This window comes from Gossypium hirsutum, chromosome D08, assembly GCF_007990345.1.
Source record: "Gossypium hirsutum isolate 1008001.06 chromosome D08, Gossypium_hirsutum_v2.1, whole genome shotgun sequence".
Taxonomy (NCBI): Eukaryota; Viridiplantae; Streptophyta; class Magnoliopsida; order Malvales; family Malvaceae; genus Gossypium; species Gossypium hirsutum.
The window spans coordinates 9,457,573-9,529,661 of NC_053444.1; the positions used below are offsets into that span (position 1 = coordinate 9,457,573).

Genomic DNA, 72,089 nt, shown 5'->3' on the forward strand with positions numbered 1-72,089 from the left:
GATTCGATCGAATGCTCACCCCTAGTTATAATATTAAGAAATCTTAATAATTAAGTAAATGTATATATATTATATAATAATTAATTAATTAAAGTATAATAAAACAAATAAAAAAAGAGAAAGCCATACACATTAGAAAGAAAAAGAAAGTCACGCACGGCCTTAGGGACTTCTAGGGTTTAAAGTTCAATTGGTTAGTCAATTTAATCCCTTTTCTTGTATTTTTTATGTTTTTGGAATCTCGGTACCTAGGGCAACCCGACCCATGTCGAAATTTTAGCAATTATTAATATTTTAAATGTTGTTATTGTTAAATAATTTAAATATTAGGGATTGAATTGATAGATTTTTAAGCTAGAAATGAAAAAGGATTAAATTGTAAATTTTGAGTAATAGGGACTAAATTGTGAAAAATTCAAAATTTAAAGGTTTAAGTGAAAATTGGGAGTTAAATTTAGTTTAAAGTGAAATTTGTATAAAAATATAAGATTAATTGTAAAGAATAAAAAAATTAGTCTAGGTTTAGGGACTAAATTGAAATTTAGGCAAATATTGAGTAAAAATTTAAATATTCAATATAAAATTGAATTGTGTTGTATTGATGAATTTTAATTGTTTTAGATTCCATAGCTAACGTCATACCGGAATCCTTGACTAAAAAGGGGAAGGATAAAATCAACGTTGAATAGCTCAGAATTCACGGTTTGTATTTCTATAATCTGAACCTAGTTACTAATTGTTGTATTTTGATTTAATGCATATGGTAAGTGGTTGAGGTGAGTATTTGACACTTTGATATTGAATTGAATTAAAGTTGATTGAAATGGATTGAATTGGTATATATATTATGAATGTATTGATTATTTGAATTGAAATGAATATATATATGCAAATATGATAATTGAAAATGATAGTTATTTCGGGGATGAATTGTAAATGAGGTTATAAGTGTAATGTTGGTTTGGTGTATATAATCATGTGTTTGTGTTTGAAGTCATAGTATGGTATGGTAAATTGAACCAAAGCTTGGTATGTGCATGCGAATTTAAGTTAATGTTTTAGGTAAATATGAGCTAGGCCAAATTCATGGATTTTGACATGTTTATAATTTTAATTTGGATGATGCATTGATGATATGTTTTGATGATATAAATGTGGTACCAATGAGGGTACATTGGTTAGGCACCTAGGATGATTGTTTTGGCATGTTTTGAATGTGTTTGATCGTGTTTTGAATAGGTTAAACGAATGGTTTTTGAGTTGTTTAATGTTCAAGCTTGTAGGGAATGGTAAATTTATTTTTCAAGGCACATTTTAGGTCTACACAACCAGACACACGGGCGTGTGACTTGACCGTGTGAGACACACAACGAGCATACAGGCATGAGAGTTCATCTCGAAGGGTACACGGCCTGGCACATGGGCGTGTGGCTTGGCCGTGTAACCCAAGTCAAAGAGTTACACGAGCTGGGACACAGCCATGTGTTCCTTTTCGAATTCCCACACGGGCATGTGACTTGGCCGTGTGAGTCACACAGCCTGACCACTCGGCTGTATGAACCCTGCAATTAAAATTTTTTCTAACTTTTTCCTAAAATTTTCAAATGTTCCCGATTCAGTCTCAAATCGTTTCTAATGTGTTTTCAAACTCTCAAAGGCTTAATAAGGGACTCTATGCATGTTAATGATGAATCATTTTATGATTTTTGAAATGCTTGAAATGAATGATTAGATTACGATTACTTGGTAATGCTCTGAATCCCTATTTTAGTGACAGATACGGGTTAGGGGTGTTACAATTTTAGTATATGTTATGAAGCCTTTTGGATAATGTTGTTTTCCATATACTATAAGTTATAAACAAAATCCATTTTTATGGTGATCACTCATCACACTCTCTTCGGTAACTATTATTAGATATCTTTTGGATTGGATTGTTTTGGAATTTAATAAATATCTTTTACATTTCCACACTCTTTTTTTTATTAACGTTTCTCTTCTCTCATTATCATATCCCTCAAAACAAAACCCCAACAAGGCCTCCTTCTATCCCACCTACAAAATTATGTATTATAATAAAATTTATCAAAATCTAAAATAGTTTTATATCATTTTGTATATATTTGTATGATTGATATTTTAAAGATCAGATCGTTGAATTTATTAATATAATTGTACTTTTCACGCATGTAAATTTTTGAATTGATTTGATATATCTACCACATCGATCTAAAATATTGTATATATTAATATTTATTGTACTGTTGAAAGTTATTTTTTCATAAAACAAATAGTTATAAAATTTTAATTTACGTCAAGTTTGATGTGTATGATCTATATGAATGAAATGTAAAAAATAATTATTTGATTGTTAAAATACTAATCGTACAAAATTATAAAAAATGGTGCAAAACTAAAGACTTTAATTTCACACTATTTTAAGTGGATCTGTCTCCATTAAGTAATGTAATAATATAATAGACAAAAGTTGAGTTTATTCAAATAATAATCTACACAATTACTTATAATAAATAAATATAGTTGAAATATTACTTGAGAGAATATATTTAAAAAAATTGAAAGTCCAATTCATTATGGTATTTATTATTTTTACTATTTTTCTTTAATGAAAATAAATTAAAATCACCAATAAGGTAACGTTTGGTATGATAGAAAGTGATAATTTTCTTGGAAATTTAATCAGTTGGAAAATGATTCCAACATTTGGTATCTCAATAAAAATTACTTTATTTGGAATCTAACTTTCCCGCAAACATAGTAATGTGATTGCGATGATAAAAAGTGAGATGTAGGTTGAGAAGTTAAAAAGATATTAAATAAAAAATTAACCCTATTTTATTTTAATTTTGGGTATTGATCTATTAAATGTAAAAAAAACAAACAAACTATTACCTCATTACTACTATCAACTCTCTTATTATTTCAATTAATTCTTTGAAAGTATGTATCTTTCCATTTTGGTATATGGATTGATAAATATGAAATAAATTTGATTTCAATTAAAATAATGATTTTAAAAAATATCCATTAAATTATTACTAAATATTTAATCCAAAAACTTATTACTAATAAAGTTTATTCTAAAATATTAAATACATCAATATTATTTTAATTTAATAAAGATAAATTTGTAAATTATCATTACATTTAGACCTGTCCATGAGTCGGGCCTTGACAAAAATTTAGGCTCGTTTGATAGGCCCGGGCCTGACCCCAAAAATGGGCCTAAATTTTTGTCCAAGCCCAACCTGAAATAAAAATATTAAAACTCGGGTCTGACCCGGTCCGACCGTATTAAATTTTTTATATTATTTTTTGTATAATTTTTATTTAAAATATAATACATCAAAAACACTAAAAACATTAAAATAAATGTTTCCCAACAAATTAAAAATAATTTTAAAAAATCTTTATACTTAAATAATACTAAGATAGGTGCAACTTAACAAATAAATGTCTTTAAAATAGTAGCAAATTTAACAATAAAATAAGAGTTATACAATATCGAAACAATAACAATAAAATAGTTGCAACATAATAGGAAATAGTAGCAAAACAGTGGGAAAACAACAAAATCTTTTTCTTTTTACAAATTCGGGTAAGGCCAGGCCCAGGCCAAAAAAGCATTATCTGAGGTCCAACCCGTTTTCTAAATGGGTCTTCTTCTTTTTTTGTCCTAGACCATTTTTCGAACCTATATTTTTATCCAAATCCTCTCATTTTTTGAGTAGACCTTCAAGTCAACCGAGTGACTTGACCTATGGACAGGTCTAATTGCATTCCCAAGAAAATATTTAGCGAACCAAGCATGATAATGTAACTTTTTAGGGATCTTAATCAATACTTTCTAACATATACCAAATGTTGCAAAATAGTTTTCCTAATAAACACAATCTATTGAAATCATAAAATGGTAAACTACCAAACACTACCTCACTATTGGGTGTAGTAATAAGATACGTCGCGCATTTAAGGAGAGAACACAGATTTGAACATCGATGAAGACATTATTAAAAGGGACAATCACAAACCTCAAATATGAACAATAAAACCGATATAAAAATTATCAAAAAATAAATTAAAATCATAAAAAGAGAGAGTAAAATTATCGCAAATCTCACATTATAAAAAATATATTATATTATCCATTCAAAATAATCTTCAATTAAATTAGAAAATATAGAATTACAACCAACAATCCTACATTACGGTAAAATGATTTTGCCATCAATAGGCAATAACCGATATAGAAGAGTAATTGCATGTGAAAACATAAGGGGCCCCGTTCCCTTTATTTAGAGGGCATACGTGTTGTGGTAGAAGGGAGCAAAGGGTTTGTATATAAGGCAGCAAAGTGAACAAAACATACAAGCTAAGCCAATCCCCATTCTCATATACTACAATTTGTCACATGATTCTTTAAAAATTTAAAAACAAGTTAGATAATTTTTTTAACAATTTCATTATAAGTTCTGATCATATTTGCTCTTTTTGACATGACGTCTATAACTATTTATAGCCCTTTTCTAACCCATAAATCGGAAGATAATACACTTCAGCACACTCGAACCCACGTCCTCCTACATTAGTAATAATGCCTATGCCAATCGAACTAAGACTCAACCGATAAGTTAAATAATTTTTTAATTGACGGGGAGTAAACTAATAATAATAGCTTAATTTAAAAAAAAGATGACAATGTACTAAAAATATATATATTTAAAATATCTATAATATAAAAATGAATAATTTAATATTTTTTTAAAAGAGGTAGTATTTTCTATAAAGAATTTATTTATAGTGGGATTTAATTAAAAAAAAGATAGTTATCACATACCAATTTTGAAATTGAAAATTATAAAATAAATTATAGTAGTATCCATAAATTTATAAAGTATCATAAATCAAAATTTAGGTGTTGTTTGATAAATTAAAAAATTAAGTTATTAAATCTATTTGATATATTATTTAAAATTACAATTAAGTACTAAATGTAATTAGAATGTTTGATAAATAATAATTTTAAAAAAATTAAAGGTAAAATGTTTAAAGGATAATGTTAAAAGAATAACAATAATTGAAAAAAATTCACATTAACTGATAAATCTACTTATCATTTTCAACCCATCAATTTTTTAATTTGAATGATCTTAAAAAATTAAATTACTGATTTAAAAAATTCTATGTTGCTTTGCTGGGAAAAAAAGTCAAAATTGAATTTTTTTTTTGTTTTACATTTATTTAATTAAGTTATGTCTAATTAGCTCATGACATTAATTTAATAAGCCTTGAAATAATATTATAGTTATATTAGAGGTCCCTCGGAAAAAAGACTCCATCCATCCCAAAAAAATTTGTCACATTTTGGAATTTTAGTAATAAAAAGATTTCCAACTTTAACCTCTTATACTTAAAAATTCATAATAGATAAAATTTTGAAAATATATATTGTAAAAAACTTTCAAAAGAATATTTATAAAAAATTCAATTTTAAATATATTTTTATTAATTAAGAATAGTTGAGGATATAATTTTAAAAAATTGACTTAAAAAAATGTCAAGTAATATAAACACAATTAGTGCATTGAAATATAAATTATATGATATTCAAACAAAATTTCTTGTGAGTGAGAGATTAATGTTCCCTTGTCTTGTTGGATAAGACAAATTTATATTCGATTAAATAAATTATTTAAAAAACCAATGAATCTCCGGTTTACATGTATATATGCTAGTAAAACAATGAAAATAGAAGAGGAAAATTAACTACAGGGCAAGAAATTACCCTAAGGTCTTGACTATATATACAAGTTTAGCAAAAGCACAAGTCCCATTTGGGTTCTTACAAAAATTCCAGGAAATTGGGATTGGCCAAAATATGAAGAAGAAAAGAAAATACCATTCCAAGCTATAAATGAGGGAGTGATGCAGAGTTATGATGGGCGTCTAAATATAGGGAATGAATCGGCCATGCAAATGCAATTATACGAAAGTGATACTATTATTTTGCCCCTGTGTTTGCATGCAAAAAGATGGGGATTGGGAAAGAACGGCAAAGCTACCACCGAATGGGGTCCATCTCCTTCTTCACGGGTTCTTCTATTACCAGATTCACGCATGCAGTTTTGGCTCTCTTGCCCCGCTTCACTACACCACATTTTTTATGTTTTTCTTTTCTACATATATATAAAAATAAGTTTAGTATCTATTTTTGTACCTACACTTGCATAAACTCTTAATTGCCCCAACACTTATATTTTTTTTATTTATATAAGGGTGGGTTTAGATGGGCGATGCTGTGCGTTTAGCTTACTTTTTGTCTTACGCTACAGTATCTAATATCACCGCCACCGTTTTTTTTACATTGACCGCAAGTAAACACACCACCCATCCAAACCCACCTTAAGTTTGATTTAAAAATTGCAGAAACAATTATATTTTTGCCGTTGGTACATAGCAATGTTAGCCATCTTGTCCGCCACCCTATTCACTTATTACATATGTATTACAATAATTAGATATAAAATAAAAAAATAGTTAGTACAAATTTAAATTTGAAATTAGAAAGATGTGTATTAACTCTTGTAAATAAAATAAGACATCTTCAAATTAAGCAAAAATCTTTCATTCTCTTTACTAAAAATAAGTCATGAAAGTAGCTAAATATTACCAATTGAATTAGTTTATTGCTAACTCGTATACTAAAACATGGGTAAAAAATTGTGCTCCTACCAAATATAGCATAAATTTAATTTATGAATGATTCGAGTTTATGTAAACAAAAATATTTTAACAATTTTTTAAATATCAAATCTTTGATCTTGGTTCAAGTCCATAAAAATATAAATTTTCTCAATTTGGTCCCTGGAATTTTTTATTGTCCACATTAATTTTGGAACTTGGCAACTTTTCCTAATTTAGTTCATGAACTTAGATTCCATTAAGGTTCATTAATATGACACTCTAAGATTGTGCCACGTCATCACTTGAAAATTTTTAAAAATGATATGAAATCCTAAAATTTTACAAAAATATTAAAAATTATAAATAATTAAAAAAATTAATGTGACAAAATTTTCAAAATGTCATATCATCATACCTTAAGAAAATTCAAGTAGAGACCAAATTGGAAAAAGCTATCAAATTTTGAAACTAATGTGGACTAAACAAAAGTTCAAAGTCCAAGGTGGGAAAAATGGTCAAGTCAAGAGACTAAATGTTATTTTATCATTATTCTATTTTATTTCTCATATTTTTCATATAAAAAAAATCTCAAAAACATGTTTTTTGTATTTTCATTAATCAAAACAAATTTTTACTTTTTATTTAAAAAAACATGTTTTATATTTTCTAAAACGAGAAAAGATTATATAAAGTTGAAATACCAAGTCAGTTTTATATTCATTATTAATCATTTAATATCATCTCATCTTTTTTTTTTCATGTCATCCGCGCACCAGTTTACTTAAACTTTAAACCCAAAATTTATATACATTTATATTCAAACTTAAATCCCTAAAATCTTCATTAATGGTGTCTTTACAAGTAAGTTTTTATGGGAAATCATACAAAGATATTTGTGAATGGCAACATGATATTGGTAAAATAAAAGAACGAATCCACATAATAGTATACAATAGGAACCAATAGAATTGAGATTTTAGGGGTTTAAGTTTGAATCTAAATGTATACAAACTTTGAGTTAAAAGTTTTAATAAAGTGAAGCATTGATGATATAAAAAAATGATATTAAATGATTGGTAACGAATCTCAGTATCATATAGTTCTTATTCTTAAAAATCTAAAATAAACTTATTATTTTCATAATTTTTCTCTCCGTCCTTTTATCTTAATAATAAGATTAAGGTCATTGGCTGATTGAGTCTTAGCTCGATTAGTATTATTATTGTTGTCCGTGTAGGAGGATGTGGGTTCAAGTGTTTTGAAGCAAATTATATTCTTATTTAAAGATTATAGAGAAACTATAGGTAGTTCTAGATATTGTATCAAAAAGACCATTGAACTCATATCCACTTATAAGAATTGTCGGAAGAAAAGAAAAGAAGAGAAGATATTTTCAATAACAGTGTTGGTGGTCAATTTAAGCTTATTCCTATTTTTAAGGATGATATCAACTATGGCGGCTAAGTAGATTTAAGACATGCTTATTATAGTTAAATCTCATGCGCCGTGTTTCATGGTACAATTGTTATTACTAACAACAAGAGGGGGTTTGTAGGAAAGGAGAAGATGGGCCAAAAATGAATGATAACCGAGGCCTTGTAGTTTAAAGTCCAATTAAAAAGTGGGGCCGGCGGGGGATGTTACAAGTGGGGCTTGTATTGATGAAACTCACGAGAAAGGTAAAGAGATAGAGATTGATACATCATAGTCATAGATAGGGGCATATATATTTTTAATTAACAAAATAATTTACAGTTGTAGATTTGCCGGTCACGAGCGCTGACTAGGACAGTTGGACCCCAACTTTAAGCTCTATCTTGACCCCACGTGTTCCACTCATGTGACTGAAGTTGTGTAAACTGGGCGAATAACAGATTTGTCACTACATATAAACTGAAAGTTGTCAGATTGGTTTTTATTAAAAATTTTTTAGATAAAATAATTATAAAGGAATAGAAGGTAAAAGAAACTAATGGGAAATGATGTATGTATGTTGTTTAGATAGTTAAAATTTGTTGGATGGAGTAATGAAAATTAGTAGAAGAAGTTGAGAAATTAAATATATAAATTTAACGTGAAAAAGGCCTCAAAAGAGGATAAAGATAATTTTATTATAATGATAAAAGAACGAAAAGTACAAAAGATGAAGATAAAAATTAAACCTTAAAACTCGAAAATAAATAGCCCTCAAAATATAAATACAAAATTCTCTAAAAATATTACGAGCTCTAATATTTTAATGGATATATAAATTTTCTAAAATTGTGAAAGAGGTCAAATAATAAAACACCCATATATACCATTCATTCGACTCATTCCCTGATGATATGAAGCTTAGTGGTGAAGGAAATTGTGACCCAATCAGGTTGACGCAACGACCATTGCAATTGCTCAATTTCAGCCAACATGTTAACCTATAGACAAAAAGTCCAAAATCAATGCCGAAGAACTATGAGGAGCCCAAGGAACAATGTTCACACTCTCTTGGTGTCTGCAACAAAAACCGACATTGTGTCATGGTCTATATAAATTAGTCATCTTTTAATTGTTAAAACCTTAGGATCTTAATTTTTAAATGAACTGATAAGAGAAGAGAAAAGGGTTTTACAAACAGAATGATGGAATTTTATATTTTATATCGATGAATTTGAAATTTATATATAAGTTTGCTACTATACCAATGACATGATATGATTGATATATAAATAAATATTTATAAAAATAATTAAGATTAGAGGATCCCATCATCTTTGAAATATCCCCAACCTTAACTCTCAATACAATCCAAATTTATTATAAATAAAAGAAAATCCATCGTAATATCCTTAGATAACACTTTATACTATAATCCTTGTGACCAACCCACTGAAATGATTTAAACTAACAAATAAATAATAATCCTGTGTGTTTAAACTAGATGATGAGTTGTTTGTCTTCACCATGAAATGATAGCTTTTTCAAGTTTTCTTTTTGGGCTCGAGTCAACTCATTGGCATCAAAAGGAGAACAAAGAAAAATCAATGTGAAAGATGAGAAGATAAAATAGGATTTTAATCTATTGGTTTAAATGATTACCAAAAATTTTTGTCTTTTTGAAGGAAAAACTTGTCTTGTTTTTGGTCCATCAATCCACTGTGCTTCTCCTGCATTGCCGACGGATTCATATCTATGAAAAACCATAACATATCAGACAAACTTGCTGCAACTCAAATATCTAAACTAACAGGTTTTGTTAAAAAAGGGCTACTATTATCACCCAAAAAATTTTAGAGCCAATGTCATGGAATGGTCCTCATCCTCACAGATGCTTGTAAGGGAAGGTTAAAATGAAAGAGATCAAACCCAAGACAAAATTATGTGTCGTACACTAGCGTAGCAGACTTAGGGCGGTGAGATTCAGACCCAGTCTAAGTGTCCTCAATGGCTGCACTTCTTCATTAGACTGGAAAAATGTGTCTTTTTGTAGCCCTTGAGTCCACAAAATGACTTGACCATGGGACAATGTTAAACCACATGTTTATTTTATATGCTTTGAAACCACACATACATGTTTACCTTGCCTTTAATGCAACTTGTGTATTTAGGCATAGGAAATGAAGAATATCAAGAGGAATCGGCCAAAAATTCACCGTTAATGTTGTTGTACAATTCTAAATCACACAGGTTACAATCATCTAAACTATAATTAATTTTACTAAATATTAGTGTCGAAATCATTTTTTATTTTGGAAAAAAAAACAAAAAATTAGTTGTCGACTTTAAAAAAATAAAAATTGGGAGTCGTCACAAATCTTTTATTAAGGTGTGATTGGATCACCTAAAAAAACGACTTTGGTCTACGAGTTTCAGAAAAATGGATTCGGGAGTCAGTTACGTACGAGGAAGAATTAGCACCCTCGTAACGCCCAAAAATTGGTACCAAATTGATTAATTAATGTCTTAAAGTCGAGAGTAAAAAAAATGCGATCCTTAATTAAATTATTTATTAAGACTTTCTTATTTTGAAAAAAAGAAAAATATCACACCCAATGCGTTAGGGCACAACATTTTATTCTCTTCAAGTTGAGTTAGTCCAAAAAACTCGTGTAATAAAATTTAAGAAAATATCTAATTGTTTAAAATTTATGAAGAAATCGCAGCCCAATACGTTAGGGCACAATTTCCTAAAATCCCAAACATTCAATATTTCATTTATTTTTTAAAAAAATCTTTGTCTCGAAAAATCAACGTGTCACATCCAATACGTTAGGACACAACATATTAAATTCCCGATGACAAGTTTTATTTTGTTTGATTAAAGAGCAATTCTCGATTGTTAGATTTAACGAAGAAAATCGGAACCCAATACGTTAGGGCTCAATTTTCTTGAAAATCCTAAATACGAGTATTATCTCTATTTTGAAAAGTTCTATTTTTAAATTCGAGTGAAAAGATGACGTAATGTTAGATTGTATGTACAAATGCTACAATAATAAATACAACAATAATAAATACATCAATGGCATAAAAATAATATAAACAAATAAATAAACGAAACTAATATGCATAAAAAATAAACAATGACGATGCAAGAATATCAAATAAATAAACAAGATAAACAATAATATAAATGAAAACACAAATTAATAAACAAATGAAAGAACTAAATAAAAAAAGAATAAAAGGTACATAATATACATATTGAACCCTTTTTTAAAAAAAACATGCACGTGGATTTACATATAAAATCTAGAATTATAAAATTTGTATATATAGCAAAATCTATAATGTATTTATGAAAATAAAAAAATACGTAATTATAAATATGTATATATATATAAAAATAAAAAAATAAAGAAAAATATTCATAAAAAAATATAAATATATATGTAGATAAAGTAATAATAATTACATATATATATATATAAAATAACCATATTATCAATTAATTAAAAAAACAAAGAATGAAAAAAAAACTAAATTGAACTGTAGACAAAAATCTAGGGCAAATTCGCAAATAATTGGAGGTAAAAGGATTAAATTGAATGCGCGAATTACATAGAGGGGCTGGAAGGAAAATTTTCCCTTCTCCTCTAAAACGGTGTCGTTCAAGTAGGGTTAAATTGAAATTCAAAATAAATTAAAGGGCGAATTTAAAAAATAAAAAAAACCTAATTGGAAATATATTAAAAGATGGAGGGGCTAAAAGCGCAATTTGCCCCTCCGCTCAAAAACACGCGGATCCTAGGCCGAGTCGGGTCGGCCTCCCCAAAACAACGTCGTTTTGGCACCTGGGGAGGCCTAGTGAAACGGCATCATTTCACTAGGCTATTTAAGCCACTAACTCTAAAAAAAAAAAATCATTTTAAGCCTTCTTCAAAAAAAAAAAACAAAAAAAAAACTTCAAAAAGCTCTCCCCTTCCCCATTGTCCGGCGTTCAGTCTGGCCATTGGCCGATCATCGGCCACCGCGCCGGTCGCCGATCTCCAGCGTCAGCACCGCCATCTGCGGTGGTCGGAAAAGGAGAAAATCTCCTATTCGGTCCCTTTGAAGCCCCTAAACCCAGATCTGGACCCGAAGCCCACAAAACACTGCTGCAAGAGCCTCAAATCTCCAAGAAACCTTTCGGTTTCCGACTGTTCACGGTGGTTTTGGGCACCACTCAGGTCGTTTCTTTCCCTTTTTTATTTCATTCGTATGTACATAAAAAAAATGTAAAACTAATAGTAGATAAATAAAAAAATTGTTTATATCAACATTTTTACTCTTCGATTGAATCTGTGATTTTATTCTCTTGCTCTTGCGTTTGTAAAGAATGGTTGTTTTTTATTGATTTCGAATCCGATCCCGTTTACAGTACATTGAGTGTGCTTTTATAACCGAAGTATCAACAATATAAAGAAACAAATCTTTGATTTGATTTGTAAATCTTTTCTTTCCATATACTGTCTTTTTCTTTCTTGATGTGCAGGTACAAAGATCATACGGGGCTGCGGCGCGAACGAGGAAGGCTGCGGTTTACCCTAGAAACCCTAGGGTTTTCGAAACTACTTGGGCCACTACTAATTTTGGGCCTATTTTGTTGTAATCGGGTTTGGGTTAATTGGGCCACTATTTTGTCTTATTAATTAGGCCATACAGGCCTGCTTGTAATTTGGGCCTTTTAGACCCGGACAAAATCGGGTATTTACAATTAGTTTTTCTTTCACTCTGATATTCAATCAATAGTGTTTCAATTTAATTATTAAATTATTAAAATATTTTTATTTAAAAAATAATAACAAATATTAATTTAAAAATTTTTTTATCTTCTTATATAATTTTTTTTTAAAAATTCATGCTTACATATTTAAACCCAAACACCAAACATTCCCTCTTTCAATTTTGTCATTTCAACTAAAATAATATTTAAATTTTATATAAATTCTTAATAAATATATTATATAATTATTTTCTCACATAGTTAGTATACTATAGTTTATTGATTATGTCATTGATTGAGTTAATGTCACAAATTAAATTAATATCAACTCGAAAAAAATGACAATATAATAATAAATAATTGAAGTGCATTTAATATTGTTAGTACGATGTTTTTGCGCATTTAGAATTTCTTTTCACTCACAATTTAAACTATTTTTTTAATTTTAATTTCGTACATATTGCATATATGTTATTAGTATTAATCTCAATCTTACATTTCATTATTTATTGTATGGTATTTATAAACACACTCTTAAACTCTAAACATGTGATTTCTATAGGTGTATGTGTGTGAGATAAAAGTTTTAGTATAATTAGACTCCCAAAATTTAATATTAAGATCCATCAGCACTCTTGTGCAGCGTGACCTATTCTCTTCTATAATTTCTTTTAACTAGGCTGCAGAGTTGGCCTAAAACATTGCCAACATAAAGCATTGCCTTGTTGGATATGGCAGCCCACCAGACCAAAACCCATCAAAAGGGTCCAAAACTTTGTCCATTTAATGAGAGACATCTTGTGAGAGATGTTGGTGTTGCCAATGAACCAAGGAAATTTTGCCACACATCAACTCACTGATTTAACTTCGGTGCACCAAAAATGAGAAGAGAAAAAAAAAACCCATTTTTCTCTGAAACCCATTTTACGCGTTGCAGGGATACAATTTGCAAACTATGGACCTTACTTCTGATATTGATTTAATTTTTTTCTCTGAAAATTCGGTTTCTTTCTGAAGTCAAAGGAAAAAACATGCATTGAATTTTATGAAAGACACCAGTGAAAACCGCGTGGAAGGGAAACTTCTGATATTTTCATATCCTATCCCTTTTGCAACCAATAATTAGCTGACATGCAACTAAACCCGTCATTCATTTGGCCACATTTTTCCCTAGTTAAGCCAAAAGCAAGAATACCGTGTCAAATGTTTTCTTGCAACTATTCAAAACTGATCTTTGCACTGTTTCTTGTCACTCAAGCACATATAAATTGAAAGTGAAATGTACCAGTATCATGTCGGCCGTATATATAAATCTGTAGGGAAAAATAAAACAGACCCATCGTAGAGACAAGATTGGAATCATTTAACCATTGTCCTACAACCTAATTGATCACATGCTCATGATGTTTAAAAAGGGGTGTTCGTTAAGTCTTTTTTTGATATGCATACAATGAAAATGATGAAATGTTTTGCCAAGTTGCACATTGCTATCTAATCACACTATTTGTTTCAAAGAAGACAACATTTTTACCTTTATATACTTGCATGGGGTCCTGCAACTGAGCCCCCATTTGGTCGGTAAAACATTAACTTCCAATTACAGTGTGATCTACAGAGGAAGCAATATAGTCAAACATGTATCAGAAATGATGGTTTTTTGATATTTTGTGTTTATAAGGTCCAAAATCAGGCCCATTAATCACATTGGTCCGAACTCGTTTAACTTTTATTGCAACGATTTTTTTCTCTTCTTTTTAAAAAGAGTTTACTCGATTTTGATGTTCCAAGAGCCAGCAAATGAGGGGATTTTCAATGCAAATTGGGCCACAAAAAACTGAGAAGAATATGATGACCATGAACGTCGCTTTTGAGAATATGGTTATGTCCATAACCTCCTATGAATTCAATTCTCACTGCAAATTTCAACTTTTGAAGAAACAACATCAACCAAAATTTTAAAGAAAAAATCTTTAGTGCTTATCAGGGAATTCATGAATTCATCTGGTGAAAGCAATATCATCAAAAGACAAGCAGCGAGAAACCGTTTGTTTACATTCCCTAGTTTAGACCACTGCGATTTGGTGCAAAGATTTGACAGCGACCAATCAGAATCCAATTGCCATTGGCCATAAAAATGTTGTCCTGGCACTAATGCAACAACTTCATGATTGTTCATTATTGTCCAAGTTTGATTTGATCTGTTGAAAAATGCTCAATCATGATATTAAAGCATTATTAGATGAAGTGATAACACAGTCTCATTGCGAATTTAATTGGAGTTGGATATGATATTAAAAGGTTTAGTATCACCGACCATGGTTCTTGCCACCGTCTCCCAAGGAAGAGACGAACAAAAATACAGCGAAATTGAACTTACAAAAAAAAAAAAGGGTTAAAGGCTACCAAGTGATGATTGTGAATTGGATTCCAATAGCAAAATCTTAGTCGGGTTTTTTCTTTGCAACTTGCAGCTACAACTTGTCGATTTTCAACAGCTTCAGAACAAATCTACACTGATTTAAGGCCAAAAAAAAGAATGAATTAAAAAGAGGGTACAGCTAGTTAGTGAATTAAAATGCTTATTGGCACATTACATTGTAAAGAAAGAACCTCGAAACAAGTCATGACGATGAACACAACAGCAGATTCTGATCTACATAGCTGCAAATACCTAACCAAAGATAGAGAAACATAAGCGGGCAAAATGGATATACAAAAGGGAATTGTAGATGAAGAGAAACCAGGAACAATGAGAGATTTTCCTCTGGATATGGTTCTTTTTTGGAATGTAATTCCCCCCCTATCCTGCCAAATAAAGCATCAGAGATTCAAAGCAATGTGAATGGATCATGGCCTAATTGTGTTGTTTCTTTTTAAGACCCTTTTTCTGCAGAAAATTAAGAGATTATGAACTAATGCTACAAAAACATGCAATTGCTACTTTGGACTCGAACCCAAATACCCCAACCGGTCAGCCAATACATTCACATCTTCATCTTCACCTTCACCTCCTTCAGGTATATCCAACTCTCCTTCAAATCTCTCATTCAATAATTCTTCCCAAAACCCTTCATCAAGCTCTCTGTCATGGCCATGGCCATGTTGGAGTTCATCTTGTGGTTCCTCTTGCTCCCTTCTGGCCCTACCATACCCTTGCATTTCCAGTGCCAATGCTTCCAACTCTGTCACTTGGCATCCGTACTCACCATACTCCGGAGGTTCAGTTTTAACCGGATTTATCCCCTCGCTACCTCGGCTCGATTGGCCTACATGTCGTTGATCGATCGGCCGTCGCCTTTTCTTCGACATGGCTTCTTCGAGCTCCTTCCTTTTCTCCTTCTGTTGCATCAACTGCCGGAGGAAAGCTGGATTCTGCATAGCTCTAGCCAAGAAAGACATCATTTGTTGCTGCTTCTTTTCAGTGCCTTGTAACCTTTCTTCCATGGCTTCAATATAAGCTCGAGTGCTTTGTTGCTGTTGTCTTAGCTTCACTAATTCCATCATTAACACCTGCTTGTCCCGCTTCAATCGACCAACTTCCCCATCTACCCCAAATCTGCCAACTTCAACACAAGGACCTAAAGGTTGCTGAGATGGTGGGGGCTGAGATGTGGTCTTTCTTCTCCTAATGTTCTTCAGCAGATGCTTATGGCCTCTAAGGAACCCTTCATTGGCAAACTCCCATTTATCTGGATCAGTCTTTCTAAAACCCTGCAGTAAGTGAAATCACACAATAAATCAAATAAAAAAAACTTGTTAATAATTTATGATTAGTTCCCATTGTTGATGCAGACAAGAACCAATAAATAATTGAGCGAGGTCCCACTTCCAGAAAGAACCATTAAGGTCTAAAAATTAAAAAACAATAAGAAAAAACCCAAGGGAGTTGCTCAAAGGAATAAAATAATGGTGATAGAACAATCTCTACAAAAACGTAATAAAAAACAATATATATAAACTTTGGATGATCTGTAAGTCATGTGAGATTCCAGAACTATCGAGCATCAATAATTTAAAGAGGAAAACTTTTTGCATCCAATGAACAAGGAGATAAAAGAATAAAAAAAAATCAATTATTGCTGCAAAAAAAAAAAAACTAAACGTAAATCAAACAAATTGAGTGAAACCCAGAAGAACATTAACAAGTAAACATTTTACTAAGAATCATTATGAAGCTATGAAATGGAGGAAGCAGTGGCCTTTGGCCCTTAAATGGTGAAATTATGGTTTAGTCACTCTAAAAACTGCAATATTACATTTTGACCTTCTAAAAGATTATAATTCAACATTAGCCTCCAGGGGAATAGAAATTCTAGCTTGATGTAATAATATTTGGAGAGAAATTTTTAAAATTGGAAAGTTTTTTTTTTTTTTTGGAAAATTGAAAACAGAGGTTGAGAGATAAGAAGACTTACGTAAGTATTGAGTTGCCGAACGAAACTAGAGAAATTATTGTGCTTGAAATATCGAGGAAGAAGATTAGTGGAGAAAGCGTGAGGATCCCACACAACAAAGCTGCTACCTCCTCTGCTCCACGAAACTATGTAATTAGTGCTAGGATCATCAACAATGTCAAAGGTCTTCGTGAGGAATGGCGGTGGCCCTGAATCGCGAAGACTCTCCATCGGCTGGGGTGGCGGCGGCCCCATCATCATCAGCGGCGGGTCATCGTCGGACTGTGAATAACTCGAGTTCGGGTACTCTTCCTTCACCGGAAAATACGGATTCATGGTCCCGAAACTCCGCTAAATTCTTTCTTCCTAAGATTACAAAATGATTCCTTTATCGAATTCAAACCCTTAATTTTGATGATTCTAAGTTCGTAAAACAAATGAGAATTTGAAAACAGGGGAAAGCTTCATATACGAAGAGCTGAAGCTGATTCCTCAAACATGTTAAAAAAAATTGAAAACTGAATCAAAAGAGAACCAGTACAATTATAAGTAGAAACAGAAAATAAAGAGAGAAAAAGTGAATCTTTTTTTTTTTTTTTTCTGTGTGAGGTTTCTTGTTTGGGAAGGTCGTTTTTGCCGTTATAGTAGAGTTGGTAGCTTAGTCACGCTCGTTTATATAATAAAAGCCACGAAAGCAGTGTAAAAAAAAAAAGTTAAAAATAAAGAGAAATATATTTAATTGTGGGGGATTTTACTTGTAAAAAATCATTTAGAAAGTTCTAGACATATCCAATGGAACTTATTATTTTATTCATTGTAATATTTAATTATTTTAGTTTTGGTTTTGGTTTAATAACATAAATTTATTTTAAAAAGCCTTATCTATTTTATAAAAGTATAAATAATAAATAGTTCCTTTCTTGTAGAAAGTTCTGGAACTTCATGGTAGTATATTCATTATTATTAGTTTTTTAATTTTTGGGAGAAAAAAATGGGATTCCATTGTAATCTGAATTTTGATTGGTTGGACAATGGGTCCCACGCATAGTTTTTGGTCTTAAAATTATGACTAATTTAGTAATAACATAACATCTCACAGTGTACGTAAATGTGGGCAGATTCTTTTCTTAATTAATTGTTGCTCATACAAATTTGTATTAAGCAAGTAGGCACCAACATATTACATGTAGAAATTAAATAGTTTTTAATAGAAAAAATAATGATAATAAGTTCAGCCTGACTAGATGAACAAGTTCAAAAAAAAATTAGTACTATGGAAGTCATGATTAGATTAAAGTAAAAAAAACAAAACTATTAAGTTGGAAAAAAATGAAAATGGAATCCGCCCCTAGTTTTGAAGCTTCATTGATGTGGATTTAGAATAAAATAATATATTATTGTTTGTTGGTTGGTAGGGTGTAACTAAATGAGAAATGAGCAAAGAAGATAGAAGTGATCCAAGTGATTATGACTTGAAAAGCCAAAGATAAATAGTTAAATGAAAGTCAATTTTGTTGTATCCAACTTTTTGGAATGAGAGGAAGCACAGTGCAATAGGGGATGCCTCCATCTAGTTTAGGGGAAAATATTGCATTTCCCTAATTCATCACTAGTATTTTTATTAGATTTTGTTTTTACATTATTTGTTGCCTCAATGTTTACAATTTTTTTAGTTATTTATCTAAAAAGAAGGTTCTAAGCGATTTTGTCATCACACGTGTCTTTTTTCTCTTTTTTCGCCCTATAAGATATTGAACCCTCTACTTTGCTAAAGTTTAGGATTTAGTTTACTTTATCGATGACAATTGGTGTAAATAATTAACATTCTTAACTGTTCCAGTTAAAATGTTGTCGTGAACCACCAAAAAGATTTTTTTTTCGTTATGATAAATACACCTTTCTAACATACAATAAAAATATATTTCAGTATGATAATTTTGGAATGTATATTTTTAGGAGAAGCTTCAGCCTGAGCATTTTAATCGAAATAACAAACTATTTGGACTAACAAAAAATAGATGAACCAAATTATGTCAAATTAAAGTATAGATATTAAATCTTAAATTTAAACATAGTAGAAGGACCATAATTATAATTTGACATAAAATAATCACGAATAAAAAGATAATTACAATCATAATTATTTTAATAAGCATTTAATAAATAATTTTAATTTTAATTTTAAAAACCCAACGATTGCGGGCAAAACATTCTAATTTTAATTATTTGAAAGTAGAACAAAACAAGTTTTATTATATTTTATGCGGTTTGGGAATTTCATCACTACAAATCATGTTATATTATCACAATTGTTCAACTATCAAAATAATTAGGGATAGTGATTTATTTCACCTTTTAATTTTATAAAATCATTTTAGATCTCTATTTAATTTTTCGTTTTTTTAACTTTTAAATTTATATTTTCTTTTTGTCAAATCATCTTAAAATAGATAGAAAAATTAACGTTCATACATGTAAATTGTTATGTGGATAACACGTCCACATTTAACTAATTTTTTAAATTATAAAAAATTATTTTTAAAAATTAAAAACATCATACTATTTAAAAAATATAAAAATATATTTTTTAAAAATTTAAATTTTAACTAAATGCTGACATGTCATCCACATGGCAATCCACGTGTATGCCACATCAGTAAAGTTAACAAATGTTAACTTTTCCATCAATTTTGGGGTGATTTCATAAAAAAATACAAGTTCAAAGGTTAAAAGAGACAAAAAATTAAATGGAAGGCTAAAATGATATATATATATTTTTTTTGTAAATTTGGAGGGCCAAAAAAAAATTTTATGCCAAACAAGTGTATAATTCAACTTTTAGCTACCAACAAGTTATACTAAAAAAACAAATAGTGAAAGTTGGGGAATTTTAAAAAATAAAATTCTACTCGATAAGTGTTGACACCATGTATCAATAAAGAGGAGGAATGGTAGAGGTGATGGACGATTTACTCTTGGAAGGCAAAGAGCTATCATGGATAGAGAGGCAGCAAAAAAAGAGGAAGGAAGAGAGAAAGAGAGGAGTTGTCTATATTCCCCTCTCACTGAAGTGTAGGGGCTTTTATACGTGAGATCATGTCAAGCCGAGGTTAAGTTTGGGTTTTGCATGTTTGAGCTTAAGCCAGCCTTATACTTAAGTGGGCCTAATTTTCTATACGATCTCATTTTTTGGTTTTACTATTTTTATCTAAACCTCTCGAAGTTCGGATAGATAACTTGGTCCATTCTAAATGGAAATTAGGTTTTAGTCACCTTTAAATGATTAAGTACAGTAATTCATAGATAACATAATTTTTCTGTTTCATTATGTGAAATAAACTATTTTTGTAAAATAATACTATTATAATTTATTTGAGTGTCCTTATAGTAGTACCCCTATCATCTAGGGTAGTTATGTGTTTAATGTGACATCTTAACGAGTTTTACTGATTTTTTTATGTATAATAACGACCCACCGAAATATCCCATTAAAAACATCATAATAAAAACATTTATCTCTTTTATAGCTACCCTAGATGGAGGGCACCATTCTAAAAGCATCAAGTAGATTTTACTTGTTTCTCTCCAACAAATTGTGACTCTTTGGTTAAGGACATATTTTGGGATTGAGGATTTTTCTTTCTCTCCTTCCATCATTCCAATCAGCTCTTGATCTATCAAGTGAATTGTCGATAACTATGGTCTCCCACTTTATCTATCAACAAATATAATTAAAGGTGGAGTTGTAGGCATATATATGTATATGGATAAAAATATAATTCAAATACAATAATAAAAAATTTATAAATTATTAATTTTCAATCATTATAAAGGGAAAACTATACCATTAGTCATTAAACTATAAGTAAGTTTTCGTTTTGGTCATTAAATTATGCAAAAAAAAATTATTCAAGTCACTAGATTGTTAAAATCGATGCTATATTTCTTTTTTATGTTTGCATTTTCTGTACCAATTGAAAGCTCTATTCCCCTTCTCTTCTATAGGTCAATTTTTTTTTCATGAAACAACTTTAGACGCCACGAATCTACAAACCAAAATTCAAACAGTTTTTTTATCCGATCTCCAACATTGACCATTAGATCGACTTGGATCTAAAGTATGTTCTTTTACTCATCGATGGGTACTAATCTATCGTATCAATCATTGCTTGGAGCTTGTTGGCAGAACTTTAAAAAAAAGCTTAACAGTCTAGTGACTTAAATACAAACTTTTGAATAATTCAATAACTTAAACGAAAACTTTCGAATAATTTAATAACCAAATTGTAACTTTTTTAGTTAAATAACCAAAACAAGAATTTATCTATAATTTAGTGACTAATAATATAATTTACCCATATGTAAATAATAATGTTAGCATATAGATTCTAAGTGAATAACATGAATGACCATCTTAAAAAAATTGGCAAGACATGATGATGTGCTGGACACCGTGGCGCGCACAAATACGACACATCTCCCATCCCTCCACCGTTGGCCAAGCCTAAATCTGGGCTTCCACAGAAACAAAGTCTCAGCCACCAGACAAGTGGCTAACTCTATTTGCAAATACAAAGTTGAAGTTAATTTTAAAATTAGAAAAGAAGGGGCACAATTTTATTATTCTACTACTTTCCAATATTAAAATATAAATAAGATACCATTAGTATCTATGAACAAATAATTTTAAAATATTTTTTGTCTATCCATATAGATATTCGGGAAGGGCCATACAAAGTTGAAAATGCCGATGAATGGGGACCACGTCACTCCAAATACTTTATTTTATTTTAGTATATCGAACATTCCAGAAACAAAAAGAACATATATTCTTTAAGATAAAATGGTTATAAATACCCTTTTTTGGAATATTTAAAATATTATTATTTGAAAAAAAAAATGTAACAGAATAGTGAATAGTCGCAGGTTTGGATTGGACAAAGAGGAAGGTGAAGCGACTCTATAATGGTAATTAATCCTAATTCTGAACATTTTTGGAATACGTGGCAGATGTTAGTAGGAAGTTGCATGGCAATACATACACGTGTCTATAATCTAATAGTTTTTGGGCTTTTGACCAAGATGGATATTCATCTTTTGTGACACGTCAACAAAATGTAAGCAAGGAATTGGATAGTTTCCAGTTTTACACTTTGGGGGCTAAATATGTAATAATCGAAGACAACGTAAGTACTAGTAATAAATATTATTATATTATTAGCATCAGGAGCATGAGACAGGATGACCATGTCAATAAACTAGGGTTCTTTTCTTTTTCTCTAAAATACAGATTAATAAAGAGATAATTGCAAAATAGATTCTGAAGTTTATTCTAATTTTAAATTTGGTCTTTGTATTACATAAAAATGTCTAATTGGGGGTATTTAAAGTTCCATTTCGTACATGATTCACTTAAAAAAAACCTCATTTATTGATAGATGGCTATACTGACGGATCGAATTGGTAGGTTTAGGGACTATAAACCGACGGATTTTTACTTAATTGATAACTTTGATAGCATTTGGCGACAGATCAAAATATCACTCGATATTGCTCTACTTACCCAACAAAAGGTAAAATTTCGCAATATAACTAGACCTTATACCGACGGATGGATGGGGTCCGTTAGTAAAGGTACGGATAAATATAACATGGCTTGTGGCGTGTTTCAAACCTACAGGCTGATCGTCTGTAGAGACGCTTAAAATTAGATGACCTAGCATTAGATCCCCGCATAGGTTGGGGTTTCAAAAAATTTTAATAAAAAATAATTAATTAATTTTAAAATTATTTTGTTTAATAATACTAATTATTTAATAAAAAGTTCTATTTTAAAATGTAGTTGTAACATCCCTTATCTGACCCAATCGTCGGGTCCAAGTAATAGAGTGTCACATTTATTGCCAGAGCAACTACCGACAAATTGTTAGCTCAAATAATTAAACCGAAATTGCCAAGAGGGGGAAAGTGATTTGGCTTTTAAAAATTTTGTGAAAGCTAGAGAGAAATGATAGAAAATTGAATACAAGAATGTAGAGTGGTTCGGCCCCAATTGCCTACTCCACTACCTTAGCTTTCAACAACTAAACATTTTCATAAATTCACTAATTTGATAACCTTTGAGTTTAATGTTTAACCTTACAAACTCCCTTAAGGTTTCTACTCAAACCTTAAGATACAAACTCTCTCAAAGAGATACAAAGAAGCAAACAAAGAAAGAATCATTACAAGATCAAAGTATTTGCAAATTAAGCTCAATTACAAGGAAAAACACCTTAGCTAATACAATATCAATGAAGCTCACAAGTGTATGAATGAAAAGTATGAAAATATTTGACACAAATGTTGTTTGATTGATCTTTTTGCTTGAATATGCTTTCTTATTGTTGTAGGACCTTTGGAAGATGGCATTTATATCATCTAACAAATTTCCAACCATTGAGATTATTGTGAAAGTTAATAGAGCCGTTGGGATGGAAATACCAGTGCATTTAATTCACCTGCAACAAAAGGTATCGATACTATTTGGAAAAGTATCGATAATTTTAGCATTTAATGCCTTGATTTAGTGACAGTTAAAATTGATAAAATCGATACCAAGATAAAATTACTGATACCAAATAAAAGGTATCCATACTAGATAGATACTTGATGAATACCTCAAAATGGCAGAATGCAAATTTCATATCAATACTAAAAAATGTATTGATAAAGTGTGTCAATATCGACACCATTTAAAAATGTATCAATAGCTAACAAAAAGATATTGATACCGTAGCGACACTTGGTAAAATGTTTTTGAGTCAGTAGCCTATGTTGGTATCAATTTCTAGAAATCTATCGATACCTGACAAAAAAATATTGACAGTGGATCGATACTTTTGGGCCTGAAGCATTTTTGACTTGTTTGAAAAAAAATGTTTTGAAGTGTTGTTTTTAATTTACTTGACCTTTAAAAGTTTTCTAAGTATAAATTTGGTATTTTTATATTTTAAAAATAATTTGAAGTATAATTTTGCCAAGTGTTGTTTAAAATGATTTTTATTCAAAACATGGTGTTTGTTATATCAAAATGTTTCTATCAAATAAAGTTTGGGTCAACAATCTCCCAATCGATTGTTATACATGATAAAGGCAACATTTGAACGCCTATTTGGCTTAAAGCAATCTATCCACCAATAGTCGGTGTTTTGAATGACAATATGCTTAGATATAGGTTTAAAGATCCAAGAGATAACGATATGTAAGAATCGGTCATGCATATCTAAGTTAACAGCAAGATTAGATGGAACAAAAATGGTAGGATTAACTGGACCCTTTTCATTAGACACCACCGGGAGGTAAGAACAAAATTTTTTCAAAATGTTCTATAGTGTGGTGAATATGTGTATTCATAAGATAGGAATTAATGACAATAACAATTTTGCCAAACTCATCATGTTCGAGCTTGTTGTTACTATAAAAGGCTCGGACAAGGTTTTCGAAATTGGGAGAAAGTATTCTAAAGAAATCAAGTAATTGTCACTCACAAAAAACGCGAGGATAATGAAAATTAAATGATTCTAAAGAATCAACATCTAAAGTTCTAGAGGTATTAACTAGACGAGTGACGAAGTTTCTATCAAACCGTTCTCGTTCTGTTGGAGAATGAAAACATTTTCTAAAGGACGAGTTAAACCCACTAGAGGCAGTAACATAAGAGGGACCAAATTTAGGACTTTTCTTAAGAGGCATACTTGTAATCTAAAGCTCTAAGACACTAAATTTACTAAGAAATTTCATTGGGGAATTTCTACAAACACTTTGTGAGCAAGATGTTAAAACCAGATATTCAAAAATGTGGGAAAAAATTAGGTAACCCCCTGAACAAAAACACAACAAATAAGTTCTAAATCATCCCAAAACTCAATTTCAAAATAATAATTTAGCAAAAATTTTAATGAAATTTTGAAATAAAATTTTTTACCTCAAAATGTGTCTTAAAATAGTGAAATCCTTAAGCAACCTTATGTAATCCTTGATGAAAATGATAATGAAAGTTGTTTTTGTTTAGGGTTTGGAGGTATGAAAAATAGATGAATTTTTTGGGGGAAACTGTTTATGTTTAAAAACACGGTGCAATATCATTAAACCTTGATAGGTATTGATAATTTTAAAAGGGGTATCAATAATTTTTCAACAGGTATCGATAATTTTTGATGGTATCGATACCAAATGCCCATTCTATTTTCTTAAGTGTAGAAAATTGTTCCCAACTTGATTTCTAAGTACTCAAAAGTTTTAAACTAACTTAGAGTGACTTTTTATCAAATTCTAATGATTTCATATGCTTAAAAATGTCAAATTTGAGTATGATACATATGAAACATAGAGTATTGTAAGGCATGCAAAAATTGAATATTAATCATTCAACAAAATCTAATTTAGCACAATCAAAGGCATTCAACAATCATGTAAATTAGACCAAATGAATAAAAAATAGACTAATCATGCAAAATCAACTCCCCCTAACTAATTGCATAGACAACCATTTAAATAATGTGTTCATGATTTTTTAAACAATTTCAAGTCATAAAATATTTTGAAAAACAATTAAGTGCATAAAATTATTTGAACACAAAAATTAAGACAATGTAGTAATGCCTAGGGGTGAGCACTCGATCGAATCAAATGAAAAAAATTCGAGTTAATCAAGTTGACGATTCCTATTTTATCATCCTAACTCGATTTGAAATTTTCTCGAATCGAGTCAAGTGAGATGGAATTCGAATCGAATCAAATCAAATATATTTGTTCGAGTTAAATTTAAAAAATGACTTTGGGCCCTTGTAACCACTTCACCCACCGTAATCAAATTTGTTATTAACTTTCATCCCCTCATAATTTATTTATTAATCTTTTATATATGTGTTAGCTTCTTTGCTTGCTTAGTTGCTTCAATTATCTTTTGATTCTTGTCACTGTGTATTTAGAAATTCAAAAATATATTAAATGTAAAAAAACGTGATTTTTTAATAGAAGTTATCTTAAAGATAAAATGTGAAATTGATACCAACATAAAATTTTAACACAAATATTTTATGGTATCATCAATAATTCAATTTTAAAATAAATTTATAAATATTTAATATGATTAAACAATTCAATAATATAAATAATGCAAAATGTGAAATTTAATTTAATAATATAAATAATAGATATAAATAAAATTATTACTATTTAGGTTTAAAGATATTTTAGATGATTTTTTATTTTGGGTAAAGGGTGAGAAGTAAAAATTTTAGGGGAAAATAAAAAGTTTTGAGGGAAATTCTGTTTCGAATAATTGAACACAATTATAAGTGCATTTAACATGCATTTCTCGATTCCAATCCGTTAAATCCTCAGACCACTTAGGAAATTGAAATAATAACATACGAGCAATGTTTTTAACTATTATCAGTGAAGGTAATATAATATATTTTTAAAAATTGATTGGGCTATTAACATCGAGCCCCTTATTACTTGAGCAAGTAAAAGACTATCCCAAGCTTCTGCTATTTATATCCTCATTTTCTCTTCTCTTTTGTATTTTTCTCTTTTGGCCTCGTCTTTTTTCTCGATCTTTTTTTCTATATAATTAGAAATTTTTTATTCTTTGTTTTTAAATATCCAATTTTGAGATATTCGCTTCAGCGGTCCAAAAATATCAAAAGAAAAAAAAGAGTGGTTTGTCTACTATATCCAAAAAAAGGGGGGAATGTACATTTGCTTAAAACAACTCCCAAGTAATTGTTTTACATCTTTGGGCACGGTTGGAACCTTTTATTATGTCTCACCGAAAATCCGATTGTTGTGAATAGCGTATCAAAGCCGCTTCGTCTGTTTGATCAGGATCATTAGCATCTTTGGTATTAGTATAAGTATCAACGTTTGCCTGGTTATTAGTAAAAATCACGACGCGCTTGGATTTTCTTGAACGAATTTCATGCTCTGCTGTTACATTTTCCCCATTTTCTTCCTCCTGTTGTTCTAAATCGTCGATTAATTTGTATGACCATCGAGGAACCTTTTTTACTTATTTCTTTTATTCCAATAGATTTTTTTTCTAAATGTTTGATTGTTGGGATTAGTTATAACTGTATTGAATAAAAATTTCAAAATTTTGACTCGATTCTCGGAATCGATATTTCCTTGTTCATCTTCTATCAATGTCAATAAAGAGAGTTCTTTTTCTGTTGCTAATGATTTTATATTGAGTGTATCTAATGTCTGTTCAAGTTCGTGATAATCAGTAGTAAGAAGTAGAGCATGAATCTTATTTATCCAAAACGGATCCGTGTTGTTTTTTATAAGTTTGATTTATGCTTAAAGGAGAACCCCATTTTTTTATTCTTCCACAGTAAGGTCCAGGCAAGAAAGGTCATTGAGGGAATAAAATTTTCGGGAGAAAGTAGATGGATAGAGTAAATTTTTTTGGGGAAAATGGGTTTGAGGTAGATAGGGGCTAGGATGAGAGGGGAGTAAAAGTTTTTGAGAAAAAATGGGAGGGAGTAAAATTTTTTATTGGTGGAAGTAAAAAGGTTTGGGGATTTAGAGTAAAAATATAAAATATTATAGTTTGGTATTCAGTTTACTTGAATTATTCGAGAAATTCGAATTCGAAAGCTAAACTCGATTTGAACTCAAAATTCAAAAATTTGAGTTGACGCAAATAACTCAAACAACTCAATTCGTTTAACTCAAAATTCAAAAAAAAATTTAATTTTTTTGAGTCGAATCAAGTTTCATTCACCCTTAGCAATGCCTAGCTCTCTCCTAAGTGTCTAAAGTCTTTCTTTATCTAATGGTTAAGTAAAAATGTCAACTAATTGATGCAAAGTGTCTACATACTCTAGAACAATACCACCTCTTTGTACATGATCTCTGATAAAATGATGTCTAATTTCAATGTACTTAGTCCTAGAATGTTGAATGGGATTCTTAGTGAGACAAATAACACTAGTATTGTCACACTTGATAGGAACAATATCTATATAAATTCCATAGTCCTTAAGTTGTTGTTTTATCCATAAAACTTGATCACAACAACTATCGGCGGAAATGTATTTTGCTTCGGTGGTGGACAACACAACACTATTTTGTTTCTTTGAAAACCATGAAATTAGCATTTTGCCTAGGAATTGATAAGTACCGGAATTGCTTTTCCTATCTAGTTTGCAACTTCCAAAATTCGCATCCAAGAAATCATGCTAAATGAAGAGTCTCTAGGATACCAAAGGCCTAAATTAGGAGTATCTCTAAGGTACCTAAAAATTCTCTTAATGGCTTGTAAATGTAATTCCTTAGGGCATGATTGATATTTAGCGCACAAGAAAACACTAAACATAATATCTAGTCTACCTGCAGTAAGATAAAGCAATGAGCCAATCATAGACCTATATAATTTTAAATCAGCACATTTACCTTTTTCATCTTTGTCAAGTTTTGTAGAAGAGCTCATGGGTGTAGCTTGTGGTTTGAGATTGTCCATCCCAAACTTCTTGAGCATTTCCCTTGTGTACTTAACTTGATTGATGAAGATGCCATCTTTCTTTTGCTTAATTTGGAGTCCATAAAAAAGTTTAGTTCTCCCATTATGCTTATCTCAAATTCACCTTGCATTAGCTTTGAAAATTCTTGACAAAGAAGATCATTAGTAGAACCAAAAATAATATCATCAACATATATTTGAACTACTAATAAATCTTTGTCTTTTTTTTAATAAAAAGTGTTGTGTCAACCTTTATTTTACTAAAACCTTTTTCAACAAGAAACTTTGAAAGTTTTTCATACCAAGCTCTAGGAGCTTGTTTCAAAACATATAAAGCTTTTGGTAATTTAAACATGGTTTAGAAATTTTGGATCTTCAAAACTTGGTAGTTGTTCAACATACATTTATTCATTTATAAAACAATTTAGAAAAACACTTTTTTACATCAATTTGATTTACTTTAAAATCATTAAAGCATTCAAAAGCTAAGAGCATTCTAATGGCTTCCATTCTAGCTACGGGAGCATACGTTTCATCATATTCTATTCCTTCCTCTTGAGTGTAACATTAAGGAACAAGCTTAGCCTTTTTATTCACTTTTTTACCACTCTCATCCAACTTATTTCTAAAAACTCACTTAGTACCTATCGTAGATTTATCACATAGTCTTTCTGCAAGGGTCTATACATTGCTTCTCTCAAATTGATTTTATTCATCTTGCATAGCCAATATCCAATATTTATAATTTAATGCTTCTTTGATATTTTTAGGCTCAATGCATAAAATAAATGTAACATAATTATATGTATTTCTAATAAAAGATCTAGTGGTTACCTCTTTGGATGGATCTCCCAAAATCTTACCATCTTTCACATAGTTGAACTCTCTTGGATGAGTGACTTCCCTCTCTTTTATTGTAAGCTCATTTAGAGAATCTTGTGTTTATTCTTGAATCTTTTCATTTGACGAGTGATCAACTTTATCATCATTATGAAAATTTTTTGCATCATCATCATCATCATCATCATCAATACAAGGATCATTTCTAGGAGGTAGGTTAGAGTCATAAAAAACATGTATAAACTCTTCTACTACTAAATTTATTTTGTTAAACACTCGAAAAGCTTTAGAATTTAAAAAATAACCAAGAAAAATTCCCGCATCACTTTTTGTGTAACATCCCGCCCTACGGAGTTGTAGTAATCGAGTGCTGTTCTAGTCATGAGTAGGATACGCAAAGAATAAAAGCTTATAAGTGTTAGAATTAGACAACCTATAAGAATTAGAGGAGTGCCCCCACAAGGCCTATAGATTTGGTGAACATTGGGTTAGCACGTAATGATCAAAGAAGTAAGCTCAACAAGGAACAATTCACCGCAAAAGCCCTTAACTTGAGTGAATGGAATGGGCAGAGTTTGTTATTAGTAATGAATAAATAAATCTTGTGTTGAGAAGTTTATGTCAAAAATGAGGGAAATTAGTAATGATGGCTTTTAGCTGGTCAGGATATAAGGAAAAGATAGTTAGGAAGTAACCAAATGAGAACTAAGATAGTTAAGAACTAAAAGAGAGTACTTGATTAGTTCTTGGAATTCGTAACATTTGGAAAAGACCACCAAGTGATTGATGTGACGATTGTTGAGTCCCAATAAAGTCAAGGGAGAAGTCAAAATGTTTAAAATATGAAATGTATCTCTCTCCTTGGGAGAGCAAAACCAAGAAAAGATAGGAAAGCTCATATAGGTTAAGTATAAGGCCTGGCGAATGGCGAACTATGAAGTCTATTAGTAAATAAAATGTTATTCGCCCTAATAAGACTTTTGACGTATATGCGGACGCATAGTCTATAACGAAATCTGATGCGAGAAGTCGTTAGGAAAGGACACCTAGAAAAGTATTACGTATACTCACATAATAAAATCACAGCAAAAAAGGTGTGATGTGCTAAAGCGTGATCAGTTAAGCTATTAGATACGCCTTAACGAAGGATGGGATAAGACCCAAAAGTATGTTAGGTCAAGTTAAGTGTGCCCGTAATTATTACTTTTATAGCTATCATGCATCTACATGGTAAATCAGTAGGATTAATACACGTATCGAACATTTAATGAGACAAAGGAAAAGATCTAGCTGGCCGGGTTAATGATGGGTACTATTCATTTTCTTCCTCGAGAAGTATCCTCCATCCATATAAGGATGAGTTAAGGGGGAAAAATCCTCTTATCCTTTAGGATGAGTCAGGAATGAGAAGATCAGCTTTAAGATGTCCAGTATGTAAGGTAAGTTTCCCAACCTTACATGCTAAGTTGCCATAAGAGTAGTTCTGTTTAAGCTTAGTAATGAAAATGGTAAAACCTTGTTGTACAATTCTAGTGTTCAAGTGAGAAAGGAAATATCTTAATGATTTTCTTGTGGTTTAACGTTTAAGAGCTGATGATCTTCACGATGGAAGCCCTGGTTTGAAGTTTAAACTGCCTTTGAGGCTAATAGGTGAGTCTCTAACTGACCCTTATTTGCACGAGTGCATGTTAATCTCTTCTACTCTGAATGATTGTGCTGTAAACAAGAGTATGTTATGTAGGTGTGATATGTCTCTATTATGAAATGAAGGACATGTATGATAAAAATGTAAAGAAAAATGAACTTGATGATATGTTTCCCTTTTGATGGAAGTATGTACATGAACGTGTTTGGAAGTATGATTCTGTCGTGAATGAATTTTTGTATAAGTTGCATGTCTGGAAGAGTAAGTTTGTTAAGTATGAGTCTTTATAAAAACTCAGTTTGCATGTGAGCCTGTTGGGACAGTAAACACGAATTCTGGCCATGGAAAAAAAAGATCATATTGTGTAATGCCTAGCCATTTGTTTTGACATCATATGGCAAGTGAAGACCACATAGTGTAAGACCTAGTCTAAGACTATGACGTCATGTGAGGAAAAAGAAAAAGGACGGTTGGGCGAGTACAATGGTGATGAGGGGCAAACTTCAAGACATTGAGTTTAGGCAAATCCCTATTATAAAAAATGCCATTTACCAGAATGTGGAAGCCTTTCTGCCTGTTCTCTGTTATATGTAAGCCCTAGTTGCGAAATCAATTATATGTGAGCCCTAATGGCGGAATCCGTTACATGTGAGCCTTTATGGCTGAATATGTTATATGCGGAAGCCTTTGTGGCTATTCTGTTATGAGAAAAGCCTTCGTGGTTGATTCTGATAAAGTAAAGCCATAGTGGCTAATTTTGTTGTCTAAGAGCCTTTGAAGCTGATTCTTTTATGTGAAGAGCCTTTGTGGTTGTATTGTTAAATGCGCCATTGTGTTTGTTATATATAGATGCATTTATGGCTATCTAATGTTATATGAGAGCCTTTGTGGCTTTCTATATGGACGCCTCTATGACTATCTTGTGAAAGTATCTAGATGCCCTCGCAACTATCTAATGTGAGTAGGTGCCTTTATGGCTATCGAAAGTTGTGTGGATGCCTTTGTGGATATCTAAGTCAAGTGGACGCCTTCATTGCTATTTTTTCATCAAGCAAGTGTCATAATCTTCCAAGAAACAAGGGAAGATATTTGAACTCAGGAATACACCTTAGTGGCATAGTCTATGAAAGTAATCTCGGAACAAAGATTTAATGGTAATGCCAAAGTGGCGAACTCTATCAACGAAATACAAATACGGTATAGTCTGAGTAGATGAGTCTCTAAAGGAAAGGTAAATGTATGGTATCTAATGAACAATGTCAACAATATTCTGAATGTGAAGGATGAGATGGGCTCTGTATAAACAAAAAGGGAAAATGGTCAATAAGGTAAAAGAGGACAAAATGAAAGATGTGGCAGATACGAGAAGATTAAGGACCCGATATGGGTAAGAGGATGAAAAAGTAATGAATAATGCATGTAGTATGTTCTTAAGGAAGTCTTAGATGATTACGTATGAACTGTACTATAAGGAGTGATAGAGCAATGTACCCGCCAAGGAAAGACATAAGCCAAAAAATACGTAAAATGTTCAGTATGCTACAAGGGTATGACCACGTAAGATAAGTGAATTCTGAATAAGGTATGGTTCTAAGTGGAAAGCGATAAAAGAGAATTGGGTAAATGCAACCTAGAAATGTAGGAAATGAATCTGGTAAGTATCCACGAAGACGAAAAGGGAAATGTCAAGCACTAGACTTATTATGATAAAATAAATCAGGTACTTATAGCTTATCTCACTAAGTTATTGTGAACTTATGGTGGTTGCTTCTGAATGCAGGAGTTGGTAATAAAGAGTGCACTGAGAGATGATGCCAAAGCTACATTAGTAGAACGGCGATTTGTGCTGATATGCATACAGAGAAGAGAAGTACGAGGGGGAAGTCTCCCCAAAAAATGGGATAAAAGGCCATAGTTTATGCCAAGAAAGGCTATAAAAGTATAAGTTGTATAGAAAGTTATATGGCAAAGTAAAGGCTGTGCAGAAGTTATAGTACCCTGATTCTGTATTTGGTAAAAGCGAAGCGTAGTTTCATTATGTAAACGTGAATACAAATATATTTCTAGTAAAATACATGAGGTAATTCAAGAACAAAGATAAAGAAATTTTATTAAGCCGTCACTAGAATAGTTACATAGGTGAGTCGAGAGTAAAGTAGGAGTCTAAGTATTTTCGTCTGTAGGTATAACACCCAATACTCAGATCCAGTCAATCGGGTCAGGTGGAGGGCGTTACATTTTGCATCAAATTTACCAAGATTGTCTTTGCCATTATTTAAAACAAAGCAATTGCATACAAAAGGATGAAAATAGCTAATGTTAGGCTTTTTATTTTTGAAAAGTTCATATGGAGTTTTCTTTAAAATAGGCCTAATCATTACTCTATTAAAAATATAGCAAGCGGTGTTAATAGCTTCCGCCCAAAAATGTTCTTGTAAATTGTTTTCACAAAGCATGGTTCTAACTATTTCTTCTAAAGTTCTATTGTCCCTCTCAACAACTCTATTTTATTGAGGATTTCTAGGTGCTGAAAAATTAATTCCATTTGAGTTGTAAAAATTTTCAAAATTAAGATTTTGAAATTTGGTTCCATGGTCACTTCTAACACTAGTGATAGAGTAACCTTTTTTATTTTGATTAATTTTTGAAAATGTGATGAATTTTTCTAAAGTTTCATCTTTATTACTTAGGAAAATAACCAAGTAAATCTAGAAAAATCATATACAAGAACAAAAACATATTGTTTTCCACCTAAGCTAATAGTACTAATTGATCCAAAAAGATCAATCTGGATTAATTGAAGAACTCTACTAGTAGATACATCATTGATAGGTTCAAAAGAATTTTTTTTTTGTTTGCCTTTAAAACATGCATCACAAACTTTATTTAAATCATAATAAATTTTAGGCAATCCTCTTATTAAGTCATTTTTGGCTAGTTTATGCAATATGCTTATACTAGCATGTCCTAGTTTTCTATGCCACAATAAAGAATTATTTTCATTTTTAGCAACAAGACATAAGTTATCTAAATGCACCATAAGAGTATTTCCTATCCTATGTCTTACAAGCATAATCTTATTAGAAACAATGTCAATTACTTTACATCCATTAGGCCCAAAAAAGACATGGAGACCTTTATCTCATAATTGAATAATACTTATTAGATTATTCTTAAGACCATTGACATACCCAATTGATGATTGGATCTGAGTATGGTATGCCACAACTTAAACTTATATGAATTTAACAAATGTATTTGAAATTTATTTAAAACTTAGGATATTGGCATAATCTTCAATATGAAAATGACAAAACAATCAACTACTGTATATACGAGGAAAATAACATTCTAAACAAAACATTTAGCGGAAGCCTTATGAAACTCGATAAAGTTATTCCCCTTACAAAAGTTTAAAAGTACGTCATTGGTAGTTGAAACAACGTTCAAAAAATTTGGCGTTCATGCCTAAAATTTTATCTCATAAACCAACTCATTGGATCAAAACACTTATATATATAACTATAGTTAGCAAAGCGTTTCATAAAACAGAGCTTAACAAAAATTGTGATTCAGTACAAGAATTGATACAAAATGTTTCTACATGCCACTTTGCCCACGGAATGCATGATACAAAATTTAATAGAAGGCTTACAATCAACAGTACTCTAGGTTTTTTCCTTCAATTAACACTCCTGAGAAGGAAAAGATAACCAAGTAAGTTCAAACGAACTTAGTGAGTTCCAAAGACAAAGAAAAGACATATAAATCATCCACAACAATATCCAAGGTAATACCAAACTTGCCAGAAGGGTTTAAATAGTAAGATCATAATACGTTAAATGGCGTAAACCGCAAACAGACGAACTCTATATACAAACTTAATATGACATAAGGCGGTTACTAAACACCAACTTATCTATAACGGATAAACAACCCATCATCATGCCAGTAATGTACCTAGAAATTCAGAATCAGAAGCATATAAAAACAGTTGTATTCTTATTCATACACCCCCTTAACTCCACATATCATTTCTGTTTAGATAAGCATGTTTTCTCATGATCTGTCAGTCCAGTTAGCAGTGTAACTACCTTATGGAGGCATCTCAAACATATCCCCCTTTTTCATCACCACATATCATACCAAATATATCATACTCAAATGGTACTGGCTTGAGCATGAATGATGGTATTTACTTCATAACAAAGACAAACTATAATCATAGTGATGGCATTGGGTTACAACCACCCACACAAACACCATGCATGCGATATTGAGAGAGATTAATTACCTAACACAATTTATACAACAATGGAATTTTCAACATATAGAAGTAAGAAGGAACTCACCAGAAACTCTAATACAGTGATCTACACAACAGGCCATTCGTCCTTGTCGTTTGGACCTTTGTTAGTTTCTTAAGCTAAAAGAAAGATAAATATTCCTATAAGACCATTAAACTATCGAAACTTAACATGCATGCAAGATTTGATATAAAATAACCTAGAATCAGTAGGTTTCCTTTCGTACTAACCGTTCCAAAGTCTAAGCATGAATATAATAAAAATGTGAATTTTTTTGATACTAACCTAAGGGTTTACCAGAAATTACCAATAAACTGGTAGAAATGTAAGTGTTAGCTAAACTCTGCGAACCCTCTTTGATGAAGCTCTTTACACTAAGGTTTTTCAGAAACTTATAGTGTAATTCAGGGAGGAAGAATATGTAAAGGTAATTCCTAATGGCCAACGCTACCCTTATATACTCATGCAACAAAGACAAGGTTTGGTGGAAAAAATTAAATGATTCCACTAACACCCTTGATTCCTGTGATTAAATGCACTTAACAAGTTTTAAGTCTAACCATCTACAATATTCTAATTCAATTCTAACTAGGATTCAACCAAACCCTAACTTGGCTAACTAAGTCGTCGTAATATGCACTAAATATAGAAATAAATGTATCAAATTGTGAACATAACGATTTCACGCAAAACATCTGGGGTGGGCTGATACTTTACAGAAGAGTCCACCAAAACTTAGAATTCGTCGATACATAGAGTTCGCCAGATTTAGAGTTCGCCAGATGACTAATCCTATAGTATACTACTCCGCCAAAAAAAAATACTTTACTTACACAATTATACCCTTGACTTAACTTATATGCCAAACAATAACTTGATATTGAGTCTTCTTCGAGCGGGTTGTTATAAATTAAATAAGAATTGAAGAGATATACCAATAGTCAATTCCTTCTATTTGTACTTTAGAGTTGTCACCAAATATAACTTTTCTTCCACTTTTTGGCTTCAATTTGACAAAGTGTCTCTTTTCACCGGTCATGTGTCTTGAGCATCCACCATCAAGGTACCATGATTTTTTGCTTGAATTTCCCACCTTGAAGCAACACTCATCTTCCTACAAACATAGAATTTTTCTTTTGGTACCCAAATTCTTTTTGGGTCCATTAAGTATTAGCTCCTAAATTTTTTTATCTCTTTGGGAATTCATTTTGAAAGCATCTCTTTCTCTTGGGTAAGAATAAGTCCTTTAAGGACCCATATACTCTTAATAATTTTTCCTTTATAAAACCTTGAAGGACCTCTATGTTTATGGAAATTAAAACTTGATTTAATAAAGTTTTCTTTTGAACTTTCTCCGTTTTTAGAACTTTTTGGAGAAAATTTGTTATATAAAGCTTTTCCTTTTTTCAGGCAACTCAAGTTGCTTTTGATGATCATCATAAACTTTTGAAATTAAATTATGCAAGTCTTGGTTCTTTTCTTCAAAATAATTTATAATTGATTGCATATCATTAATTTTACTTTCGAGTTCATGATTGGCCTTGGAGAGTAAATTATTTTCATCTTTTAATTTTGAAATATTTTTTTATATTTTGAAACCATAGTTTCAAACTCCAAATATCACATCCCAAAAATCAGGGGTTAGTAGAATCAAGTTTATGAATTGAGCGAGAATGGTCATGCCCTAATTTTGTGATTATTTGTGCAATTTTAGGAAATAAATGAGGTATTGGTGTGTTCATTAAGTGTTAGAGAAACGTTCCCTGAAATCCAATTTCAAATCCCTTCTCTCATACCATTTTTATTATTTTGCAAAATTTGCATCAAACCCTAGAATGTGACACACCTTTTTTTTTTGAATAAATATTGGAAAATTATTTCAAGAATGATGGAATAACCTAGTGATTAAAGGAAAAATGAGAAAGCATAAAAATTAGATCAAAGTCCCAAGTTCGATTCCTTTCCCTTGCAAAAATAGCTTAACTTTTGCTAAAATTTCTCCTTCTCCTTATTTTGTGCCGCCCAAGCCTTGAACCCTCGGTATAAATACAAATTTTTCTTTTATTTTTCAACCTTTAAGTCAAAATATCCTTACCCAGCCGTTCACCATCATCCTATCCTTTTTTTACTTCAATTTTTTTTCTTCCCTTGTTTGTTTCCGCCCAAGCCACCAAGATTCATATTCAATTTATCTTCTTTTTGCAACGGGTTCTTGTGTCATTATTTTCCTATTCTTGCTGTTATTTTATCATAAAATTTCCAGCCTTAAATCTAAAATTTTAGCACTCAAGGTCGACCTCCATTGATGCCCCAAAAGAACTCCATTGCCGCCCAATCTTCTTACTTGAGTAAGTGTCATTTTATTTCATTTTTTTATGGATCTTTCAATAAAATACCAAATTTTCTAGATCTAGAATTTAGGTGATTTTTAAATATTTAATGGGTATTTTCTAGCTCTAAATCTAAAATTTTGGACCTTTAAGAACGATTCTCATTGTTGCCAAGAAGAGCCATTGTCGCCCTTTTCACCTAGCGTATCTAAGTTATTATTTTCCTTCAATTTCTTGATGGATCTTGTACGTTGAGTACCCAAATTTCTAGATCTATAATGAGGGTTATTTTTAAGGATTTAAATATTAATTTTCCAGCCTTCCAAGTGATTTTAAATGTGATTTCAAATCAGCCCCAAATTACCACCGTCGGTGTTGGTGTGTGCGCTTAAAGGCTAAAAAAGGGGGCTGTTGTTTCTTTAATTTTTCCCATCTTTTTCTAGAAATATATTGGGTTCTTGAACCCTTCCTAATTAGCCTTTAATCATAGGAAAAATCAATCTTGATCAATCGGCGACTCAGTTCTAACAATTCGGGTAGCATAAGTGTGGTTGATTATAGGCTAGTATGTAGTTTTGATTTTGATGTTGGGGAAATTGTTAATTGATCAAATTAAAGATTTTAGTCTTGGAATAACTACTGTTTTTTTAGTATTTAAATGTGGCAGGTGCTGACTTAAATGCTCCAAATCAATAGTGCAGCTGATAAAGGTTAATGTGTGTGATTCGCATCAAACCAGTGTAAGAAACCTAGCTAGTTTGGATCTGAAAAAGCGATATAATTGTAATGATTGGATTGAACCCATAAGAGGGGGATTGGGGGTACTTAAGTGGTATATTAATTTAGTTAAAATGTGATTTTTGATTTAGGTTTATTTTAAAGTTTTAAGGAGAAACCGCAAGATTCACAAGTGTGCTGTAGTAGAACGTAATTAAGGTGTGGGTCCTAACTCGTTAACTTGAATGTTTTGATGTTATTTTTAAATGATATAATTGATGACTAAGCTTGCTGGTCAAGCTTGTCTTGTAACAGCCCATTTCTCTGAAGTGTTGGAACAGTAGTTTTGGGTCCACAAATCCGACGTGTGAGTCCATAAATATTATAATAATATTTACAAATATTATAAGGTGTATTGATAAAATTTGAATTAATGGTTTGTGTTAAAAGGAAGAACAATTAGGTTCAAGTGGTTTTAGAAAATGAGGTATTGGGACCTCATTTCTATGAAGGTTGTATTAAAGTTTCGTTAAGAAATTTTGACATTTAAATGGTTAATTAAATGAAAAGGACTAAATTGTAAAAGTGTAAAAGTTGAGTTCTATTAGTTAAATGGCTCAAATGGCTATGGAAATGAAATTAGATGAACTTGAATGGTAAACTAACCACTTAAAGGGTTAGCGGAGATTAATGAAATTATGATGATTTTTAAAAGGTAATATGGTAAATATGTAAATTAAACCTAAAATAAACCAATTAAATGTTATCACCTTTTGTAATTTCTTCTTGAATGGTAGAATGATCCATTGTTGAAGGGAGAGAGCTTTGTTTTGTAATTTCTTCTTGCATGGTATGATTCTAATACCCGTTTCTCGTAATTTTTATGTTTTTGATATCGTTGCAACTAGGTCTAGCTAGCATGTACCTTCATTTTTGAAACTGTTAAAGATTTTGAATGTTCCCGTTGATGAAAATTTGTGATTTAAAATTTTAAATGATGAATTTTAAGTATTAGTTGTTATTTATAAGTATTTTGTTAAGTCATTTTTTATGAATTTAATGATTAGGGATTAAATTGTTGAAATAGTAAAAATTCAAGGACTTGATGTAAAATTTTCACAAATATGGGCTATATTTGAAGATATGAACATTCGGCTAACATGAATTTTCAATAAATTTGGTTTATTTTCATGATTAAGACATAGGGACTAAATTTCAATAAAAGTTAGGGGTAATTTTGTAAAAATTTAAAAAAGACTAAATTGCATAAAATAAATTATTTTACTATCTAAATTAATAAATTGAATGAAATTAATACTTTAGATCAACATTAAGTGGAAAATTGAGGAGAATGAAAAATTATTAAAAAACTCCTATACTTTGACATTTCTGCAATTTAGCCAAGTAAGCTCGTAATTTGATTAAATCAATTTATTATGGTTTTGATTGTTTAATATCTAATTAGTTATATATAAATTGAGTTGATTGGCTTGAAGGAAAATGATTAAAACCATAGTTGAATGACACTATGGCACTATACCGGAGAATAAATAAGTCCATAGTTGAAAGACACAATGGCACTATACCGGAGAATAAATAAGACCATAGTTGAAAGACACTATGACAACATACCATAAACGAGTAAGACCATGACTGAAAGACATTATGGAATCACGATTTTAATGAGTAAAACCATAACTGAAAGACGTTATGGCATCACGATTCTATTGAGTAAGACCATAACTGAAAGATGTTATGGCATCACGATTCTATTGAGTAAGACCATAACTGAAAGATGTTATGGCATCACGATTCTATTGAGTAAGACCATAACTGAAAGATGTTATGGCATCACGATTCTATTGAGTAAGACCATGACTGAAAGATGTTATGGCATCACGATTCTATTAAGTAAGACCATAGTTGAAAGACGCTATGGCATCACAAATCAAATGAATAAGACCATAGTTGAAAGACACTATGGAAACACGACGGAAAACGAATAAGACCATGGTTGAAAGACACCATGGCACACTCCGATCATTTGATATTCAGGTAACACGTTTCAGGTGAGGTATGTATCGTAAGTTTGAATACGAGTTGAATGTTTGACTAGTTGATACATGCACGAATAGGGTGAAATTTATTAGATTCCAATCATCAAAACTACCAATTTTTAGGCTTAGGAAATCAGTAGACTTGCGATGACTTTTTGGATGGGATCCTAACATTTCTGGGTTGAGATGTCTCATGGTGCTTGAAGATCTATCTCTTAGCTTTGAAACGCATTTTGAATCAGTCGATTTTGAGTTCGAGAGCTGAAATTATGACTGTTTTAGTGAAGACTGCACGAGCAAAATTTCTAAATGGGATTATGACGGGCATTACGAATTTTGGGCTTTAATTCGAGTTTAAATCATATTGGGTTCAGGTTTTAGGCTTAATTTTTATTATATATGAGCCCAATATTATATTTTTCAGATCTTATTATTTTATTATTATTTTATTTTGAATTTTTGATAATTAATAAGTATTTTAAGTTATTTAGGAGTTTTATGTTAACAAGAAAATTTAGTTTAAAACTACTTCTTGTTTGGATTAAATTAGAGTTCTAGTATACTTAAGAGTTTTATTTAGATTTATTTAGCTAGCCTATATATAGACCTTTGCATTGTACACAATTCATTCAATTCATTATTATTCTATTTCTCTTTTGAGTTAATAAACTCTCTCTGGGTTTTTCTTTTTAAGAATTTCTCTTGAGTTTTTTTTAAAAGAGTTTTAACAATTTTTTTTAAATTGTAGGGATCATTTTCAAACATTTTCTTGCCAAGGTTTCTATCTTGGGGGGAGGGGAAATGAGAGCTGCATGAAGGGAGTTGTGGATTCTTCGTGTTTCCAAGGCTTCTTAGGACTTCTACACGCCACGTTCTATCTTTCCATTTATCTTCTTTATTCGCTTCCTTAATCTTTGATTTATTATTTTATTTTAGTGATTTATTTTAATTGTTTTATCTAACTTGGATTCAATTTTGTTTAATGTTGTATCAAAATCCAAGTTTCTTTTCGAATGTTTAGAGCCCTAAGTTAAATTAGCGACTTTGACAAACTTTACGATCCGTTTTCGTGTTCATCCTTCTCATCCTTTATCACTAGTATAGTCTGATAATGTATGTTAATGCGTTGGTGTAATTATATATTCTTATTATGTCTATAAATACATTAAATCATGATGTTGTAGTGTGTTTAAAGAATCACATGGTTACTTGAGTGTTTTCCTAATATTCGATGTTATTTCATTTGATTCAACGGGCATGAAAGGGGAAGCAACTGTAAGTATTCAAATGACTTATATTATGAAAACTATGAAAAAGAAATTTTAAATGAAAGTATGACTTTTTTCATGAAATTCATGATTTCAAGTGAGGTTATTCATGTTTAATGACTTAGCTTATGTTAGTCAAGTGAATTATGAATTGATGCATTAACATGTGTGTTGATGATGCTTAGGCTTGTGCCAAACTATTGGTTAGATTGTATTATGTTGGTTTTAAAGAAATACATTGAAATGGTAAGTGACCAAATGAAAGAGTGGTGAGAATCAAAGTATGCAATTTCTTATGAAATGGTTTATTGTGTAGTTGATTCTAAAAGAGTTATGCTTAAATGCACTAGCTTGTGGCTATGGTTAATGTTATGTTTATGCCTTGTATGTTATGCAAATGAAATGGGTGAGAATAGGTAACGAAATGATAAGGTTACAGTTGAGATGCAATGTGATGAAAAGAAAGGATTGTTGAGTTGAAGGACTTACTTATAAAGAAGAAATTTACTTATGCTATATGCGAGTTTACTTATGTCATGAATCAATACACTAGGTCGTGAGTTAATAATGTAATTAAGTTTATGTTAAGTAAATGAAATGGTAAATAAGTAGATGAAATGGTTCATTGTTTTAAGGAAAGGTTGATAATTATGTATGTCAACCTATGAGACCTTATTATGTTATGAATGAAAGGTGTATGTAATGTTTATAAATATACTCAATTGTGAGTTGAATGGTGTTCAGTAGGTTTATACTAAGTTTAAAGTATTGGTGTTGAATCATGTTGAATCTACGTATGATATTATTGAAGTGATAAGTTTTGTTTCAAGTTTATACAAACTTACTATGCATTCATTGCTTACGTAGTCATCTTCCTCTTACTTTGCAGATTATCAAAAGCTCGATCGATTTGGAAACTTTTCAGAGATTTATCACACAATCCAGCGATTATATTGGTAGATTCTGATGTCTTGATCAAGGTTATAATGGCATTTATAGGTGGATTTGTGTATAAATGATCTAGTTATTGTTTTGGTATGTATAAGTGTCATTACGGTTAATGTGCCTATGGTATCTTGATGGTTTGTATGTATAAGTGTCATTAAGGTATACTTGAATATAGAATTTAGTTAAGTGTGTTTGTATAAAAAATGACCAATTGGGTATCTGTTGGTGTTGTTCAATGTGGTCAATTATGGTATAACTTGGTATGAAATTAAGCTAAATATATATGGATGAGTTATGGTCAAATATGTATAAGTTTAGGTATATATGTGTTTGAGATGCATGAGAAAAATAGTTCAAATGGTATGTTTTAAAATGTGTTAAGGTGACCAATTATGTATATGTGTAGTTAAGTTGAATGCTTTCTTTTAAGGTGCCATATATAGCATATTGGTTGAATGAAATTTAGTCATTTGAATTGGTCATATTATGTGTGTTTTGGTATGTTTTGATAACTTGGTCATATTTGCAAATGTCTTGTAAAGGTGTGCTTAATTTGGGTAAAAGAAATGACTCGAATTTAGCCTATTTCTAGTCAACGTGGCCTAAGATACGGGCGTGTGTCTCAGCCGTGTGTGACACACGGCCATGTGACATGGCCATGTGTCCCCTGTAGGTATTAATGGTTGCATTTCGAAGGTTACACGGCCTAGCACACGGGCGTGTGCCTTGGCCGTATGGTCCAAGTCAGAGAGTTGCACAGGCATGGACATGAGCTGGGGCGGTCGTCTGTCCCTATTTCAAATATTACACAGCCTGAGAAACAACCGTGTGTCCCTATTTTGAATGTTACACGGGCTGGCCACACAGTCGTGTGACCCCTACAGTGTAAATTTTTCCAACTTTTTCCTTAAGGTTTCATATGTTCTCGATTTAGTCCCGAGTTGTTTTTAAAGTGATTTTGAGGCCACGAGGGCTCAGATAAGGGACAATATGCATGTGTTTGAATGGATTATACTATGATCTATGAAATGTTTAGAAATGAATTATTTAAGTTACGTTTTTACGATAATACTCCGTTAACCCTATTCCGACAACGGATATGGGTTAGGGGTGTTACATGGCTAAATGACTAAGTAATTAAATTGTAAGTTGCTGAACTAGGTACGTTTCGAGCACTAACTATTTGACATGTCAGTAGAAATGTGAGAATGTTTGAATAATTTTGTGATTGATATTCTTGTGGATGATTAGTTAATATGATGTATGTTGATTGTATGTATAGCATGATTTCGAATGAGAATGAGGCTTACGCATGATATATTAGTATGAATTATTTACGATGAAATATTTGAAAGGCTACTATACATGCACTCGGGAAATAATTGTAAGTTATATGAGATTGTGATATGTTGAACGACACCATCGTAATGGTGAATTGAAAGTTGGATAAATGATCCTATTTACTAAAAGTATTTGATAATATGAGGGTGTGTTGATCATGCCAAAGAAATGTGAAAGTAATGAATTCATGATTATGTATGAGATTGTATGACATCTTACATGTGAATTGGGTTGGGATTAATATTGTGGTTGACGAAAGAGTTCCGTAAAGATTCGGCGGCAAATTAAGTTTGCATTTATTCGTATTTAGTGCACTGTACCAAAAATTTGAGGAGATTTGGCGATTTTATCGCATTTATTCATTAAATGACAGATATTCTGCAATTATGTTCATTTGGTGGTGTTACCACATCGAGCTTTTGCTCGCATTCTTTGGAGTTTCACAAACAGGTTTTGAGGAACTCGCGGTATGTAGCGGATGGTTGGGTAGGAATTGTTGCATTGCATCATTTGCATCACCCCATGTTCATACACCGTTTGACAATAATTTGATAATGGCTATGTAATGATATGAAATTACTATGATGGTTTTGTGTTCTTCTGTTAATGCTAATAAGCTTCAATGTATTTGATATTTATGTTTGTTTAAATAATTGTTCAACTCACACTGAGCTTTCATAAGCTCACTCCCTCATAATGTTTAACTTTTCAGATAAACCTCGAAACTAGGACCGAACCCTGCATACGGAGAACCACCTTGGACCTCAAACTATTTTTAATAAGTATTATTAAGTCTCTATTGGTTTTGGTTTGTAATTTTTAATTATTTATGGTCTGTGGCTTGGTAGCTTTTCATCTGGGGATTTTTTCATGCATGGATTACTCAAGCATAATAACCAGAAAATGCATTATATTTGGCTTAAGTAAAATTTGACATTGTTCCCTAATTTTCATTACATTGCAAAGTATCTATTTTTGAAAAATAAATCGATAAGGCAACTAGATTTCCAAAATGACATGAATAATGGTTTTTCCGCTGCATTAGTTAACATTAAGTTTTTACAAAGTAAAGCGACAAACAAACGATTTTTCTCAAATAACGTTGTCAACAATAAAATGAATTTTAAGTACAGATGACCTAATAAATGAATGTTTTAAACTAATTCTGTAACAACCCGATTTTAGGCCTAGTCAGAACAGTGGTTTCGGGACCACAAATTTGACGAGGGAAAATATAATTATTATTATATTTTTATGGTCTAAAATTTCAGGGAAAAATTTCATGAAAATTTCGTTCGAAAATTTCGACGTTTGGGCACTCAATTTAGCCAAAAGGACTAAATTGTAAAAAGTGCAAAAGTTGAGCTCTACATTTTAGAAGTGTCCAATTTTTATGAAATTTTAAATTGGAGGTCCTTAAATGGTAAGTAGACCATTGGTTAAATTGTGGAAAAAATGGACATGAGATAAGTGAAATAGGAAATTTTTAAGTTAGGGGCATTTTGGTAATTTGGTAATTAAAAAGTATTAAAAAGACAAAATAGGCCAAAAATCATCTTCAACCTCATGGCCGAAATTAGCAAGAGGGAAGCCATGGTTAGGGTTTTCAAGCTTCCAAGCTCGATTGTAAGTCCGTTCTAACCCCGTTTTTAATGTTCTTTACGTTTTTAGAGTCCTGATAACTTGATTTAGCTTATTCTAGCAATAATTTAACCTAGGGTTTATATTTGGAAAAATATACATAGGTGAAATGTGTTCATTTTGATGTTTTATGGTATAATATGAAGCTATAAATTATGTTAAACAACTTTTACTAAGCGATTTTAAGTGAAAACGAGTAAAACGACATAATTAGTAAAAATACCTAATGTTCATAAGTAAGTGTTAGAGTGGGAATTTGATGTTTCCATAGAAGGGAAAAATGTTCAGCATGTCATAAAACATAAGAATAAGAGATGAAGTTTAATTTCCGAGCTTTGGGAAAAAGTGTAAATATGCAAAAGTTTAGGGGTAAAATTATAATTTTGCTAAAGTTTGAGTCAATGACTGTTTTGATAAATGTGAGTGTTAAATAAGTTAAATGTGTCATTATAGATCGAGAAAGACGAGAAGTCAACCTTAATCGGGGAAAAGAGAAGATTGGGGATTAAATTCCAAAATCTTTACATTTTGTATCGAGGTAAGTTGTATGTAATTAATACATTGTTATAATTATTTTTGTTATATTTCGTGACAATATATGCGAAAGGGTTGGATATGAAATAGTCATATTAAAGTTAGAAATTTGAAATTGATAGTTGATTTGTTTAAAATCAGCTTGGTTTATGGATATACCAACTGCAAGTAATGGTTGAAGTGATTTAAATCAAATTATTAAATTGGTTATGGAGTTGAGTGGAAAGATTGATATTATAATGTGCTATGGAGAAATTATAAATTATTGGAAAGTAAGAATCTTTGTGGAACTGTCAGAATGGTAAAGATTTGAATAAGGTATCGATGAACACGTGTGTAGTACTGTGTGAAGGCTATTACGTGAATCGATAAATGATGGTCACATGTGTAGTACTAAGTGAAGGCTACAATGTGTACTGAGAAGCTTTGGTCACGTGTGTAGTACTGTGTGAATTCTACTACGTGAATCGATAAATGATGGTCACATGTGTAGTACTAAGTGAAGGCTACTATGTGTACCGAAAAGCTTTGGTCACGTGTGTAGTACTATGTGAAGGTTACTACGTGAACCGTAAAACTTGATCACGTGTGTAGTACTATGTGAAGGCAACTATGTGTATCGAATGATAAAAGTAACATGGGTAGTACTGTGTGAAAAACCCTAAATATTTGTTGTTATACCGACATGTTCAATGAGATATGAGTATGTGATTGGAACGTGATAAGTTGCGAAAGAGTGACTGAAGTGATGAAGTCTTGTATTGTGTTATAAAATAAATGGATATAGTGCTATGTGAATGAGGGATGTGTGGAATTGAATTGAATATTGACTTGAAAATGGCAAAGTGAATTTTGAATTAAATAGTGATTGATAGTGAAAAACTGAAATTATGAAAAAGTAGAATTAGCAACAAAATAGTTTTGGACAACAACAATCATGTGACTTTGAAAAATCACCAAAAATGGTGCAAATAGAATTAGAGAGTGAATAAGATATTAAATGAAATAATAGTGAGTCTATTTTTACATAAAAGAAACAGAGAAGTAAAAGAGTAATACATCTTGAGATATTTGAATTTTAGTGAGATAGGGACGGATTGATTTTAGAATCCCCTGTTCTGATTTTGGAAAATCATTAAAAATTGTAAAAAAATAATTATGAGTTATAATTTATATTCATAGAATCCTTAATGAGTCTATTTTCAAGAGAAACAAACAATAACACCATTTGAATTCTGTAAAATTAGATAATTAATTTTTAGTGAAGAGTGGTCATAACTGTCAGACTGCGTAACAGGGTAAAATTTAAACAATAAACTGTACTATTTGACTAAACCAAAAATTCTTAAAATTTTATGGTAAGAATATATGTGAGTCTAGTTTTATGGAAAATTAATGGTTCTTAATTTGAAGTTCTGTAGCTCCAAATAAAAATAATTTAGTGATACTGACTCAAATAGACAGCTTTGAATATACATAAGGGTGAATAAAGAAACTATAGAAAATGTTATTTCTAAGAATGTTAAGTACATTAAGGATGTGGAATAAAGAAACTATATGAATGATTTATGTATAATTGGTTATGATCGATTATAATCGATAAACGTGGAAATAGAAATGATGCTTACATTTGTATGTTATTGATCATAGTTTAAGCTCATATTGGAAAATAAAGTTTCATAGTATGTATGTATGTATGGTATATTTGGTATATGATTTGGTATGAAGTAAGGCCATGAATGGTATATGGATTAAATGCACTAGCTTGTGACTATGGTTGAAAAACATGTTATTGTTTTGTGTAATATTCGTAGGGAATGGGCGTGGAAAGAAAATGAAATACTAAGTTCATACTTGAAGAATAAAATGACGAAAAAGAGGATGGTGAGTTGATTCGATGTTGTTATTTAAGCTTAAGTGATGTTTGCATTGCAATACTAAGAATTTTATAAATGTTTTAATGAAGGGTAAAATCGATAAATGTTGAGTTAAATGGTGAATACGTATTAGTATTGAACTTAATAATATTGAATTGTACGTGAATTAAATGGAAGTTTCTAGTGATATGTTTTGAATTAAAAGAATTATGGTGGTATTGAAATGTATATTGGATTGAGGAATTGATTTGAATTGTGAACATGAGAAATTGTGAATTGAATGAATTAAAAATGAAGCATTAAATTACATGAGTAAGTATCGGGTCTCGTAGGCCCTATTTGTTATAATTATAGTATTTTGAAGTTATAATGTAAAGATTTATAAAAGCATGTTAATAATTTGGAAAACCTTAATTTGAATGAAATTTTGTAACTCGGTTTAATACATATGCAAATGTATGTGTTCTAGTAATGCCTCGTACCCTATTCCAGCATCGAATACGGGTAAGGGGTGTTACAATAGCTACTAAAACCACATTGAGGATCAGTCGACGACTATTTTTTTCCTGCGGTTATCGCCTGGTTGAACCGTTTCTTGATCTAAATATAATGATTGAACTCCATTAACCAATTAAAATACTTTAAAATATTTAAATTCATGTATTTGACCCTTTATCAAGATTTTACATTTTTACCATGAACTTTTACCTTTTATTCGATTTAGTCTTTAAAATCGAAATTACACATTTCTCACAATTAAACTAAAAACCCTTGTGCCGCATTTACCCTTGTACATATACAACCCATAAATACTAAAATTTATAAGAATTTCATGCTAAATTTATTATTTTATTATTTCTCCCTAAAATTAAAATTAACTAAAATCACTTTACAAAATAGTCCTATCTAACAACCAAGCTTCAAACTTAACCATTTAACCTCAAGAACATTCAAAAATCATTAATGGTAAGTTTCAAAACATTTAAAAATTTTACAAAATAGCCCATGGATTAGCTAGATTAAGCTACAACAATCTCGAAAATATAAAAATTATGAAAAACGAGTGATAAAATGACTTACATGCAAGATGTCCACGAAACCAACTAAAAATTAGACAAAGGCAAGTGCACCTATCAATTAATAGTATAGCTATAGTGAGCATAGATATCATTCCCACGAAAGACTAAAAGTACTAGTAATTATCATCTTTCTATTATTTAACTGACAAATTGGAGTGACTGATTAAAACTAAAATTAACTAAATTAATTAACTGAAGAACACGACAAAGAATGAATCAGGAAAACAAACGATTAACAACCAAGAAGCGAAACAATACCCAAGAAAGAAACCACCTAGACTTTATTTGTCACTATCAATCTAAGTTACGCAATTTCTTCACTTAGTACATTGATCCGTATAATTTCCTAAATTATGCTAATATCTCTCTTCAAAACTAAAAGCAACTAACTCTAGGTTGATTAATTGAAATTTCTTTCTAATTAAAACCCTTATTATGGCATTAACTCGATCCATGGATCCCCCTATTAGATTTGACTCTAATTCGGTAGATTTATGTCGTCCTATTTCTAGGATTGCATGCAACTCCACTCAATAGACCTACTCTTAAATAAGCTATACTCCTCCTCTGATTTAAACACATCAACCATGGATTAATAACCTAGAAATATTAAACCAAGAATTAAGCACACATAATTGAGAACAAGATCCAAGTATGTATTGCGTAAAAATAGAAATCAAATAACATAATTCATCATAGGGTTCATCTTCCCTAGGTATTTAGAAAATTAGTTTATAATCACAAATAAAAACATCTCAAAGACAATATAACTACAAGAAATAAGAAAACCCATAATAAACTTCAAAGAAATCAAAAGGAGATCTTCAATCTTGATGGAAATTTGCTTCAGAGTCGGCTTCAATGGTGTTTTCTGAGTTGTTTTCTTCAGTATTCTATGACAGCTTACTCTCATCTTCTTATCTTTGCCATATATAGGTCTTAAAATGCCCGAAAAACCTAAAATTTGCGTTTTTTCGCGTGTTTAAAGTGTAATTTGTGATTTTGACATGGCCTAGCACATGGCCGTATGACAGCTCGTGTGGCTCACACGGCCATGTGTCCAGCCTGTGTGGAATGGCCCAGCCCATGTGGCTCCTAAAACTTTCTCCAATTTTCTATTTTTTGCTCACTTTTCGCTCCTTTTGCTCCCAAATGCTCTCCTAAGTATAGAAACATGAATTTAAAGGATTAGGAGTATAAAATTAACCATTTTAAATCCAATAAACATCCAAAAACGTATTAATTATGAGGCTAACTCAAGTTACTTTTTACATTTATCAATGGGCTACACATTAAGGACAATATGTCAACTAAAATGTGGGGGGTAACATAGAAAACTTGTTTATTTATTTCTACATTTTTCTTTGATTTTCCTTGTCTTTTATGTGCTTGAGCTTGTAGAAATACAAGTGATTGGTTAGGAGCATGTACATAGGTTGCTTGTGTTTACAAATAAATTTTGCATGATGGTAGGTGATTTTAAATTTTGTTTTATTAGACTACTAAGTTTTACATGGTACACTGTAAATAGGTATTAAGCAATCAATTGTACCAAATGATGTAGAAAATACAAGGAAACGAGCATACTAGTATGAATGATAAATGGTTGGATTTGAGTTTGTTTAGTTGATTAAATTTGTGCATATTGAAATATTCAGGGATGACCTACGACATTGTTTAAAACACATCAAGAGCCAAAAATCTTACTTATTTATATTTCACCGTAAGTTTCAATTTTAGAGTCTGTTGACACTTTTTAATAAACCTCATTACAAGCCCCGAATTTGAAAATGTTAATTTGTATTTGCCCTTTTTCTTTGGTCTTACACTACACAATTATAGACTTCTGGCCATATGTATTGAGGGTTAAGTAGATACATTACGATGAAGTTTGTAAAAATATAGTGAAATAGGAAAGATCGGTGTGATATATGAACTATAAGTTAGCCTAATGTGTGAAACAAAAAGAAGAAATCCAAACAAAAAATTAGTACGAGTAGGAAAGGCCCTAAACCAGCGAAAAAGCATTTATGAGTGAGATGTATTGGAAAAGAGAAAAGTCACAAAGTCACAAAAGAAAGAAAAACTCGTAAGGCTGGTCATAGTTACTATGTCATGCTATAACTTCCTATATATGGAGAGACAAGGAAGGTAAGAGAATGAGAAATAAGGCGGTGAGCGGGTAAGGGTCACTAAAGGGGAATAATAGGGATCAATGTGATGTGCCAAACTCTTTTTGTGTTTGTAACCCTCTTAATGCTTTCTATCTTTGAACTTCATACCTATCCTAAGTCTCAAAACGTTATAAGCCGAAAAGTCCTATGTGACCTAAATATCCTTATACACGAATGGACATCATACTAAACATATGCATAAACGACTATTTGTATTCTGCTCAGATAATCAAAGTACTTGTATAATTTGTTAATGGATCCCTGCAAGTGAGACCCTTAATACTTGTATATTTTGTAACATATTGAACTTAGATGTTTGTGATCAAAAGTGGTAAGTCAATTATTCATCATGTTAAAGTTGTTAGTAAGCATAAAATGCCTAAGTTATATGCTCCGAAGTCAATACTTGTATGATATTTGCTCAAGGGTCGTCACTTTTATTTCTTATTTTTGTCTATGTTGCTTGAGGACAAGCAATGACTTTTAAGTGTGGGGGAGTTTGATCTGTCATAATTCAATGTAGCAGATTAAACTAATTTTCGCATTGAGGGAGCTTGAATACAAGCATTTTCGTTATGTTTTAGTTAAATTTTCTTAGTTTCATTATATTCAATAAAATGTACAAATTGAATCTTTTATTGACCTTAGGGACCGAATGATGCCTAAAAGTGAACTAACGCACTTTGTGAGAGTACATGAGACCTTTAGAAGGCATATTAAACTAAATTGGTCGCTACGTCGCAACACGGGATGACCGATGTCGCAACATAGGGAGCAGAATGGAGAAACTTCAAGATTGCCTTCAATGTCGCGACACAGCTTAAAGGTGTCGCAACATACCCTTGAAGATATTCCAAAAAAAGTACACTGACTGCTATGTCACGACACATATCCTGTTGTGTCGCGACATCGACTCTGGGACGGAAATCAAATACAAAACAAGGGCGTTTTGGTCTGCACAATCAAACTTAAAGCTCAAGAACATCAGCTAACCTAGAGTTGAGGACGACGGCCACCTAAAAGCTATAAATAGGCTCATTTGGCACATGTAATAGAGATCATTCCTTTAGACTAAATTCTCTTTATAAAATTTAGTTTAGTTTTCTTTCATTCTTAAGTTTTAGATTTCTTTCATTTGTTCTTGTTGATTTCAAGATATCTGAATTATGGAAGCATTCAAACTTTGTGGATTTGCAATTAATTTCAATACAATCAGACTCTTTCATTTACTTTATTTTGTTGATTTAATTAGCATGCTTTCTCTTTATATTGATTTCATATTGTCTATGAAAGCTATGAGGAACTAATCCCTCTATGGGGGTTTAGGAGTGGAGGTATGATCTGTTAACTATTTTGTAGGGTTACTCAACGGATCAGTTGTTTGGGAAAGGAAGAACGTGAAATAAACCCCAAGCCTAACAACCCCGGAAAGTCATCAAGGTGGAAATTAACCCAAAATTGGTATTGCCCATCTGTGAACACCTTCACCCCAAGCCAATCTGGACTGTAAGGTCAAAAGATAAGTAGTTCTTGCTAACACATTATGTTAGTGGAAGGTCAGAAGATCCTGCTAGAGTAGCAACTAGTTGATCGATGAGGAATCCGAAACAACAATTGATGGGGATTAGCAAAGCGAGCTAATCACCCATAATCAAGATTTGATTCATTCTACTTTTCTATCTCTTGAGCTTTTATTTCTTTTATGTTATTATCTTTTATTTTATTATTTTAAAAACCCTGAAACCATCCTTTTTATGTTTTCGCAGTATAACTGATTTAAAGTACTAATTAGATCTTTTTAGTGTTTAGATTAGAATTGACCTAGCACTCACCTCACTTGGGTACGATCCTTAGAGTACTCACCTACTCCGTTGTAAAAACTATATTACAATTCGACTCGTATATTTGCGGATACCGCCTCATATTTCTATATCTTATTGCAGTATTCACACTCTAAACTAGAGGTGCTCTTAGGCCGGGCAGCCCGGCCCGGCCCGGCTCGACGGCCCGCCCGAAATATGAGAGGGTTCGGATAAAAATATAGGCCCAAAATATGGGTTTGGGAAAAAAAAGAGGCCCGTTTAGAAAACAGGCCGGGCCTCGAGTAGCACTTTTTCCACCTGGGCCCGGCCCGACCCAGCCCGGCCCAGCTCGAATATATAATAAATATTTTTATTTTTTATTTTTTTATTTTTAAAATATTTTTAAGATAACTTTTTTTATTTTTTATTTTTTAAAATAAATTTTTGGTGTTTATTAAAAAAATGGGCCGAGCCGGGCCAGGCTCGGCTTAGGAATTTTTTCCTGGGCTGGGCCTGGACAAAATTTCAGGCCGGGCCGAGATCGAGCCTAGGACGCAGGCTGAAATTTTTTTCTGGGCCCGACCCATGAGCACCTCTACTCTGAACGTATAATATGGTATATAATGATGATTTTGACTGTTGTTCATGGCATGTGGAATGTTGGTCATGGCATGTAATTGAAGTTAAAAGACATGTATTGATAGATTTGGCATAGGTGAAGTTTATAATGGAATGTATGAAATTTCATGGCTTGGTTTTGAGTACACTGCGGTCATGATAGATTTAGGTCTAGTTGAAATTGGTTTGGTGACTTGTTGGTGGCATAAATTTCCATTAATGATGATGCTATGCTATGGCTTGAATCAATTAGGTAGATGTGCATATCTTGAATTGAGATCAAATGGTTCATTTTTTTCCTAAAAATAAGGGTCACATCTCAACAACCAACCTCCCTTGTCAAAACGCCGGCCGACAGTAACTGACATTGTAACATCGAACGGCATGAGGTTGTGACATGACTTACTGTTTTAGCGACATCACAACGTGGAAGTGATGATGTCACAACGTCGATCCTGAACTTTTAAAACTTTTCATTCTCACTTGGGTTAATAAAAGAGCTCTGTAAGCTCGTATAAGACTCGAAAATGTTTGTTTAACATAAATTGGACGTGATTGATGCTTAATCGCATGTATAAATGATTAATTATTGTGCATTTGACTACAGTTGCTCCAACAACGAATGTAGCATTCCATATCTCGGATCTAGCGATCAGATCGGGAGAGGGGTGTTACACAACATACATCTTTTAGTATCACAACAAGACCCCTATTTTAGTAGTTTTTACACTTTGGTCGCTCATTAGTTACTAGTGATTCATAAGAGCTTTTGTAAGCTTACTTAGAACCCATATTTGAATTAACAATGTTTTTTAGAAGATTTAAAAATCGTTTATTTCATTGAGTGCATGATTAAACTTAATTTGTTCATATGATTCTTCTTTTGGATGTTGTAATGAGATTGTAGTTGCTTCGGCAACGAATGTAACATCTCGCCTCTCAAATTCGATGATCGAGTTGGGAATGGGATATTATACCATTTGATTGAGAACTTAAGTGACAAAGATGAGCCTAAGACTTAGACCAATGATTCGAATATGAATTCCCATAAAACGTATAAATTTTCAAGAGTCCAACCCATCTGCGACTACAACCAACATGTGAATTTGTTTACAGGATTACAACTAAACTGAAATATTCAACAATTGATTCCATAGCAAAAAACAATCCCCCATCTTTACCCGCAGTACTTACATAAAAATAGTTATCGAATTAGAGACTTCTTCTAATTGCCTTCACATCCAAACTCTATAGTTAGGGTGGGTTTGGATAGGCGGTGGGGTGCAATGCGGTGCATTTAGCTTTCTTTTTGTCTCACGCTACAGTATCGCTACAATATCTAATCTCACCGCCACAGCTTTTTTTACACTAACCGCAGCTAAACACACCGTCCATCCAAACCCACCGTTAGTTTCGGATAGAAAGACTATTTTGGAATATCTTTCTGACGAAAACAAAAAGATTACAAATTATTTGTGGGTTCCCAAGCCCACAACAATTTCAAACCATAAGTAACGATAATCATGGTAGGGTTTAGAATTTCTCTCAACCTCCGATATATCATCATTAGAAAATTATGATTCCAAGACAATTCTCCTTTCCTTTGTCGTGGACTCGTTAACATCGAATAAAATAACATATTTAGCACCACTCGAACCCAAGGGCTTTAATTCAACTTAAACTCTTTACACCTCATTTTTCGAGCTAGTCTCTTCTATTTTCAGCCATTAGACAACCGTAATGGAATCCCTTCCATCTTACTTTTCACACTACATTCAACCACCTCCCAACGAAATACTTTTATGTTACATATCAAGAGAAATTATTATGGGATTAACCTTCCACGTTAATTGTTAAATCACTCGCCAGTACATCCGTTCCCCACCCCCTATGAACTTAGCCCAATTTGGCCCAATGAATTAGAAATACTAACATCATAATGGGTGCATGCACATGAATTATGCAAAACACTCCCCACCACCTTATCCTTGAAACAAGGATTGAGGTTGCACGGAACTCTCTTGAAGCCTAAATACATGGGAACTACCACCATAAAACTCATTTCATCGGCAGCAAAAACCTTGTACCAGCAGATTGCCAGACTGCCTCCCAATTTAACTTTTTTGTACCCTCGCCTTCCTAACTTTTTGACGAAAAAAGAACATCTTGTTACCTAGAAGATCTTATTCAACTTTCAAAGCTGCTAAGAATGGTTGAACATCATCCAATCTAACACGCTACTCTTTTGTGATTGTCATTTAATCTTTTAGCCCATGGCCAATCTTACCACAGCCAGAATAATAATTAAAAAATTGGAAAGAATTCGTACCAAAATAGTTAGTACAATATCAATGGATGTATTATTTTTCTACTAGAAACGATGCATGCTAATACTGGTCTATTTTTATGTACCGTTTTATATTTATTGATATTTAAAAAATACGTATATAAAAATATTTATAAATTTCAAATGAATTATATTAAATAAATTTCTAAATGTAAAGTGTTCATGCAAGCATAATGTTCCGATAAAAGTTATTATTATTTATTATAATGATAAAATGTTTGAAGCTTTATATTTTAACTGGTGAAAAAGAAATAATTAAAATCAATGTGAAATCCACGATGTACTCCAAAATTTACCGACCGACTTGGTAGTGACAAAAAATACCTCTGACATCCACCTCAACTTTTATTTTGAAATACATCTAACCCAAATCATTTCTATCCCTAACCAAAACGAAGAGTTACTCAACTTTATCTCCTCTCTGCTCATTAATTGTAACTAATGGTGACAGAACCCCACCATACCCAGATTACAGAGAACTTGAGAAGCACCATTTCCTCCTCTAGGAGGGAAACCTCCTCCGCCATCCCAATGCCTTAAGCCAGTTCATGAAAAACAAAAAAGAGAAGAAAGAAGACCCATTCCTCACCGCTTTCCAAACACCACCTCTTGAGAGAAATGTTCTAATATGAAAATCATTTATTCATTTTGTGACACGGTGAATATAATGTATTTTACATAAATATATATATATTTTTTAAATTGTGTGTTGATGGATGATGGTAATAGGTACTTTTAGAGAAGTAGATTAGATTTACTTTTTTTTCTTTTTAATTTAATGAATCTTGTATTATGGTACTTTTATCGAGATGAATTTATTATACTAAAGATTATTAAAGTGCATAAACTATATTGAACAAAAAGTGCATGAACTATACTGAAATATTTGATAACCTGTAGGGACCGATTTTGAATTACCCCTACAATAAATAATTAATAAATGCAATTACCTTTTATTTTTAAAAGAAAAAGAAAAACTACTCAGCTTCTACGATGATAAGCTAAATTTCTGCTGTCATAGACACAAAAAGTAATACTTTTTAATCATATTAATGAACAAATTACCTTTAAAGGTTTCAAGGTATTATTTTATGGATTTCTTTTCCATGTTTCCTACTTGTATTTATATTTGAATTTGAGTTATTCCTTAAGTTTAGAATTATTCGAATTTACTTAATAATTGTTCACAATTATTTTTACATTAGAGCATAAATTTTTTCTTGTCCAAATTAATCCTTGATATTTTTTTTAAAGTTGGAGCAAAAAAGTTTATATCCCATTGTGGGAACAATTAACAAGTTTAGAGACTAACTTGGACTAAAAAAAGTTCAAAACCTAATATGAGAACAACTACATAATTCAAGTCTCGATATGTAAACAACTCAAATTCTGACTCCAAATAATGCATCCACCTAATAGAAATTATCTAAATTTTATGCTCACATTTCGGATTTATTTTATATTTTAATTTGACATAACTTGATTCTCTACTTTTACAATGTATTGGTTAGTTCATATAATTAACATACTTAACTATTCCGATTAAAATGATGACATGAATTCCTTTTCAAAAAAAAATTTTTTTGCTTGAAGTTGGAATGCGTATTTTAACCAGAATAATTAAGGGTCACAACTAACTAATGGTATTATGCAGAAGAACTAAATTATATCAAATTAAAGTTTAGTTACTAAACTTAAAATTAAACATAGTAGAGGACTAAAATCATAATTTAATCATTTTTTTTAAAAGTTATTTTTAATTTAGTAGAGTTTAATTATAGTGGAAGTGAAGTGAGGATGGCAAACTAGTTTATTTCAATATCTTTTGTAACATGGATGTAGAAGTTGCAAACCGTTTCAGATGGGTTACGGAAATAAATGTAATTTTTAATTGAAAACTTTTTAATGTTTTTTTTTTTTATAAATTTCTAATACTTTAAATACCATTTTTATTTTTTATTGAAAAATATCATTAAATTTTTGCTTTATTTTATTATTTTATATATATAACATAATAATAAATTTAGTCTTCAATTTTATAACTTTATTCAATTTGGCCTTTACTCTTTTATTTGGAGTAAATTGACACCCTTAAGACATGGCATTATTTTGTTTTATATATTATAAATAAAAATTATAGTTCCAAAAGCCAATAAAAAATTCTAATTTTTTTAATATATAAATGAAAAAGATTTTTTTTTTAAATAAAAATTATAGATTCAAGAAGACGGAGGTTTTGATGATTAATAATAAATGCATCATTTTTTGGGTGTCAATGACATTGTCTTCTATGCGCATTGCTTCAAGTTTAGCAACATGTTAAGGTCCAGATTTAGCCATCACTCTCAGGCGAAGGTCGTTGCCATCGATGCCATAGGAGGCAAAGATGGTGGTGGTGGTGCCGGCAAGGGGGTAAAGGCAATCAGTGTCGTTAGAGCCAAAGCCACCCCAAACCAAAATTTGGCAATCAGTTTCATTATACCCTTAAAAAAGAAGGATGATATACCCTTAACAAATGAATTTGTATATCCACAATATAAAGTTACATTATAGCAGAGAGGGCCAACCAGGCATTGTAAAATTTCATAACCATAAACTCTTAAAAACAGGATAAATTACAGAAGGAACAATGATACCCACACTTTGCTATGTATACTTTTTCAAAATCTCTTCCTCCCCAACCCCAACCCTTTTATGTTATCATTTATTTCTTCCTTTTTCCCCCATTTTACATTTAAACCTAAGAAAAGAAAAGAAATCAAAAAAGGACGAAGAGAGATTTAAGGTTCATGGCTGTTTACACGGCTGTGTAGTTCTAACATTTCTTGATGATTCGGGTCTATGGAGAGGGCAGCTCGACAATCTCGGAGGGCAGCCAAGACGTCACCGACATGCTCATGGAAGGCTGCCCGTAGATGAAGAAGGTGAAGATCTGCTTTGAATGCAATAGCTCTCGATAGTTCAGCAATGGCTTCCTTCTCCTTGGAGCTGTCCATTAACACTGTTTGACACAAGCAACATATTCTTTAGTATCAGCTACAATAGAACTTTCTATTGACAGTATTATTTGGCAAAAGGAATAACATTTTCTGACCCGCAGCTCGGTATCGGTAAGGATACACACGGAGTGGATCTAATTGAGTGACCATCTCAAGGTCTGCCTTGGTGAGGTCACGGTCACAGTACTCGGACCTCTTTTCGTAGGCAGATGCATTGTTTTTAGCCTTTTCAATCAGTTTAGTCATTTCCTCGTATGCTGCAGCCTTGTCGTTTCTGAGAAAATGTACTCGTGCAAGGCCTTGATGGGCTCTGGTGTGTCGTATTTTAAGGGCATTAATGTAGCAATCGGCTGCTAAGTACAATTTTCCACAATCAACGTACACACTTCCAAGATTGTTCAGAGCCTGAAAAAGAAAAAGGAAAAAAGGGCTCAAACCAAGATAATACATACATGCCGAAAACCAAAATGTCCTGCCTGCTATGCACGTTTTCTAACAACAAAACCGAAATCATTGAAATTGGTGAAGCACAAGATGAGACATGATTTTTGCTAGTGATACAACTACTTGACGGCGACAAAGAATATATCTTTTTGCTTTACTGAAAAATATTTACGAGAATACGATTGTACGCCCTGGAAGAAACTGTTGTGACAAAAAAGATTTTTCTAATGAAAAAGGTAGGGCAAAAGAAACCTTACTTGACCTTTCCGAAGATTATCCGAGGGGCATTTCAAGGCGTTTTCAAGCAGTGAGATAACTGTTGAAGAACATGCAAAATCCATGCTAGAGTCAGCCAATGCATAAGCTTTAAGGAAGAAGGCTTCAAATGATCTCTTGGTTCCAATAGACTCTTCCGCTTTTCGAAGCCCTTCCTCACAGTGACCGGTATCATATAGGATCCATCCCTCGTAAACCAGGCGTTCATGTTCACTAGACGCATGTTGACAAGCTAATTCTAGACTTCGCATAGCCACATCAGGACAATTTAACCTGATCAAGTCAAGGCACAAAATCATTGCAAGTCATATAAGCATAATTCTGGCATTCATAAGTACTTATTAGAGGCATTAACATGTTTCTTTTTCAAAAAAGTTAATGCTTGGTTTCGTAAAGTTCGGAAGTCTGAGGATACCTGAGGAGAAGTAATGATTGTCGGAAGTATAAAACACCTTTCGCCTCACCGGATTCAAGCATTTGGTAGATTACAGAGAGAGATCCTATATCATCTACAGAAGACCACCTATCATATAGCTGCATCCAACAATCTGCTGTTGTCCAGTTGTCAACATGCTCATGCACAAGTGTGCGGAGCTGGGACGCTGCCACTCGTCCCTCGAACATTCTGTAATCTGGGGAAAGTGTTAGAATTACCTGAACATCGCACAAGGCTGCTTTGTAATCCTCATTAGCCAAATAAAGACAAAATCGGAGTTCCAAGCATTCTAGAGCAAGTTTAAACCCAAGAACTCGGTTGATCTCACCAAGAGCAGCTTGAACATTCTGTTTCATCATTAGGGAAGCAGCCCGATACATGTAAGGGTAGGTAAGAGTTGGGTCCAGTTCGGTTGCTTTCTCGAGGTCTTCCCACCTCTTATCACCCTCACAATATAATGACCTCTCCTGATACATCCATCCTAGTGGATTAACAGAAGAAATCACCGAGCTAAGCTTCTCGTAAGACCAAAGTTTATGACCCTTAATGTAACCCAATCTAGCCAAACCTGCAATAGAGTAAACATGACCTAAACCTACAGCTCTCTCAAAAAGACTTTCAGCTTCATCATACTCTTTCCTCAGAAGCCTTACACATCCCAACTGATGAAAAGCTAACAGTCTCTGCCTGTCGGTTTCAGCAGATTCAATCAATTGTTCTAGGAAACAAACAGTTTTATCAGATCGAGGATCGAGGTTCATGGCTACTTCACTTAATAAACAGTAAAGAGAAAAAGAGGCCTGTCCAGCCATGATCAATCTCTGTTGTCTATCGGCATGGCTAAATATTTCCACTACTCTTTCATCATTCAAACAATCAGGCAGTTCATGTAGAAAAACTTGCAAACATGATGCAGCAAGTACAGGAGAATTCTCTTCAATGGCATATTCCATAAGCTCCATAGCATCATCTTTGGTGCAAACTGAAGATGCGAGTTTCCTATCACAAGCGTCTTTGAGTCTCTCACAACAAAACTTGTTTGCAAAAACTAATATTTCTAACAAAAGATCAGGTGGGACATCACTCAGGCAGCCCGTCACGCTGAACACACTGATGGTCCTCAACCCCAATGGAGAGATATTGTTTTCTGATAAATCTATGTCCTCGCAAAGCGATTCATTGAAGTAACCATTAAGCATAGCATGAAAGGGGGCTGAAAGAGAAGCTATTTTCTGCCTACGGCAAACTATTTTCTCATCTCCTATCCAAAAGTTCACATTTTTCAGGCTCTTTTCCCCGTCTGTCACAACGGTCTCCTGCGAAGCCCCATCTACCTCAACCGGAAACTGAGAAGCAACATCCATCGGTCCAAACTCTTGTGCACATTTATTGCAAGTTGCAAGCAAGTCAACAATAAGTTCTTCCCCTTGCTTCTCATACTTCAACCATGCCCCAAACACAAGCCTCTCATGGACCGTCCCAGCCTTCTGCCAAGCAGACCGGAGGCTTCTCCGCATCAATTTGGTTTCCCCAAGCCCTCTAAAGATCTGAAATTGTAATAAATACAGATTCGATCTCTCTTGCAAAGAACACGATTCGAGTTCTTCATGAATTTGAGCTAAGACCTCTACATAATCAACAGGTTTAAAGAATGGCACTATGGGTGGCTCAGGAACCTTGATAAATGATTCTCTACAACAATTATACCAACAAACAATCTCAATAAAAAAATGAAAACTATAGAAGAATCCCAGAAATGAACAAAAAAAAATAAACTTACATGGATGAAGAGGTGGTGGTACATGAAGATGATAGTTTGGAAATTTTCCCTCTTTCAACTTGAAGCCAAGACTGAGGATTAATGGCATTGAGCTGTGTTTCTTTACATGAATCAGATGGAAGGAAAGCCCTCATTGGGCATAACAGATTAAACAAGTCCCAGATCTCCACAGTAGCCAAATAGGGTCTTTTCTCAAAAACTCAAAAAATAAAAATAAACCAACAAAAAATCCTTCAAAAAAAGGGAGAAACACAGAAGTAAAAAGAGGAAAAACAGTCACACTAATCCTATTTAGTAAATGAAAAAAGAAAACCCCTTCCTACCTCACCAAGCAACAAAGTTTCTATTGTAAACATTTAATACAAGCAAACAAAATTCCAGAAACAATCATTCACTATATTTTCAATATGGGTATCTTATAACAAGCTGGGACAACCAAGAATTTCCACAAAAAAAGGGGGCTTCACAGTAAAAATAAAAAAATCCTGGTTGATTCTATTCCACAAAAGAAAAAAAAATGAAGATCAACTAAGTTTTGGTGTTAAAACAATTAAGTAAATGGTCTTTGTTAAAAAGAAAATAATTTTAAATAAAAAACCAAATTAGAAACTACCAATTAGCCACCAACATCTAACAGTTAACCAAAGATCTTTACCTCAAAGGCTACCAAAACCCAAATTATAGCCTTTAACAATAAAGCCAGAATTTTTATAATAAAAAAAAACAACAATAAAGCCAAAATACCTTAACAAACACACTCTTATGATAGAGACAGAGAGAGGATTGGATTTTGGGGGTTTTGAAAATTTGAAGAAAAAGCAGAGCTGAGTCTTTTTAGAAGGCAATGGTATGGGAGATCAAAGTTTGAACGAAGTGTGGGAATCCAAAAGGGAAAATATTTTCTGAGTTTTCCACTTTCGTATGCTTTTAGTAACGTTTCTTTTGTTTGGTAGAAGGGAAAGTTTTTCCTTTTACTTTTTTCTCACACTTTTCCTTGCGTTGGAGACCAGAAAGATTGCAGGCATCTACTGTTTGTTGGAAGTACCCCCAAAGAATAACTAAAATAAACCCCAATCCATATATTAATTACATATACATACGTGTCATAGGTCTAGTTTTACTTTCAGTCCCTATACTCTGTAATTTTAAATTTTAGTCATTCTACGTTTAGAATTTAGTTTTATACTTGTCTATGGGTAAATATGCATTTTGGTATCTGAGTTTGGCTTTAAGGTTCAATTTGGTATCTAAAGTTTTTTTTTGTCCAATTAGGAACCTAAACCTTTTTTTGTCCAATTAGGTACTTGAACTTAGCTTTTTTGTTCAAATTAGTACCTGAACTTGGCTCCATAATTCAAATTGATTCAAATAAGTCATTTACCATAGGTACTAATTTGGATGATAAAGCCAAGTTTAGGTACCAATTTGAACCAAGAAACCAAGTTCAGGTGCCAATTTGGACCAAAATAAGTTTTAGGTACCAAATTCAACCTTAAAGCCAAGTTCAAGTACCTAATTGGACCAAAAAAAACCTTAGGTATTAATTTGAACCCTGAAGCAAATTTTAGGTGCCAAAATGTGTTTTATTCCCTTGTTTAATTTAATCATTAAATTTCAATAGATAATATTGTGAATGCACTCCCCTTAATTTTAAATATGAATAATTTGGAGGGTTAGTATTTTTTTATTTTGGTTTAAAAAATTATTATGTGTTTTTTTTACGGAGTAATTTATCAAATATTTTCTCAAATTTTAATCATTTAAAATTATTTTAATGTGAATAATTGAATAGATTTATATTTGATGCATTGTATGTGTATAAGTACATGTTATTAGTGAATCATATACCACCTATTAAATAATATATATTTATATTAAACATTTAACTGAGTTAGTGCCACGGGTCAATCAGAGCATCAACTTAGTTAAAATTTACTAAAATGTCATTTTGCATACAAAGTAAGTTATATAATCATGAGTACACCTGTCTAAGGGCTGAATAGTTGCTCGACCCAGTAGGCTCAGCCTAACTCGAGTTGAGCTTGGGCAATGATTTTTTCACTTCGGCCCAACATGGGCCAACCCAATTTCAATTTAAATAATAAAAAATATTTTTAAATTAAAATTAAATTACAAAAATATATAAAATAAATTTGTTGGCAACCCGGCCCGAAATCGAGTTTGGGCTTGACAATATTTTAGAATCAGGCCTTGACTTGATCCGGCCTATGACCACCTCTAATCATGAGGATGTTTTTGTTTTTTTATATTTTTTTATATAAACTCAATAAATTTTTAATCTTAGTGATATTTCAACCTATGATGTATAATAAATTTTACCATTTCAACTAAATATTCGTTTGATTTTTATATAAACTTTTGAGATTATTAATTGTATAATTTTTTTTCACTAATATTATGAGTGCACTATAATCTAACTTATATAATAATTATATTTATTTTAATATTTTACAATTACCCATTAATTTATTAATTACGTGTCTAAATATGGTTCATGGACAGTATGTGAACTTGTATACTTCATTGCTTCCCTCCTAATTTAACATAATTTTATTAACAACGATATCCATTGAATTTTAATTTTTAAGTCATATAAGTAAATACATTAAAGACGAGGCCAATCAGTTTATATACGGTTTTATATAAGATCGTCACAAGGACAATTGTTAATAGGCTATGTCCATTGATGGTTAAGCTTACTAAACAGAACCAGAATAAACTAATTTCGTGATGGGTAGGAACATTTTAGATAACATCGTTATTGCTCAGAAGGTAGTATATTCTATGCGAAATTTCAGAGGCAGAAAATGTGGGATGGTGTTGAAAATTGACATTGAAAAGGCTTATGATTGAGTTAGATGGGATTTCTTAGAAGAACACTTTCAAAAGCAAGTTTACCGACTATGTTAAACACTGTTATCTTAAATTGTAGATCATTATCATCACTTCAGGTGTTCTAGAATGGCGCAGTTACAGATGAATTTAAACCATTACGGGGTATTCGACAAGGAGATCCTCTTTCGCTATATATGTTTGTGGTTTGTATGGAGAAACTAGAACACTTAATTGAGGAAGCTATCACTCAGGGGAGGTGGAAGCCTTTGTTGTTATCTAGGAGGGGCCCGATGTTATCGCATTTGTTCTTTGCGGACGATTTAATGCTCTTTTGTAAGGCTAATCCGAGGCAAGCAAAAATTGTTAATGATATTCTGAATACATTTTGTTATTATTTGGGTCAGAAGGTGAATAGGAATAAGTCTCAGGTTTTCTTCTCACCTAATGTACCAGATGATTTAGCTACGGTTATATATAGGAAGGTGGGGTTTGTTCGGGTTGAGGATCTTGGAATGTATCTTGGTATGCCTCTCATTTATAAGAAAGTTGGTGTAAGCACTTTTGAATTTGTGGTTAATAAAGTCCGTAACAGACTGAATGGGTGGGAAACGAATAAATTATATTTGACTGGCAGAATAACGTTAGCAAAACCAATCCTTTTAGCTATACTCAATTATTTCATGGCTACAGTACATATACCTGTCTCTATGTGTGGTGAAACTGAGAAATTAGTTCGCAATTTTATTTGGGGAACCACTATTGAAGCTAGAAAACTGGCGTTGTTAAGTTGGGATGATTGTTGTCGACCTGTAGGTGTTGCTAGTCTTGGTGTGCAAAACTTAGCTGATCAAAACAAGATTTTTTTTTTGAAGTTATGTTTCCAACTGCTTACACAAAATGATGCATTATGGGTACAAATTGTGAGAAATAAATATAATGTTTGTAAAGTGTTACCAAATACTATTGTAAGGAGCAAGTGCTCATTTATATGGAGATCTCTAACAAAGATATGGACATATGTAATTGATAATGTCTATTAGGCTATAGGGGATAAAATGTAACACCCCGACCCGAGTCCGTCGCCAGATTAGAGTTACGAGGCATTACCAATCAAAATCCGACCCAAAATTATTATTACCAAAATTAGTCAACAATTTATTTACAAATTTGGACCAGATATTAAAACATTAATAGACACAACAATGCCACTTTTGGACAGCAATAATCCTCCTCCTAATGGCAACATTTAACAACTAAAATACAATAAGTGTCTTAAATCGGACAACCAATGATTCACATCACAACCTTAGCATATTAATTATCTAAATACCATAATTATGCCCTAATTTGGACAGTCAATGCTTCATAATATAACAGCAGCATATTAATTAGCTAATAACTTGTCTTAAGTTCAACTTTATCTCCCTCATGCAGTACAAACCGAACAGCATGTAAGTTAACTTCAATTTTTTTTTTATATATACATCGAAAGCAATAATGAATGAACATCAAACTAAATAGAATTTTAAAGTATGGAGTTCAGCAGATTAAATAACACTTACTTATCTATCATAGCTTATACTATAATCAAATATGTATAATTAAAATCTCCATTTTAATGACCTTTAAAACTATATGCATAGACACCAAAATAGATCAAAACAAAGTAAGCCATTTTCGCATGGCTCATATTCACATATCCCAAAATTAAACATATTAACTAGACTATACATACCATAGGTTCGAATTCAAAATATATAAAATACCAAAGACGGTCGATAGTGTGATAGACTATCCTGACGATCCCCGAGCTCGTAACGTGACTTCAAAATCTATAAAACAGAGGTAAACAAATACAACACACGTTAAGCTATTTAAGCTTAGTAAATCATGAGCAAAAATTCATATATATATACTTATACTTATTCCATCATTAAGTTAAAATAAACCAAAATCATTTATATATTTATATATATATCAAATGCATATAATCACTTAATTTAACATATTCAGATCACTGGCACTTAGCCTGCTAGGTTTATAACCTGATTCATATCACCGGCATTTAGCCTACTAGGCTTATAGCCTGATTCAGATCACCGACACTTAGCTTGCTAGGCTTATAGCCTGATTCAGATCACCGGCACTTAGCCTGCTAGGCTTATAGCCTGATTCAAATCACCAATTCCAAACTTGATAATTCAATGATTCAACCGAATACATTTATATATATATCTTTATATTATAGATTCAACTACTACCATCATAATATTTAACTTCCATTATACTTAAATAATATATATTTCACATTCAAACATATTAAAATAATCTAAGCTAATAACTTCGTTCCTTTGATTCAGATCACCGGCACTTAGCCTGCTAGGCTTATAGCCTGATTCAGATCACAAATTTTAATTTCACATATACAAAATATTTCCTCAAATAATTCTTTATAACAAACACATGTTCATTGTAGTTCATGTCCAATCAATTAAAAGTTTATAAATCATGTCTTCAATTCAATTCAAACACTTATAAATTTATAAACACACATATATATTTATATATTATTACTTAACTAAAGTCAATACAAGAACTTAACATATATATATCCACCTATTCGAAAATAACTTTTACATGTATATCCGTACATATGCAGTACTACCCATATATATATATTTAACATTCACACCTTGAAATATGTTCAAAACCTATTCAAACATATATACGTATATGTTTCAACTCACACATATATATATATATACTTATTCGAAATTATCTATGCAAATGCAATATACATACTTTTAATCAAACTCAAAGATTATACATGAATGTACATATATATTCGAATTTTGTGTTTACATTTATAATCCCCATATCATCAAATATTTTCAATAACATAAACATATTGATACATGTTTAATATTCAAACAATGTATATATATTTTTCTATATACCATTCGTACTTACAATTAATTCAAAGACTTATATAGGCATATATTCATATATTCGAATATGGTATATACATATATACCATTTATATTTCAAACTTATTCAATCAAATTATTTTTAATTATAGATCAACAAAAATAAAATAGATATACATACATATATACTGATTTAAATACGTTAAATAACTAGTAGACTTACCTCGGACGATGGAAAATCGAAGTCGGACGATTATTCGACTAATTTGGCTTTTCCCCGATCTAACTCCGATTTCTTTGGTTCTCGATCTAAATATATTCAAAATAAGATAATTTATTTATTAACACATTCAATTTAGTCCAAAAACACATAATTTTGAAAATTACTATTTTGCCCCTAATATTTACACTTTTTGCAATTTACTCCCTATTGCATAAAACACAATTTACACAAAATTTGCCCATACCACACAAGGGCCGAATATTCATGGTTCTCATACAAGTCCACACATTGCATTTATTTCACATTTTAGTCCCCCAAAAATTTAATTTCACAATTTAGCCCTATTTACTCAATTTCACTAAAAATTCCAATACAAAACATATTAATCTATCACATATCTTTCATTTTTCATCATCAACTATCACAAAGTCCAAGCATTCATCAATGACACATTTCAAAATCATCAACAATTCACAAAATTAAAACATGGGTTTTGAAGAACACAAAGCAACGATCTCAAAAACGTAAAAATTATTAAAAACCGAACAAAGAACTAACCTCAATCAAGCTTTTATATGATCGAATGTAGCTAGGTTTTCTTTCTTTTTCTTTTGTTTACTTTCGGCTAGTGAAGAAGATGATAACCTTGAATTTTTCTTTGTTTTTAATTAACATATATTAGTTTGTTTTATTTATTTACCTTATTAACCTTTAATAAATAATTTATATTTCATATAACATAAGGATATAATTGTCCATAGCCACCCACTATCATTTCAAATGGTCTAATTGACATTTAAGACCCCCATTTTTAAAAGACAACATCAATTAGGTATTTTTAGATTTAACCCCTAAATTTTCATTTTACGCAACTAAACCCTTTTTATCAAATTGAACATTCAAACGATTAAATTTCCACACGAATTTTTCACACCTATAACTTAACATATAATAGACACTAAAAATAATATTAAAATATTTTTTTGATTTGGATTTGTGGTCCCGAAACCACTATTCCGATTATGGTCAAAACCAGGTTGTTACATAATCATCTGAAAAATTTTTGGAATGATAATTGGGTTTGTCCGATAGGTCCACTTAGAGCGTTCTATAGAGGCTCGGAACAACCAGATGACACTTTACGTGTTTGTGATATAGTGGATGAGAATGGTAGCTGGGATTGGGCTAGCTTAAGGAGCATTCTTCTGGATCATATTGTGTTACAGATAACAGTTGTGTTGCCTCTTATGATTGATGCAGGACCAAATCAGCTATCATGGAGATGGGCGACAAAGGATAGTTTTCCATCGGCAGAGACTTATAGAGTTATTCACCAACTTGGCTCGGTCGATAAGTCTAGTGTTTTGAATTTGATGAAAAACCAAGGTGCTTCAAAGGGTTAAGGTGTTCATTTGGATCATGTAGAAGAATAGATTACTGACTAATGGAAAGAGAGTAAGGAGACATATGGTGAATGAAAGCCATTGTTCGAGATGTAGCAATGTATATGAATCGAGGATGCATGCTACTCGGGATTGCACCTTTTCTAGGACTGTTTGGTGGTCAATTGTGCCAACTCATGCTCGGGTAAGATTTTTTTCTCTGCCACTGGATGAATAGATCATATGGAACCTGCAAAACATTGGAGATTGTGATAGTCAAGAGATAGAATGGCAATTTTTTTCTATAATGTGCTGGTTGCTATGGAAAATTCAGAATATGTGTTTTCTAGTAGTCACAGTTGTGCTCAGGAAACCATGGATATGGGTGTTAGTTGGATGAGGAGTTAAGTAAGGATGCTTGCACCTGTGTTACATGTTAATCCTATGGTTATTGTTATACAGTGGTCAGCTACGAATAAAGGTTGGAGTAAGCTTAATACAGATGGGGTAGTGTCGCTAAATGGACCTCATGCTGCCATTACGGAGTGATTAGAGATGTTGATGTTAATTGGTTATGGGGATTCTCGATGTTGCTAGGTAAAGACGCAATTTTTAAGATTGAAGCGATAACTATTCTAGAGGGTCTACGCTTAGCATGGGAGAAGGGGATTCGACAATTAAAGATAGAGTGTGATAATTCTCTTTTAGTGGAGACGATTGTAGCCGGTGGAGTAGTTGATAGTAAGATGATGGAATTATGCTTTATTCATCAAATGATAAATCTAAGTTGGAAGGTTCGTATACGTCATATTCCAAGAGCTCATAATGCAATTGCTGGCCGTATGGCTAATGTTACGGCTACAAGATTCACAAAGATGTGCTAGTTGCTATGGCAATTTTTTTCCTATAATGTGCTAGTTGCTATGGAAAATTCAGAATATGTGTTTTCTAGTAGTCACAGTTGTGCTTAGGAAATCGTGGATATGGGTGTTAGTTGGATGAGGAGTTAAGTAAGGATGCTTGCACCTGTGTTACATGTTAATCCTATGGTTATTGTTATACGTGGATTGCCACGTGTATGACACATCAACATTTAATTAATTTTTTTAAATTTTAAAATTAAAAATATATTTTTTAAAATTAAAAATCAATAAAATTATTTAAAAAGTATAAAAATTATAATTTTTATAATATTATTAAAATTCTAAAAAAATAATTAAATGCTAATATGTCATCTACATGACACTTCACGTGTACGTCACGTCAACAAAACTAACAGACGTTAATATTTTCATCCATTTTGAAATAATTTAACAAAAAAATATATATTCAAAGATTAAAAAAGACGAAAAATTAAATTGAGGACTAAAATTACTTTATCCTATCCAAATTGAAATTAAATACAAGATAATATCTAATATTAAAAATATTCATCAATTAAATAAAAACAGTTAGATGGGCCTAAGTTAGAAAATTTAGCTGAAATTTCGATTAAGAAAAAGTTAGCTGAAAATTAATATATATGTAATTGTATAAATCGCTTATGACCGTCACTTATCAAATGAAAAATGAAAAAAAATATATAATATGAAATTATTATAAAATAATCAAATAAAAAACATTAAAAAGTAAACAATAAATCAAATTAACAAAAAACTTTTTCGTATCTCTTTCCACTCATGCAAGGGTTCTATTTATAATTCATTGTCAATGCAACACATATAAATGAAGCTTCTTTAAGTGCTTCATTGACGCAAATATTAAGCAACTTGCATATTTAATTTGTGTATTAAACTTAATACAGATGTGTCGCTAAAGGTTGTATCTGTGTATCCGTCCGAGTCTGAATCGTGTTAATAGGGGTTGTCGAAACCTTTTTTTATTTAAAAAAAACGGGGATCGATTTTGAAAATAAAATGGGAGTCGCCACCAATCCTTTTTTATTAAGGTGTGATCGGATCACCTAGAAAATAATTTTAGGTCTGCGAATTTTGAGAAAACAGGTTCGGGAGTCGGTTACGCACGAGGAAGGGTTAGCACTCTCATAACACCCAAAATTGGTACCGAATTGATCATTTTATGTCTTAGTGTTGAAACTTTGAAAAGCTTTTAAAATACGATCCTTCCCCTTTCTTATTAGCGTTAATTTTATAAAAGATTCATGGATAAATCGATGCGAATACCAAAGTCCTCCTTATCTTAGAGTAATAAAATGACACACCCAATATATTAGGGCACGACATTTTTAGTCCTCGAGAATAAGTTTGTCTTTTGATTTTCAAAACTTGCGTGGTGAGGTTTAAAAAGGATATTCAATTACTTTAAGTCCGATGAAAAATCGAAACCCAATACGTTGGGGCACGATTTCTCAGATTTCCAAGCATTGAATATTGACCTTATTTTTTTAAAAAAAATTCACATTTCAAGAAAATGACACGTCACATCCAAT

General features: G+C 31.7%; 2 protein-coding genes across 9 annotated transcripts; both read right to left on the reverse strand.

Annotated features, from left to right (window-relative positions):
* Positions 1–14,749: 14,749 nt before the first annotated feature.
* On the reverse strand, positions 14,750–17,961 carry LOC107908196 (heat stress transcription factor A-6b-like). 8 transcript variants are annotated; one of them, XM_041098108.1, is made up of 4 exons: positions 17,302–17,911; positions 15,497–16,597; positions 15,290–15,394; positions 14,750–15,084 (listed from the first exon to the last, which is right to left on the reverse strand). In XM_041098108.1, the coding sequence occupies exons 1-2, from the start codon at positions 17,614–17,616 to the stop codon at positions 15,824–15,826; spliced, it is 1,089 nt and encodes a 362-aa protein (XP_040954042.1). In that variant the 5' UTR covers positions 17,617–17,911; the 3' UTR covers positions 14,750–15,084; positions 15,290–15,394; positions 15,497–15,823.
* A 40,859-nt stretch (positions 17,962–58,820) lies between these two features.
* Positions 58,821–63,389, reverse strand: LOC107914964 (ETO1-like protein 1). Its single transcript, XM_016844044.2, has 5 exons — positions 62,253–63,389; positions 60,452–62,164; positions 60,018–60,309; positions 59,412–59,721; positions 58,821–59,318 (listed from the first exon to the last, which is right to left on the reverse strand). Exons 1-5 carry the CDS (start codon positions 62,384–62,386, stop codon positions 59,098–59,100), a joined length of 2,670 nt encoding a protein of 889 aa, XP_016699533.2. The 5' UTR covers positions 62,387–63,389; the 3' UTR covers positions 58,821–59,097.
* Positions 63,390–72,089: the final 8,700 nt, after the last annotated feature.

Bases quoted from the DNA above. Each gene is read 5' to 3' on its own strand.
- LOC107908196 (XM_041098108.1), bottom strand. From the start codon at position 17,616: ATGAATCCGTATTTTCCGGTGAAGGAAGAGTACCCGAACTCGAGTTAT. The intron at 16,598-17,301 runs GTAAGTCTTCTT...CACTTACTGCAG, and splicing joins TTCGGCAACTCAATACTTAC to GGTTTTAGAAAGACTGATCC.
- LOC107914964 (XM_016844044.2), bottom strand. From the start codon at position 62,386: ATGAGGGCTTTCCTTCCATCTGATTCATGTAAAGAAACACAGCTCAAT. The intron at 60,310-60,451 runs GTATCCTCAGAC...TGACTTGATCAG, and splicing joins CAATCATTACTTCTCCTCAG to GTTAAATTGTCCTGATGTGG. The intron at 59,319-59,411 runs GTCAGAAAATGT...TGTGTCAAACAG, and splicing joins TTACCGATACCGAGCTGCGG to TGTTAATGGACAGCTCCAAG.